The sequence below is a fragment of the Amblyomma americanum genome, chromosome 6, assembly GCF_052857255.1.
Source record: "Amblyomma americanum isolate KBUSLIRL-KWMA chromosome 6, ASM5285725v1, whole genome shotgun sequence".
Taxonomy (NCBI): Eukaryota; Metazoa; Arthropoda; class Arachnida; order Ixodida; family Ixodidae; genus Amblyomma; species Amblyomma americanum.
In genome coordinates, this window is record NC_135502.1 from 157,452,863 (window position 1) to 157,524,951 (window position 72,089).

Below are 72,089 nucleotides of genomic sequence, written 5' to 3' on the forward strand. Positions count from 1 at the left end.
TATCAGGTATTTTAAGCACTTGTGGCAGAAGGCCTCAGCACCAAGCTTTATGGCAACGACCGAATCGGTACACGCAAGGTTATGCTTCATCTTCAGCTGCCAAATGAAAATTACCTCCGTAGAGAATAAAAATTTTTAACAACAAATTTGGCAGAGTACACATGCACGCCAGCCGGCAGCCACTACTTAAAGGACCCCGACCACCCTCTGGCTGAAAATGTCCTCTACCAAGGTTGTTGTGAGGCACCATCCCCGGAACACACAACCGCAAACAATCTTTAATAAAAGACATTATATTTGAGTTACATATATGGCAAACTAGCTACTTTTCCAAGCACCTCTCCTTCCATTCTCTCTCAGAGGTTTCTCTCCCTTCCGCTTGGTCTACTAGCTTTAGTCCTCCATCCCTGCTTGTTCTGTGTGGCTGCCCTTGCGTTTACAAGAGTAGAAAGCACCCCTTTTGTTTGAAAGTCAAATGGGGAGCTTTCGGTAGCGTCCACATTGGGCCTGTTATGAACGGAATGCACACCAGCCGAAGAGGATTAAGCTGCAGATCCCATCGACAGGGATGGCCACGGTGGCGCAGCGACAGCAGCGGCAATTTCGACAGCGTCATCAGGTGGACGACGACTGCACAAAAAGGATGACTAGCTGGGAAGGAGCCTGTTCTTCCTACGCTCGGCTCGATGCAAATGACCTTCCCCCTTTGACTGGTTCCCTGCAAGAAGCGACCGACGGTGGACAGATGACGGGAAGAGGCGAACGGTGCCTTCCAGTAATTAATCGTGTCTTGACAAGAGCCGCCCCGACCGGAGAGAGCCCACCGCATTTGTAGCCCACAGCGCGGCGCCGGTGTTTTCGATAGACACGTGAATAATAATTATCACCCCTCGTGAATAATAATTATCAGAGGCCCTATCCGTGTCTCACGCGGCCCGATTCGCTTTGGTAAGCCGCATAACCGAAGAATAGCAGGGCTTATAAATTTCCAGCAATACATATATTTAACAAGCATCATGGCACTGAGAAAACAGGCCACCGAGTTGCAAGCCGAAGCTAAGACAACGTGCTGCAATGAGAGAAGTGCGCTGTCCCTCAACGCCGTATCGGTGGGCTCGCTACAAATCTCTCTGTTGCTGAAGGCAGCCTGGCTGCTCCCCTAAACAATAAATATTTTAGACAACTATGCGAGGGGGCAATACGGAAAATGACACTTTGACCTGACATGAAGCACACAATATATGAGAGAACAAAAAACATAACGATGCTTCCATTCCACATGCTGTTCTATAGTGTCCTACGCAATCTTTTACAATGGTAGCATTTAAGCAATATCTCTATACTACAATTCAAAGATCCGCTACAAAGCTCTCTGTTGCTGAAGGGAGCCTGGCTGCTTCCCGCAACCATAAATATTTTAGACACACACAGACAGAGACGCCTGTCTGGCTCTGAAGTATGCTGCTATGTAATGTACATATTGCGACTGGTAAGCGTTCGAGTGGCAGTAGCAGAGGCATCCGAAGTAAAACTTCGCTCAGTACATACATGTATCTGTGCAACTGTTGTTGCTGGCTCAGACTTTTCAAGGTCCATTGCAGTGATTTTTGCTCTTCGACATCCTCTGGATAAGCTCCGCTTTTGTTACTGGAACACAATGAGAGATAAAATAATGAATTTAGAGAAAACCTAGCGCATATGTTTTGCGCTAGGTTTTCTCTAAATCAAGTATGCACCAACTAGCCCAAAAAGAGGTGTTAATGAAAATAATTAAAGCGACAGCAAACACTGGGCAAGCTACGGAAACGAATCAGTTAGTGTGTCGCGTTCATTGCTTTCCAAATATCATATGATGCGAAAAATTAGCTGATCTGAACACAGCCGATTTCTCCCTGCCTCATGCAATTACTTGAATTCATGAAAAAAATCACGAAATATTATTTCGCTCAGAGTGATGCTCACGTCGAGACCTGCTACAACGCGACCACGCAGTTTTTCCCTTCTTTGGGAAGCGTGCGCTGGGCTGCTGTGTGCTCGGATCGCAAGCACGGAGGAAGTGGTATCGTAAGCGTTCTGTAAGTGCTCGCAACAGTAAAAAAGCATGTGCATCTACTTTATGTAAAACTCCACCAAGCTTTGCTAAAAGCGTTAGGCTTGACTGTACACTCATCACACGTTAGGCGCTTCTGAAATCTGACCACGTAGCGAAGTAACTGCAAAACTCACCTCCAAGCTCCATTACTTGGGCGGAATAGAATGCCTTCTCATCTTTTCCGCCGCGCCAGTAGGCGTCCTTTTTTTCGCCAGGTCGCTAACGCCAGTCGGTGAGGCACCATGGAGAGGTGTAGCGCAAAGGAAACAAGGACGACATAGAGACGTGTACGATAGCTTTTGCACCGTCGGTCCAAGTATTTCACGTACGCATAACTCGCCGCAGATGATGAACTCATAGTGGAAGTGTCACATGTGGCTGCAAAACACACAATCCAATAACTGTAACAACCACACACACCGACACGAGTGATGAACGTTGGACGCAAACGACCGCAGACTTGGATTGGCTTGGCGACGCGCACCGCACAGGGCGCTGCATACGATGATGATGATGACCTCTTCGTTACAAACCTGAATAATAAATACGTTTTATTCGTTCAATTTCGTCTGTTTATTTCCTGCGGCAGAACTTGCGTCTCCGACCGTGATCTCTATAACGCTCCATGTCGCAGCCTCCTCGTGCAGCGGATCCGGCCATCCAGTTGACTGCTGATTGACCACATGTAGTAGCAGACGACGCGGGGCTCTACACACCATGAAATACTTATACTTGAAAAGTTACAAATACTACTGTGAAGGGGAAATAGTTATGAAATCCGTGTCAAGCCGTGCCACAGAGCGTTGGTCCAACATCAGCAGAACCAACTAGCCCGTCAAATCGGTCTTGCACCTGTGACTGCCCATGGAGTGTGAATAAGGCGGCTTAGTGTAACTCTATAGGCTCTATCATGTATGAGCTTTATGGTACCGCTGTAACCTAAATGTCTGAAGTGTTCTGCGATTTTTGATCGCCACTACTGCATTACACAAAGTAGTCGCTATGTGACAAATCGCCTTCGGTTTCGGTTTCAAAGCTCGTACCTATAGTGGCTCCCGGTGCCTGATTATGCTTTGTGCTTTTTACTTAGTGCTTTAAGCAGGAAGTTTTGTGTGGCTTACGACAAACAGGAAGCACTATAAAGTCTGGGCCTAGCCGTCAGACGACGCTGGAACATTTTCAGTTTGGGTTTCGATTAATAAAAGCTCCTGTTGCGCGGTTCTTCATCATAAATAACGCTGGGCCCTTCCCTGTTCTCTGCGCTGTAAACAGCAACTTCTGTGTTATCTACGATAATATAAAAACTTCTTTTAGAACTCTCCTAAATGCAGCAAGTGCTTGAAAAGTCTGTAATTGCTGCAAAAAAGTATTTTCTTGCACGGTGCGTGGTAGATATCATAATTAGGTACTATATTGCCACTGACCTGAAATCAGCGACTTAGGACCAGCAGAGGAGGAAATATAGATTGCTGAATAGGTAAATTGATGCACTGAAAGAATTTATGATAAGAAATCAGAAGTGTGCAAGGTACGAGGAGGAAGAGGCTCTCAAAAATAAACTGCTAGTGTGCGCTAGAACACGGAACTGGGTAGCACAACCGCGCCCTCGATCGAGGTGCTTCGATCGAGGTGATCGAGAAGCTCTATAATTATTGTTTCGCAGTGTTCTCTGGCACACCGCTGTCGCTTCCGGGTCGTAATGGCAGCGGGTGAAGGTTTGGGCTATGCTCGAGACAATTAGTATAGCCAGGGACTCCGGAACTCTTTTTTTTTTTAGTGGGAGGGCAGGACTTCGAGCTTATTTTGTTATTTATTTATTTAATGCTCACTTACATAATAAATTGTATATATATATATATTTTTCAATGTACAAAGCTTGATGCAAAGTATCACGTTACGGTGACGACACTCCAGCTGTCAGGAAGACAACGAAAAGGCTTCCAAAATAACTGTTTAAGGGGCTGACTCACGCCCACTAAGAACTGAATTACTCGGCGGCTGCAATAGGCTTAATTATGCGTGCTCGGCGGTCATCGACCTGAATGCCATGCAGTTCTTGGTCGTGCTGAATTTAAAGCTGGCAAGGAACCTTCGAGATAAAGAACCAAAAGCAGCAAGAATCTGGAAAAATGTGGAATCATTTGCACGTGGCCATGATCAACGGCATAAGTCTGGTCGCACCTCGCATTTCAAAACAAAATGATAAAGCCGCGTGCCGGAGGTTGTGAGTGCAAACGAACAAACGGTTCAAAGATTTATGGCAATATAAAATTAATTGAAATGAGGAGCTTATACGCTGGAAGTTGTACGCACGAGGAGTGATCAATTCCATTAAAAAGCCTGTGCATGGTTTGTTTAAATTCTGCTAATCATGATCATGTACACGGTCAGGTCGATATATAGTCGACCGAATTCTGTAGGGACATGACCGGTTTAGGTTACTCATATACCAAATGCTTTACAACTGGCTACTAAGCCAAGCAGCTCATGCAGCCCCACTGTGCTTTGAATTAAGTCCTAGAACTAATATGTGTTTCAATTTTCAGAAATCTGATACAAGTAGAAGCAAACGAAGATTGGGGGGGGGGGCACTTCTCCCCTGAAAAATGTGGGGGGGAGGCGACCTTCCCCATTGCCACCCCCCTGTTCCGCGGTTCTTGAGTATAGCCCACCTGAACTCGGGTAGGCGGCCCTATAGATACGTGATGAGCACATTGGAGTGGGTATATCTCGCATATTGTATATATGATATTGGTCGCAAAGCCGATGTATATTGGCAAACAAGTTTAAAAATCCGAGGTGTTCTGAGAGATGTTCGATCCAATGAAGCATTCGGTCAGGAAAGACCTTTGAAGGCAGTTCGCAGTGTATACCGGATTGTTTTTTTCCGAATATATAGCTTTCGTTGAACTATAGGAACTTTTTGGAATTCTTTTATTGGCATATCTCAAATAAACTCTTCATTTCTGGAAGAAAAAAAAAACACTCAAGGGTGAGCGGCCTTATAGATACGTGATCGGCCCGCTGGAGTGGGTATATCTCGCATATTGTATATCTGACATTGGTCGCAAAGCCGATGTCTATTGGTAAACAAGTTTAATACGTCCGAGGTGTCCTGAGAGATGTTCGGTCGGACGAAGCATTCGGTCAGGCAAGATCTTTGAAGGCAGTTCGCAGTGTATACCGGATTGTTTTTTTACGAATATATAGCTTTCGTCTTATTATAGGAACTTTTTGGAATTCTTTTATTGACATATCTCAAATAAACCCTTCATTTATGCAAGAAAAAAAAAACACACATGGGTAGGTGGCCCTAGTAATAGAATGGTTAACACAATATATGAATGGTTAGAAAGGGCTAATGCAACATATTTTTACTAAGAACAGAAATTATGTGGACATGTCCTTAGTGTTCCTTTGAGAAGCAGTATTTTCTTCAATGTGTTGTGTAAACTATAGTTGAATACAACTCAAGAATGAAGTGGCAAATGCTTCTCTATAATTCACTTCGCAAGTTGTTTGCATGGAAGGTATGACAACCTGAGCCAATCAGGATGGCGCACACTATATAATTGGGTTGCTGCATGCCTACCAACCCCATTGCCTTGTGACAGGTAGCTCCATTTCTGTGAATGAAGGTGTACTAGTGTTTAGGCTGTTTATTTCTTCAGCAGGTGACACTTGATGTCTTTTTATTTTTATGTTTGTTTTCAGATGGGTGACATGTTCACACAGTGAAGAGGGCATATATGGCCCACTTTTCTTTTTGTCATTACCTGTTCATATTCAGTTCTTTAGTTGTCACGTCATAGTTGTTTGGATGGACATTTATTCACTCCATTGTGGTCTATGCCCAAGGAAGCTGAGTCAAATCCAGGCGAGAGCAGCCGCATGTTGATATAGGTGAAGTGGAAAATACGCCTCTTTGCTGTGCTTTTTCAGGGCATATGCAGTTGAAGTTAATCTGGAGCCCTCCACCATGGCGTCTACAATAGCTCATTAGAGACATTGTAATTCTCATATTTGCTAATCTCATTGTGGCAGTGCTCGATGTGCTCGGCTTGTACACGCAGACGTTTAATGGATCACATTGGCCTGTTAACGGGCTCACATCTCATCGTCATCATCAAAATTCGCATGCACTGCTGGTTGTGTCCTCCTCCTCCATGCTCATTACAATGCCTGGTCCTTTGAGAGGCATCTGCCACTTAATTTTTAAGTTGTATTTGAGTATAGTAAATATGGAGAAATGTAACTAATATTGTATGTCACTTGCTGCTGTGTTGTTCGTGTGGTCTGTGTACAAAACTCTTACTCTTGTTCCATGATATATTAGTATTTATGTAGTGTTTTTGTGTATTATGTAGGGTTGTTTCATTAAACAGATGGTATTTGTGGATTCTGTTTATACAAGGGGTGATCAGTATATTTTCTACCTCCTGGTCTGTAACACATTTATTACCTCATGAAAGGGAAAGACTTTACAATGAAAAGAAAGTTTGATGTTCCCACCTTTCATGATATTTTCATTTTTCACATGGCACCACTGATATTGAAGCAGTCACAAGGAAAATATTAGTATACATCTGTGTACGGTTAAAACAGTTTTTCGAAACCAACTTTTGGATGGCAGAAGGTGTTCTCCCTATCATTATCCACCATCGAATGAGTCCAATTTATGGTAATGGGTATGTTATGTTTCCAGTCTGAAGGTGGGTACAAACTCTACGTACATACAAGATCCCGCTGTGTTGAGTGTGAAAGACGAGGAGTGCAGTGGATGCCTACAGTCTGCATCTCGCATCTGAGCTCGTGGCACCTGTGGATGAATTTATTTGTGATGATTGTCACATTAAGCAGACGGTTATTGCGGGCATTCTTGAACTTGAGGATGCAGAAGGACCGTGGACTTTGTCCTAAAAAAATCCATCATTTAATGTGACAATGCTTGAAATGACAACAAGTTAGGTGGCAATACTGTCGTGTTGAATAAGCTGCAGTTTCGGTATGTTCTGCATCACCCACCAATAGCTCTGACCTAGTGCCTTGTAGCTACTGGCTATTCCGTAGCTGAAGAAACATTTGAAGACCTTCAGTGTCCAGTTGGGGCCATCAGCCTCATTCTTCTCTGAGGGCATGTAAACAACAATAGTGCATCGATGACGCAAGGGCATCAGTGTAAGTGGGGGACGATATCAAAAAATGAATTTCACCTCTGAAAAAAGACATCTGAACCTTTGTTTATAATAATATCTTTCACTTTCAGTAATTAGCATGTTATAGACAAGGAAGCTAATTATTCAACACACCTCTCAAGCTTGGGATATATGTAAGGGAAATTTTTGCATCTGTATAGTCACTTCCTTATTATTGGAAGCTACTTGAGTCATTTATCCCATGGACCAATGTTTTGTGGCCTCATTATCTACTATGTTTCAGATGGTGTCCTTGCCTTAATTTTACTTTTCCTGAGGGTGTTCTAAACTTTTTTTCGAATGTGTGCGTTCAGCTGAGATGTTGCTTTGAAACAGGACAGCATTGGAATGCCATATGCTTGCCCATTCATGTGCTAAGCTGATACAGCGTAAAATGGTACTATACTCGGGATTTAACATCCCACCACGTTAGAGGGATCTAATTTGATCACCTGTGTTTTTTAATTATGAGCTCAAGTGCACTGCGTGAAAGACAAGATGAAATGTTATCCATTTAATTTCATACGAGCCTTATAAAAGACACACATATTGTTACGTGACGGATAACAGATGGCGATGGAATGATTTAATGGCGGTGGGCCTAGCGCGAGAGCTCCGTGCCGCGCCACTGCCCACTTTATCGTCTTCGAGTCCATGACACTACCCGGGGCTGCCGAGCGATCGTCCCGATCGCGCGAACTGAAAGACCGGCAGTGAAGACGAAACGCAGCGCGTGACGATGAGCGTGACAGGACGGATGAACACAGAAGAGAAGAAGATGCAGGGTTTGCCGTCACGATGAAAGAGATGAACAGATGATCAGATGAGCGCTGGTCCAGGAAGCTTCCGGGCCGTAGCTAGCTAGGTCACCATGAGCCGACGGCCGAGGCCCATGATCACACCGAACGGCATGGGCAGGAGCTGTGTCCGAATATGTTGGCGGCTTCTAGGGTCAGTGGGGTCATAGGTTCGAGTAGCGGCGGCGTCGTCAAGTTGTCGTGTCTTCTGGTCGGGGCCGGGGACGGGGCTGGGGTGAACGACATGGTTGGTTCTGGTCTGGCGGGCTGGGGCACAACCGGGCGGTGCGGGCAGGAACACACGACCGACGACCACGGCACACGCAGGACGCCGAAGCTCCAGGACCAGGATGGGGATGAACTCCGCACCTCACGCCAAATGTTACGTGACGGCAAGCAGGTGAAGACAGTACTACATAACAGATGGCGATGGAATGATTTAATGGCGGTGGGCCTAGCGCGAGCGCTCCGTGCCACGACACTGCCAACTTTGTCGTCTTCGAGTCCGTGACAATATCAGCTGACTGAGAGATGCAGTTCACCCATAAGAGTGATACGAGAGCTGTATATTGCCTCAAATTAGCGATACGAAAGACACATCGGCCCATTCGGGTGATACGAAATCCATATTTCGGCTCAAACAACTGATACGATAGACACGTATCAGCACATAGAGGCAACCGAGGGACACATATGGCCATACGAGGCATACGAAGGACACAATCAGCCCATACGAGGGATACGAAGGACACAAATGGCCATACGAGGCATACGAAGGACACATATCAGCCCATACGAGGGATACGAAGGACACATAGAAGCCCATTCGAGGGATACTAGGGACACATATCAGCCCATACGAAACACATATTGGACACATATCAACGCGTATGACCACAATCTAGACACATATCATCTCGTATGACCACATACTAGACACATATAAATTCATACGGGACACATATGCATTCATATGAGATTTTTCGATAGGGCTAGCTCACCTCCAGCCAGTCAGCCGGAGCAAAGCTAGCTCTATGTCCGTTGGCCCTGCAGTAATACAACGCGACAGTAATTCACAGGAAAGGAACTGCTCACGCGAACGCTCACGCACTGTCACGCCTGCCTCGCTCACGCGAGGACGCAGTCTCGAAGTGAACACCAGAAATAGCTGTCGCCGCCTGTGGTTTCCGAAGGCTTTTACAGCTGCCCTCTTTTGATGCCCTCTTCCATCATGTAGTTATTCGTGCTCACTTTTGGGAGAGCGAATTTTTGGTTCCTTTCATTCCTGTTCGTTCTTTTCGACATCACCCCCGTTTCACGGTACCTCGCTGCTACACTCATTATGGCCACTTCACTCGTAATTATTACATACCCAAAATTTCTAATTCTTTGCCTGATTAGATCTTTTCAGTTTCTTCGCTGTCACAATTAAGGAACTTCTTAAAAACCTATATGTCGGTTATTTAATCTGTTTTCTTTTTCTTGTTTGCTTTTCATACTAAGGTTTATCATTGTTTGCTTGCTTGTCACACCTGTTTTTCATATGTCATTCACCGACTGCCGAGTACTGCCCGACAAGCCTTTATGGCTAGGGCAGACTTGTCCTAAGAATTGTAAATGTGCTGTCTGAAAATAAAGGTGTTTATTATTATTATTATAGGGACCACTACTGGGGCTGTTTCCGTGTGAAATGCATCTGCATGGTGTCATGTACGCCTCGCATGTGGCGACTGTCTTTGTGTTTCATGTAACGCGACACCATATTGTTTCTGCATAAAAGTTGCGTTCTGGGCATTAGGGTCATGGAGGAAAAAAACTGAGGGGGAGCATCCGACGAGAGACTTGAAGCCTAGTCGTAAAAAGTAAAAATGCATTAAAAAGAAGAGAGTCGGTCCCCCCATGACCATGCCACGTGATAGCGTGCGGTTGTATCTAGCGTCGCCGAGCGCGCACACGCGCGGTCTGCCACGGCATACTGACTGTAGATCAACCTCCTTGCTGTAGAGGGCCGCGCAGTCGCGATCACTATAACATGCCAACAACAAAACACTGACTGTGAGAGCGAAAGAACGGGGGAGGGGCCGGCTTCACGAGCGCTTGGCTCGCGAGCACTTGCCGCTTGGCGCCGCGCACCCTCCTCAGTGTTTTTTTCCTCTGTGAGTAGGGTAGTGTTAACGACGATCTTTAATTATATTACATATCGTGTGAAACAACCAGTGAAGCTGTTGCAACGATCTTGGAAAGGGCGTGCAAGGTCGTCATGTGCTCCAGCTTTCTCGCGTCTCTATTTCTTTTATTTTTTTTTCCATTTACACCCCCCGAGGCCGCGTGGCCGGGACGCCAGGCGCCTTCGGAGGAAACTCTTTTATGTGGTTGGTTTGTGGCTCGCAGTCGCGCGCTGTACAGTTGCACCCCTGAGCCGCGTTGCCGGGACGCCGCGCGACTCCGCGGGTGGGGAGGGGGAAACTTTCCTTTGTCTTTTGTTTATCGGGCGGAGTGGTGGCCGGACGCCTTAGGCGACACAGTCCGTGCGTTCATCACCCGGCGTTCGATGTGTTTGTTTCCGCGGGTGTACTCCGACTTCGCGTGAAGTGAGCATGAGTGTACTACTGCTTTTGTCGGGTCTTGTTCTCGCACTGACATGGGAGGCACCATCTGTCTCCACTGACGGCGCTTAATTTCCGCATCATTAGCGCACGGGGCTACGGACGCCTTCGGCAAACCACACCCTGCGCGTCCGTTAGGTGGCTGGTTTTTCGTTTTTCTTTGCCGAACCTCGGAGCCACTGGTGGTAAATTTGCGCTTCTCTGCGGGATTGGGTTTCGTGACATGGCGGACCGGGGCCCAGACGCATCGGTTGCCCAGCCCCGTCGCCTATACTTGCATTCGCCGAAATCGTGGGTCAGTGACTTGGAAATGTGGGAGTGCCGAAAGAATAATTCCTTTTTTGGAAGAAACCGTGCGACGGCTGCGAGCTCTGGGTGGGGCGGCAGTTGAGGTGGGAGCTCGGCAGGAGACGGACTTCCTCCCGTACGCTCCCTTAGGAAGACGGACTGTCCTAAGTCCAAGGGCGGCTCAGCTCAGTTATTCTGTATCTATGCTGCGGTCATCATTTTAACTGCACTGTACTTTTAATTGTTGTAATGAAGTGTAGAACTAATTAGTTTCCTCAGTTAATCCGGCCAATTCGTGAGGTTTATTGGGCGCAGCAACGAAGCGGGGCCTATGAATAAAAATGAAAAAAGAACCAGCAGGCGTGATTCCGGCGCTACCATGACACCACCGTTCACGTTATGGCTCTTCATGCAGGTTTTAAACGTGGCTGTCTCGTTACAATGCAATCGTGACTGCCTTCTGCCCAGCATCAACGAATCCTCACCACCGGGCAATGTTCTAAGTAGTTTCGTGGAACCTTTCAACGCCGATGCCTTCCTCGTCACTGAAGCGTGTGGTGCCGCTGAATTTGGACAATGCCCGCTGCCAGTCACCCAACATTGGTCCGTCGACGAACATCATCTCGTGCTACAAAAGGGGCGTCACAGCAGTCTTCCTCTGGGGCGTGATTCCGGTGCTACCATGACACCGCCGTTCACGTTATGGCTCTTCATGCAGATTGGTGGAAAGCCTCCATACGGCAACGATGTTTTGAACGTTTTGCCGGTTCCGCCCCATGTGATTTTTTCACAAGTGTGTTCACGGTCTTCTTTTATCGAGAATGCAAAGTACTGTCGAAGGCGACGCTATTTGTTAAAGCGTAGGGTTGTGTTTTTCATGCTGCTGCTGTTATTGTGCGGAGACGTTGAACTGAATCCAGGGCCTGATAACGACTCTGCTCTTCAACAGCTTCTAGATGGCCAGGCTGATATTAAGCAGAAATTGTTATCTATTGAGGAATACCAGGCTGAGAGCAAGGCTGCCATGTAGGCTCTTAACACGAGGTTGACAAAACTAGAGATGCAGACAGGCCATCTTGATGTATTGAAGAGCACTGTTGCGAAATGCCAGGAGAATAATCAATTGCAACATGCCGAGCTGCAGAGCCTGAGGGCCAAACTAGATCAGCTAGAGAACAGGAGTCGGCGTTGCAACTTGCTTTTTTTGGCATTAAAGATACAGATCACCAAGAATCAAATGCAGCAAGTGAATATCATGTGAAAGAAGTCTGCAGGGAACATATGGGAATTGAAGATTTAAAATTTGAAAAAGCGCACCGAAATGAAAAATTTAGCCCAAGTAAAAAGCGATCCATCATTGTAAAGCTTGCGACACATAAGGAAAAGTTAGCAGTCTTTGCAAATGCAAAAAAACTCAAGGGTATTTCTATCAGTATATCTGATGATTACTGCGATAATGTACGAAAGAAACGAAAAATTCTCTGGGAATACGCGAAAGCACATTGTGATGAATCAGATCGTCCGGTCATCAGATATGATACTTTATGCCTGAAGGATCTAAAGTCTGTATATGATGAAAATCAAGAGTGTGTGAAGCGGGTTACGTGACTTAAAGCCGATAACTGTCGCTTGTCTTTTTTGTTAGTTAATTGCCGTAGCATTAAAAACAAAATTGATGAATTACTGGGTCTCGTTGAACTGACGAAGCCGTTCGTCGTTCTTGGATATGAGTCATGGCTACATAGTTATATTGCTGATAGTGAAGTGTTTCCAAGTAATTACTGCAGCTATAGGAAAGATCGCGACACGCATGGAGGGGGTGTTTTCATCCTGGTAGACGAAACAGTTTATTCCAAGAAACTTGATATTGACGTTGGAACCAGTGAGGCTGTTTGGGTCAAAATACGTTTAGGAAATGGTAAATCTATTGCTGTGTGTTCATTTTACCGACCACCGGGAAGTGCATCCGTCACATTAAGTGACTTTTCAAAAGCTGTCGAATCAGTTAAGCATGTCTACATGGCCATCGGAGGTGACTTTAATCTGCCTGAAATTGATTGGTCCCATTTGAGCATGGTATCAAGTAGCGGTAATAAGGAGACTAAAGCAATGCTTAATATTTGCGCCTCTTTCGTTTTGACGCAAATCGTGACTCAACCAACCCGTGGGAACAACGTTCTAGATCTTTTCTTGACTAACATTCCTGAGGCTGTGCACCCTCCTGTAATCTTGCCCGGGATCAGTGATCACAGTTCAGTCCTGTGCGAAATGAAGCTGGATTACGTCAGAGTTAGTGACGGCGGGCGGCGTCGCATATATAGCTATGGTAAAGCACGTGTTAGTGATATCTGCGCTGCTATCGTATCCTACTTTCATGTGTTTGAAACGCTGTCTGAAACGATGTCAGTTCACAAGTTGTGGAAAATTTTCAAAGATAAAATTTTTGAGTTACGTGAAATGTACGTTCCTAGTTGGATCTTGACGTCACGACGAAGCAAAAGCAAGCCTTGGTTTAACAAAATTGTGCGCAGGTTCATATACAAAAGACAGGCTGCTTACAGGGCGTATAGAAGGAATCCTTCTATACAGAACAATGAAAAATAAAAATATACAACAAACGCAGCGAAGGTAGCCGTTAAACATGCAAAAGACTTATTTTTTCTTTTTTTCATTTGCGCATAAAAGAGCGCCCTAAAGAATTTTGGCAGTTCATGAAAAGAAACGGCAAGGATCAAGTATCGATTCCAGCTCTTGTACATGAAGGTTCCATTATCGCCGAGAGTATCGATAAAGCTGAGTGCTTCAAATTTTTTTTTCTTCTGTATTCTCTGCTTCTTCCAACACCTCTCACGTAGAGCTCAATTTTGGTCGAGTTAATTCTGATCACATGCGTGGTGTCGAGTTTATTCAAAGAGGAATTGAGTTGATACTCAAAGGGTTGAATGCTGCCAGTGCTCCTGGTCCTGACGATCTACCAACTGCTATTTTCCGTGCATGTGCGTGTGATTTGTCTGCATATCTGAGAGTCATTTACACAAAATCCTTAGAGGAAGGAGCACTGCCTTCTGACTGGAAGTTAGCCAATGTAGTTCCTGTGCACAAATCTGGCCCTGGAAATTTTGTTTCCAACTATCGTCCCAACTCTTTGACGAGTATTGCTTGTAAAGTTTTGTAACATGTGTTTTCACTATCATTATTAATCATATGAATACGCATTCCTTACTAAGCAATCAGCAGCATGGTTTTCGTAAGGGCCTTTCTTGTGTAACACAGTTGACTGAACTAATTCATGATCTGACAAGTGCACTTGATGAAGGGTTGTCTGTAGATAGCGTCTTCTTGGATTTCATGAAGGCATTTGATGTTGTTCCTCGTTCTTTTTTGCTTGAAAAGTTGTCTTGGTATAACATTGATGAGAGAATGATTGACTGGATACAAGATTACTTGCACTTAAGGAAACAAAGAGTGGTTATTAATGGAAAATTATTAAGCGAATGCATTGTATCTTCTGGTGTACGTCAAGGATCAGTGCTCGGACCTTTGTTGTCTTTTATCTTTATGAATGACATTTGCTCTAATATCTCTTCTCATATTCGTCTGTTTGCAGATGACTGCGCATTGTATGGACCTCCTGCATGTTTGTAAACAAACGAGGTGGCGCTGCAGTCGCTAGCGAGCTCGTGGTAGGCAAAAGGTCGGGGAGTGGCGTCGCGGATAGGTGTTGTGCGCGGGTTTTCAAGGCTTGTAGGCGCGTTTCCAGTTTCTGCAAATCATAGCAATGGTCGATGCTTCCAACTTATTAATTTGTCGAAGTACACAAGCTCGCGTTGTCCACGTGCGGCCTATAAAGAGAAATAGTTTGCCACTGTGTATTGTATATATGGTTAGTAGTAAACATGTAGAAAGCGTTCCTGCCGTTTATTTATGCGCTAGGCATTGAATAAAACAAGTTTTGACACTCTGTACTAGCCGGAATGATTTTACTTCGGGACAGTAGTGAGGGGAAGTGCTGGCGTTGTTTCGTCGGAGCAGACATGCGCTCATCGTCTGCTGACATACGTACGTGTCGCGCTGCGCGAAAAGTGGGGACAGCTTCGTGTCTCCGATCTCCTGTCTCGCTTAGCGCTGTTTTTAGCCGCATGACCACGCACCAGCCAGGCTGACTTGTCCTCTTGTTAAGCTGGTCGATTTGGTGAAAATTTTTGATTTCTAGAATTATTTTCTTTCCTAGCCCTGAAGTCTAGTTTCGTGACGAAAAATTATAGCAAAATATTGAGTACAAATTTATAAATTACGCTTTTTAGAAGTGTGGTCGTCAAAAATTGTGAGGTAATTTCTTTGATTTCAGTGCCGCATTTCTTTGACCAAAGCGAAAGCGAAGATGCCATAAACGAGGGAATATACTTTAAGGTTCGTTTTCTTTTAACCTCCCTGCGTTTCCTTTTCATTCTCTCTCTCTCTCTCTCTTCTGACCTCTCACATTTTCTGCGACTGGATCACTCACCTTCGTAATTCGCATGAAAATCAAATGATTCCATTTGCCGCAAACTATTCCTGAGACGTTGAGGAGCGTAATAAATCTCTCGATTTTTTTCCCTACACGTGCAGTATTGTGTTAGTTATTTTTTGTAAGAAACGGTTTCATGTAACTATGCATGCATAATACTGATCATATAGAAAAAGAACTAATCGCGTCATCATACAGAACAGGGCTTTATGCACATGCTGGCATAAAAAAACTGCGCACTATCTACTCAGTTATTTGAGACCTAGCTTGGGGGGACTTGACGACGGTGTTAATTATAATTACCCAGAACTGCACAAAGTATAGCTATAAATAAAAGGAATGACGGAAACTAGCGTAGGAATTTCATATTTGCACCAAGTTTAGTTACATATCGCGTGCATGAATAACGAAAACACTTCATGCCGCGTCCCCTCTCAATCTCGCCACGTGTCTGTTAGTAGCACGCCTGCGGCTGCTTCTTTCCAAACAAGCTTCGCGATCATGTATTACCTCATGAAACATGACACATGCATGATGCAATGAAAAAGCATATGGCGTTTAGCACACTTAAGGTACGCTATTCTAAGCACACCAACGCGACCGCGCAAGATTGACACAACTTACCAGACTTCTTTCTACTCGAATGAAATAATTACGTTGTCATATCAAGAAACAGTTTCAAGTAACTATTAAATGTCACAAAACGCGCCATTTAACCATGGTGTGCTATTAACAAAAAAACGCATTCCTTGGGGGCGAGTGAACCTGTCGGCGCCCCGTGCACTCCGGCACAAGGTGATAAGTACGTGTGCAGCTGCAAATGTCTTTTTTTTCCTTGAGCAATTATCAGCCTACTATCCTGAAGTTCAGGTGAATGAACGCAGTAACTTGCATGCTATTAAGTGCATTGAGTGGCAGTGCCTATCGACTCCCAGACTTCGCGCTTTACTACCGTGGCCCAATGCCTGTTAGCCAGTTTCCGAATGCGGCATTTATGCGCGAGAAACCTATCGAGGCTAATTTAATATTTTTTATACTACTACGCGGATCCAGCAGTGACGCAGCTGGTCAATATATGCTGCTTCTGCAGTGCACAGGCTTGAAGCAGCCGCCGGTAACTGCGGCAGCTGCGGTAGGCACGGTCAAGCGGAACCTGTTTTGCCTACCATGCGAAAGTCGCTGCTAACATCAGCGCCACCGCACCTTCGTGACGTCGCGGGGTGAAGGAGGTCCATAGGGTCGTTATTAGTCCGAATGATTGTGTGCAGTTACAGAGTGATTTGAAGAGGGTGTCGGATTGGTGTAAGAAATGGGATATGTTTATTAACTTGCAAAAACCTGTGTATATGCGAGTCGCAAAAAAGAAAAAGCCCCATGAATTCTCTTATACAATTAAGGGACACAACTTTCCTCAGTATCAGAATACAAATATCTCGGCGTATTCATAACCTCCACGCTAAGCTGGAGATGACATGTCGACTATGTAACAGGAAAGGCGTGTCGCGTTCTTGGTTTTTTAAAGCGTAACACCAAGCAATTCCCTTTAGAAAAAAAAGTGACTTTTTATGACAAACGTTCGTTCGGTTCTCGAATATGCCTGCGCAGTATGGGACCCTTGGCATAAAACGGATATAGATAAACTTGAGAGGGTACAAAACTTGGGTATCCGATATGTCTTTAACAACTATACCAGGTGCTTTAGCGTTTCACGTGCAAAAAACTCGCTGGGATGGAAGACGCTTGAAAAACGTAGAAATTGTTTGAGGTTAAAATTTTTTCATAGTATTTACTATTCCAATACTGGCATAAACCGTGACGTGTAAATCTATTCACTAAACTATATTTCGCTACGTCGTGGCCATGGATTAAAAGTTAAGGAAATTAGCTGTAAATCAGAGATGTACAAATATGCTTTTTTCCCTAGGTCTATAAGAGATTGGAACCGGCTATCTGAAGAGGTGGCATTAATTACGTCAGGTGATTTATTCTCTTCATCTCTGTGAATGTTGTTTTTAGGCTGTATTACTGTTGCATCATGGTTGCATTGTATGTGCTGCACTTTGTTACCTTTTTTTTCGTTTGTATGATGTGTTATTCCCCCCCACTGTAATGCCACTTGTGGCGCTGTGGGTATTACAATAAACAATAAACAATAATCAACAGGTGAAGAAGAAGAGAGAAGAACGTTAAGAACAGCAGTAAAATTTTTACTGTACAATTTATAGTTATTGACTGCACGAGGAGAGAGAGGCTGCCTCCCTAATAAGCTTGGTATCACGACGCAGCTAACGTCCGTCTTGGTAAGGCGTGAGGATTGCCACCGAAGGAGAGCAGGGGAACGCGCCAAAAAAAGGGAGGGGCTCTCAAAACGGCATAGCGCGCGAGTTTCGCGTGCCTCGACCTAGGCGAGTAAGGAATGGCTTGTTTTTGAAAGTCGGTCGGTCTGAAACACGAGACGACGACAGGACAGCTTGGGTGGACCAGCGTTGTGCGTTTTTTTTTCTTAACATTCTTGCTGGCTGGCCAGAGCGGCTAACAGTGACGCATGTGTCGTAAATTGCGTTTCTCTCCTCTCGTTGTAGCATCTTCTAGTTGGCCACGACAGCTTGCATCAAGGCGTGTGTTCGATATCGTGTGCTTTTCTTTTGCATTGCAAGGCGTGTGTTTTATATTGTGAGCTTTTCATTTGTGTGGTAATATCGTGCGTCTGAAAGGTGGCGGAAGGTCACCTATTGGCTGCAAAAGAGTAAGTTCTAGCTGGAGGATTGCCTACTGGCTAAGGATGTAGTTTTGGCGGGAATTCCAGGGGTGAGTGCGCGCGAAGGACAGCGCGGGAGGTTGGTGTGTGGCAGCCGGACATATCGGTAGTGTGCGTAGGGGCCGCGGAGTTTGAGACGCGCGTTCCTTGAGCGGCGGCCGGACAAGTTGACCGTGTGGTGGCCGATGGTGGTCCGGTGTTTCGGGAGTTTGAAGATTTGTTTTTGTTAAAGCGGAGAGGCCGAAATCTTTCCGGGTGTACATATCATAATAAATAACGTTTTGAGGAAAGCCTTCCAAATTTCAACCTCAGAAAACATGCACGCCTGTCTGAAACTCACCAGTCGCGATGTACATCCCCCGGGTCACTCTCGAGAGCCGCCATCTACTACTCCACGCTAACAACTGGATCCAACAACATAGTCGAGGGGGAGAGAAAAAATTGTGACTCTTCGTATGAGGTACATCTCGTACATTTAAATGATACCGAGAATTTAGTTCTCAATATAGTTGTTCTTCTCGCAGTAAAAAATCGGCAAGTTTTTTTTTCAGGTACATTTACAAAATGACGCGAAAAATTTCAGTCCAGGGACAACACAGAATGTGCTTAAGACGTCGTGCAAACAAGTTACGTATGCGAGTGTTTAATATTTTTAACACCTAGGATATTACGACTGAAAGAAATTGGCGGTATTTTGCTCTGATTAAACCTGGAGTGAGGCGATAGCTACAGCTGGCCGAGTGGAACTTGCTAAGTTTGATTTGATTTGATTTTTTTTTTTCTTTCTGATGCAGAAAGATGAACACGAGTAAAAGGCGAAACGCCTGACGATGTCTCTTGCCCCGCATACAGTTTTGGCACAAACGTTAAACATTGCTTTAAAAAGTTTCACGCCAAAATCTTCTAGGGGAAATAAGAAAGGGAAAAAAAGGTGAATAAATTATGTAACAAAAAAATAGTATAAACAAACAATAATTCTTACATGCCGACACGAAATACTTGGTACAAGGATTGCAAATATAACAAAATTCTGATCATGGTTGTTGCAAGCTTAGCAACAACAATATAGCAACATCATAATAAGAAACAACAGAAAGATACAAAACGATAATGCACTCCTAAAAACATAGCAATTAGGGACATAAACATTGCAGGTTATGTGAGTTCAAAGTTATTTTCCAGCAGCAGAGCTCTAAGCAAATTTTTAGGGACAATAGCATTTAGATCTGTTAATTCTTGTAATTTATTTAGAAGGATTAGCTGTTTGATACTCAATATGTTGTCGTCCAGAATTCGTTCTTATTTTTGGCGGCCATAAAGTTTATTTACGGAGCGTGTATGCTGGACCTGCATTAGATTTTTGTACACTGTAAAGCGTCGCTTTTTTATGTACTGAACCAATTTGGAATCATAAATTTGATTGACCTTTAATATTTTGTATTTCAGGAAAAGCGGCCTTGTCCGCAGTAGCTCCGGTGGGCCGTGATATTGCTTAAATATTCTTAACAAATTTTTTGCAGGCTAATAATATTTTGTAGCTGTGACTTGTAGTGGTACTCCAGACTAAAGCACAGTAGGAAAGGTTGGAGTGCAAGAGTGAGTAATAAAGTACAGTTAGTAACCATTGAGGGATGAGTGGACAAATCTTAAAGAGGCAGCCAATTGTTTTACTTTGGTCAGCTATGAGGCGGTTAACATGAAAATTCTACGATAAGCTTTCTTCAAACCACACGCCTAAAAATTTTAGGGCCTTGACTTGAGCTATATCTTTGCCATCAAACAAAATTTCTATGGGAGATTTCCAAGCCTTGTTTAGCGGTGCAAGCAATATGTATTTCGTTTTCTCAATGTTCGAGCATAATTTATTTGGGTTGAACCTAGTAGACAGGTGGAACGAATAGTTATTGACAGCGTGCTCCATATACGGGAGTGAATGGCTAGAGAAAAATACGTTTGTGTCATCTGCATACATGATTAGTTTTGTGGTATTAGGAATAGAACTGCAAAGTTAGTCTTTGACCTCTCCGCTTCGCTGGGAGTTCCTTCTTTATCTTCGTCCCACTTGACACGGCGCATGCGAACAGCTGTGGCAGCTCGGTTTCGCCGGCGCGCCACGCCGCCAGCAGCAGCAGCTGCTCCGCACCAGGTGGTTGGTCACGTGACGAACCACGTGATCAGCCACGGCGCCGCGCCGCCGACAGCTGCTCCATACTACGCGATCGACCACCTGACAGCTCGGCGGCGTAGCCACGCTTGAGGCTCGAAATCCTACCGTAATGTAGCTACCGCTACAACAGTTTGCAGTGAACCAATAACGTTTTTCAGAAATTAGTGAAATTATGATGAGCAAAGGAAATAATATATTCAAGAGATTTAAGTGATGAGTGGACACGAGAACAGCTCTTTCGACCAGACGCTGAAACGTTTCCCCTTTACAATGCAGGCGTGGCTTGTATTACTCTTGCCTTGGTTATCGGCCGCCTCCTGCGATGCGATACCCCTGGCATCGAATCTCGCTCGCGCCAGCGCTAGTGATGGGATGCTTCCTTCTCTTCCTGCCTTCAAGCGCCTCCTGTGCGCAGCTGGACAGCTCAAACTCACCTTCAAGCAACCTCCCGGATCGACAGCGGCATCATCGGCAATGAAGTACTTAAGAAGCCAGCTCAATCGTTTCCCCTTTACAATGCAGGTGTTTACAAACCTTCCATTGTACGCGTGGAGTTATAACGTATGCTTGGTGCTGTTTCCGTGTCCACAGGTATTGAGCAAATATTTTTGCGGATGTTTTTTATAGTCCTGCGGTTGTTACGCCCCGGTGACACTGACAGCAAACCCGGGCCCACAAACCTGCGCTGTGATTCGCTTCTTGACATCGATTCCTTGCCCTCTGATTGCGCGGATTAAATGAAAGTTATTTTCCTGTTGCTTAAAGATGTTGATACACGGTCTGTGTAAAGTTCTAAAACTGTGAGAGAACTTGTAGCCGATGGTGAAGCTTTGTAAACGGGGCAAAAAAAAACACATTGGAACCAAAATCACGGCTACACAGAACCGTCTAGAAGCACTAGAAGAAAATTACAAAAGTTAGAATTGTGCCATGAAGGTTCCTCTATACAAACCCAAAATGATGAACTTTCTGAGATACTCAGCACTTTGAAAACACGAATAGAAGATCATTACGACAGATCTCCACGTAACAACCAAATATTTTACGGGATTCAAGATTCTCATGAGACATGGCAAGAGACAGAAGAGAAACTTACTTCTGCTCTTAACAAATGTCTAACTGCTCCCCTTCTTCCTGACGCATTCGAACGCGTGCATTGCTTGGGAGATTTCAGGCCGTATAAATGTCCCCCTGTCAAAAGTAAGTTTTCCAATTGAAAAACAAAAGATGCCATTCTCGCTAAACCTAATAATCTGAATGACACAGAAGTCAACCTTACTGAATACTTTTCAGCTGCAACATGAGTCGCTCGTAAAATGTTTCTTGAGTTTGTTAAGAGGTAACCTGGTGCCCCAAAAGACAAATTGCGCCACAAAAAGTTGCATATTAGTGAGAGCTGCTACATGTATGACTCGGAAACAAACGCTATCGAGAACATTCTGACACGCAGGGCAGGCTGTGGTTCTCCCGCAGCCGATTGCGATCCGAGCACATCCTAGGCACACATAAGGGTGTGGCGTTTAGACGTCTATAGCCTTTGTATCAGTTCTTTTAACAAACATCTGAAGTGTTCTTAACAAATATAACACGCTATCAACTATAGACACGTGTTATTCAAAAATGATTGCTCTAACAGAAACCTGGCTAACCGCGCATCTCCATGATTCTGATATGTTTCTTTACTCTTATCGTTTGGATTCTTTCTTTGCCATCGTGGAACACAGACAGGAGGAGGCGTGCTGCTGTCGATGTCAAACGATGTCACTTCATCATGTATATATGTTCAGACTGACTTAGAAATGGTATGGGAAGCAAAAACGCCTAATTACTAAAAAGCCATAATAGGAGTCTGCTATTGTCCACCTTCTTTCTCCCCCATCTTCTGCAATGAGCTTCGCAATGTCATTAACTCCGTTACTTCCCGTTTTCCCGCATCTTCGATATTTATGCTAGGTGATTTAAAATTTCCCAACATTATTTGGAGCTCGAGCATTTCCAATTTGTCGTCATTCTTGTCTCTAGCTAGCGAATTTTTGGATGTGTGCTCAGTTTTCTCATTACAGTAAATGAGCACGCAAGCGAGATGACTAACAGCTAATATTGCCAGTATACACTACAGATTTAGTCCTACCTAGTCGTCCCGCAAGTTTCACCTATAACTCATATGCCTGGCCTTTGCGATTACGCTCTCCTTACCCTTTCCATTAGGTCAACTTGTCCTGAATCTAACAAAAGGTTAACAGCGGTAGCAGATTATAAGCGAGCTAATTTTCAGACAATAAACACTGCTCTCTTCTTTCATTGACATTTTTCTTGACGGCATCAACAATCATACTCTTCAAACTGACTGGAACATCTTTCGGCCAATGTAAACCAGCTCACTGAACGGTTCATTCCTCAACGCAGCATCATCAGCCACAGTAATGCTTCCTGGTACAGCAATTATATCAAGCGCTTATCTAATAAAAAGAAGCGAATTTATTGCATTCGCTAAGCTTTCCCTCACCATAAAACGTTGGGCTTCGCACTCGGCTACATACGTGGCATACGTGCAGGCAAATAAAGACTCAAAGAAACACTTTCACTCTGAGGTTCTTCCGTCTATGCTCACAACATTTATTAAAAAATTTTGGCGCGTAAGTAACCCCACAGCTGTTGAAAATATCACTCTAGCCGACTCATCTAGTGACCCTATTCCTTCAGACCTCCTGCGCCACAATTCTTAACGATTCATTTGCTGAGAACTTTTCTGTCATACCTGCTGCACAGAAATCTACATTCCGTATTCACCACTATGGAACTATGTCGCCGATATTATTCGGTACTTCTGGTGTCATTAAACTTATTCATAACCTCCAGCTTCATTCCGCTCAAGGTTGTGATCTTATTAATGCTACGTTTTTGAAAAACTTCAGCCTATGTTTCCGTTCTGATAAAAACTTCCAAAAAATGTGACAAATCTATCCTACCGAAAGAGTCGAAAATTGGAAAAGTGATTCCAGTCTACAAGTCGGGTAGCAGAACATCTCCCCTTAAATATCCTCCCATCCTTCTGACTAGCACATGTTGCAAAATGTTAGAACATATATTATTTAACTATCTTGCTAAATATCTCGAATCGAACGCTTTCTTCTCATAGGCATAACACGGCTTTCGAAAATTTTACTAATGCGAAACTCAACTAACATATTTTACACATCAATTACACCGTATTCTTGACAGATAATCACTAGCTGAGTGTATATTCCTAGTTTTTAATAAAGCTTTTGATGAAGCATGTCACAGACTCCTCTTATTGAAACTAAATAACCTTATATTGACCCTAAACTACTGAAATGGAATGAGTGTTTTCTGCTTAATCGCTCAACGTTTGTTACCACTAATGGTTTTAAGTCCGGTTTTATTGATGTGAATTCAGGCGTTCCTCAAGGCTCAGTCCTTGGGCCTCTTTTTTTTCTTAATCTACACTAATTATCTTCCGTATCTTGTTAACTGTTATATCCTTCTTTTTTGCGGATGACTGCGTTATTTTTAGAGAAATAACCGATACTAACGATAGCTGTCTACTTTAGTCTGACCTTACCACTGTAGTTAACTAGTGCAAGAAATGGTAAATGCAACTAAATATTAACAAATGCGAAGTCATGCGTGTTTTAAGAAAATCTGCCGCCCCGCTTTCGTATTACATTGATAACATTTCTTAAGAAATTAATATCATATAAATATCTTGGTGTTTACATCACTGATAACCTAGGCTGATCTCTTCGTATCGATCACGTCATGAACAACTCTAATCGCATGCTAGGATACTTACGTCGCAATTTTTTAACGTTCCTTCTTTTTTGAAACTTTTTTATATAAAACGTTAATTCGCTCCAAACAGGACAATGCAACATCAGTTTGGCATCCTACTTATGACAGTGATATTACTGCTCTTGAGACGGCTCAAAACAACTCTGTGCGCTCTATCCTCACTAAGTATAACTGCACTGCAAGCATAAATACAATGATGTCTCGTCTTTCTGTTCTGTTGCTGTCACTTTCCCGCAGAGTGTCTCGTATCACTTTGTTTCACAAATTGCACCATCACCCCATACTTCGCGGTCGCCTTATCCACAGCCATTTTAAGTATTACGTCAAATTGATCATCCTCATAAATGCTGCTTTGATTCTTGTAATACCCAATATTTTCCTCATTCCATTTTGCCGCGTACCTCACGCGACTGGAGTCACCTTCCCGAAAATATTACCGACCTTAATAATTACGAGATGTACCACAAAGCCATAGCTAACTTTGGATTTTCAGTTGTTTTTTTAATTTGTATCTGCTGTATGCTTTTTAAATTTATTCTTGTTTTTTCCACTCCCCCTAATGTGTCTGCGCCTGAGGGGCAAACTTAATATATAAATGAATAAATAAAGTTTAATCCTAGGTTTATATATTAATATTCCAAAGAATTTGGGAAGAAAGAGCATTGGAATAGTTTAAACCTTTCTTTGTATGCTGTCTAGTGTTATCTCTAACCTTATTAGCTGGTTATATGACTGCTATTCAGTTTCAATACATATCTGCTGGGCACAATGTACCACAGTTGTACATATTTCGTGTGTACTATAATAAATTAGTCAAAACTGTTTTCAAACTGATAACGATGTTTCTGCACACGATTCATAATTTTGATCGCACCGACCGAGCAGCATACTGACTACGTAGAGCACACCACGTTTTCTAGTAGACCACTGCCAATGGCCTTTATTACGAGGTTACACACGTAGGAATCTGTTACTTATATATAGTTCAAAGAATCAGATTCTCCACTCATTTCTTCCAATTTTACTCAGCATTGCCCACACTATTTATTCGTCTTCTTCACTATCACATGTTTAGAGAGCACAGGACAGGGTTACTTGGAGTGTCCTGCAATGCCAACCAATTACCATAGTGTAGTCTGCCCTGAAACTTTCCTGGTCAGGTCATTTACAGCTCTTGAATCAGTGTTTACGTTTACCACTTTACTAAAACTGCCAAATTGCCTAAATGAACCTTTCTTCTAGTTCAATGTTTCCTGTTAGGTTCGAGACATTCTCTGTCTGAAATCAATGCTGCAGACTGAAAACCGCAAACGGTGGCTACCCTGCAATAATCCTCGCCGTTGCTTCTTATACCTTGCTTTCAAGGTGGTTAGTATCACTCACCTCTCTCACTGACGCCTGCCCTCAAGTTTTTTTATGTCCGTATTTGCCGCCTTTCTTGCACTCTGTCAGGGCGTGCAGTGCTACAGTAGGGAATGCCGTATTATTTTATCTCCCCAGTGAAATCGTTTGGACCAGCACTTGAATTAGCGCGAAAAGCTGGGTTATTATAAACGGCGATTTTTTTTTATCACTTTGCACCCTTGTGTTGGGTGTCAGTTGAGACCCGTTTTAAAGGCGCCATCGACGCAGTCATATTAGAATATATGCCCATTGAACTGGTGGCTGCAGCAAAGAAGCTCCCGCCGAGCGTCTTGTCTTTTCAGTCGCCATGAAAGAACAGGCAAGTTTGCGCGAAAGACTCTCAAACCTACTCACGCTGCTACAGATCACGAGACTCGGGACTCCAAGTAGATCACTGCAGTCAGGATATCAGATGCAGGAAGTAATTTCGATGGGGAGAGAAATTTTGTTAGAAAACAACACGCATGAATCGCACGGGTGCGACCTGGACGCTGTGTGAGTAGTAGACATTTAGGCCACGTTCACTAAGAAACAAATTTTTTCCTAAGAAAGGCACAACAGAGGAATGCACAAGGTACCACCCGTTGCACTTATATCGTTTAAAGATTCACATTCCTTATTTACGACTACAATACATTATCTATTGAGCATGCCCGCTCAGTGCGTTAGTCTGGCCGAAGGCAGCGAAAGCTAGATACTTCGCGTTTCTATTTCTCTCGCTCCTTTCACGGCACCTTATTAATCTTCGGTGAAGTTTTAGCATCTGGAGTCATATTTTACAGGCGGGCTCACCAGCTTGTTCAATGCCAACATTGCGTTCCGTATGTGGATAATGGCAGCTACCGATCCATACAAATATGCTTCAATGCTGCTATACAGATGCATTGTTGAGGTTTCTTGATTAGCCCATTTTGCCCGCTGCAGACATGTTTATTTGTCTTTTGTGGCTCTTTTTATTCAGAGAAGAAAAGCGAGCCCCTGATACCTGTTACTTTATGTCTTTGCACATTATTCGCCAATTATACAGGATAACTCATCAAAGACTTGCTCTGTAGCTATTGCTCATCCTCATCGCTGAAGCCCTGTCACGTCGAGAATCAAAGCCATGAAGATAACGGTCCGGGCTCCTCGGACATTCCACCTATCAATGTCCTGCAAGCCGCGGCTCGCCGCAGAACGAGATGACAGCACATCTCGGAGTACCCCTCTTAAAGTCCGAAGACCCTTCTTTGTATTCAGGGTCATTCAGGGCTCTTACAGAGCCTGTGAAGTCTTATTAAATTGTTTTTTTTTTGGGGGGGGGGAGCGCCAACAGTGTTGCCGACGAGCCACAATCCAGCAAGTCCTCTCGATCTTCACTGCTCTCGTGACACGAAATATATGCCTTCAGTTCAGAAGTGCCGTCCAAAGACATTCACCTTCTACTTTCCTGGCGATTGGCCTCAACCAGAGGTAAGCATCCTTACAACGGCAGCCCTCACGAGGGCGTCCACACCCTGACGTGATAAGGATTTCACTCGGTGAGGTGAATGAGGATCGGCGCATTAGAATTGATGAGGACGAGTGTGAAAGAGGGAGGTCATAAGGTGAGGGCGAGGGAGGGCACGATGCTTGCTATGAGGGCAAGGGTGGAGGCCAGAACCGTACTTTGGGGTAACCTGTCTTGTATGTGCAGTCAATTATGAATTTTCGTTTTAGAACGCAAGTTTTCAGGGCGAAGATTCGAGGGGAAGACATAGTTTCTGTAGTCAGGAAGTACACTAGGCAAATACTAAAGTCAGGGGAGCCGCACGCTTTCTCGCTCGCCGGGCACGTGTTGTAAATAAAACAAATTTGTACGGATAGCCACTCCTGGTCTTCAAACGGAAAGAAAGAATACAAGAAACGGCAAAGAAGCCATTCCTGGTCCTCAAAAGGAAAGAAAAAGTTCAAGAAACGACAAAGAAGCGGGAACTAAAGGCAGAAAACAGTCGACGCACTCGGTGAATGAAAGCTAAATTGGTAAGAAATATATCGGCGAGTGGACTGCACGGCTTTGAGTTAAGGAGGGCACATTTATGAAGAACTGTGCGCCGACGTGCGGCAGTCATTTGAACGTCATGATAATAATTGTGTCATGCCTATTCGAACCGACGCGGTTAAAGTCAAAGCGCATGGTTGTATGGCTGTCTCGAATTCAACCAATCGCGGCGCACATGGAGCGTCTCACGCTGTGAACATGCTCACGCCAAAGTGGCGACGCCGCTTCTTATGCAACATTTTTCGCCTTTCGGTCGTTTCAGTGGGAGCTTTGTGTGCTGCAGCCAGAAAGCTCGTATCAGTATTATTCGAAACAACTTTTGTTCGAAAAAATCCGCCTGAACAAGTACTAGTTTGGTTTATGGGGTTTTTACGTACCAAAGCAACTAAGGCTATGATGGACGCCGTACTGGAAGGCTTCGGAAATTTCGACCACCCAGAAAAAGTACTGATGTTAGACATTGCAAATATGCTGTCGTTCTTCATCGATGATGTTCCGCTTGTTTTCTTGACCAGCGTTACGTTGATAACCAGCGTTGCGAAGAGAATACTTTCTTGAACGCTAGCTGTTTATTTTCATTTATTTTACACAGTGCTCGGCAGGTGCACCGAGAAAAATCGACAAATACAAACTCTAAAACAGGCCGATGTCCACGACAGGCGGCCCGTTATGCTCAGACTATTCAAGAGTCTTACACTAAAACTACTGGTTTCAACGGGGGATTGTGCCACCAAGCGAGGTATCTGCTCCCGTTCTCAAAGAGGACTAAACCCGCACCTAGCTGAATCTCTGTCAGCCTTTCAGTCACGACCGGATCGGACCGTCTCGTTCGGCAACCACAACACAACAGCCCTGGTTCGCTCTCGGGCGTGCATTCCATTTATTTCGCGCCAATTGCTCACCTTTAACTAATCACTGCTCTGCGCGCTATATACGACACAAATTAAAAATTACAAAACAAAGGAAGAACACATGATTCCCGCGCCACTTCCACCAACAGTAGGTAAGATACTGAAATCTCAGCACGTGCGTGGAGCCTAGGGTCCGCCAACACCCGAGCACCTTGGCTTGAGCCAAGCAGTGCCAAATAACATATCTTGTTTTGCAGCGGGACGCGAACACTCACATGTTTTCCCGGCATTCGGTCTCCAGTAGCAATCTCCAAGGGCTTCGGTTTGATATGCCACAAGGGCGTCCTTTTGAACAGTGGAATCGCCCGACACGAAACACGATAAAATGCCGCCCATTGAAACCGCGATATTTCCCATTGAATTTGAAATCCTCTTCCGGTTCCCAAAACTGCATTTTGAATATTTTAACCAAAACTGAAGATATTATAGACTATCTGTGTGGAAAATAGTATGCCATATAAGGTATACACCAAGCATTTTCGGCTTCAAATCTAATCAAGGCGATGAGAATGGCTAGCGGAGGCTTCGAACGTTCGTTCATCGTGCCACGAGTTTTGGTTGCAGAATACGCGGCTTTCTCTACCCGTATGCTTGCCACATGACACGTAGTTCTTTTAAACTGTCTGCCGCTTTCGGCATCAGTTCCTTCCTGCTCACAAGAGTGCGGGACTCCAAAAGTATTTGAGGAAACCAAACAAGCCGTAAAAAAATATGAGAAGCTTAGCTAAGCGTGCGCCGGGATGAAATACCCGCAAATCGATGGAGGGAACACAGTGAACGAAGGAGACAACGCCCGGGAGGCCCTCGTGACTTGAACGAGAGTGTATGGCAGAAGAACCCTGCGTTCACCCACAGTGAATCGGTTTCCTGAAGGGCCCGTTGCGCGTTGCACGGCCTTTCGCGGCATCCAAGGAGTGCAAACATGACGCATTAAGCAAACATCAAAACTGGAAAGTGCCTGGAGTAGGACGAGAAGGCGGTGAGCGAGCGCCCCGCGCACGTAGCCTTCGTGTCGCCATTCTGTATCGTTTTTCGATCGCTCGTGGCGCATAAAAAGAGTTTTTTTTTTGTTACTAGACTTGAATTATCATCTGCTGATCTTTTATAGTAAGGAGAGCATAGGAGCTTCACTGCAGCGGAAAGCTGGCATCGGTCTTCGGGAAGATGTTCCAAAGAAACTAAAATTCACAGCTTGGGGAGCTGGATTCGAACCCGCGGCGGTGCCAACAGATCAGTTTAGCTGGTCGCTGCTTCAGACCAATACGCTACTGCCATGGGATTTTTTTTTTAAACGTAGTATTTTTTACACTGAGGGATTTTAGGGAAGGCCAAGGAAGAATCTCAAAAATCCTTAGCAACAGATCACTCGAAGATAGGTAAACGCACAAACTCATTTCAGAGGTCTTATATAAATAAAATGAAATGTTATAAGCGCAGGACACATGCACGGATGCAGTGCGTGTCAGAAGCTCAACTCAGAATTGTGTCGGTTTTGTTTGACGTATTAGGTCAAACAACGCACATACGCGCAACAATAAAAACATCTAGCCTCTTGCCCAATGGTGCCTTGTGTGTTTGTCTTGTGTCGCCAGCAGTTGCTCATTATGAAACTAGTTTGAGTTATAACTATAAATCACTGTGAGGGAGGGTCGCTTACGTGAGGGTGAGGTCGAAGGAGGGAAAGCAAATTTTTCGTAGTGAGGGGAAGGAGGACATTGCACTCAAAGTGAGGGCGAAGGAGGAAAAGTAAAAATAGACAGCCTGCCCACCTCTGGCCTCAACTGATGCTGTGCTCAAAGTGCCACGACACAGCTTCGGAGGTTTGCGATCGGGCCGTATAGGGTGGCCGCTACCTGTGCAGGGCAGATTTAATTGGAGATATACGGGAGCAGCTTTCACCCTGCAATCGGTGTAGTCAGGTTTATGATGATGATAAGGAGAAATGATGGGTCTTGAGGAAAAACGATTTAAGGAACACAAATCTCCGTACTCACAATTTCTTTATGTATAATTCGAAGATAAAACGCCTATATATAGCTCCTTAAAAATTTTGGAAAGTAGAAACTAGTAATTTTTGTTAATTTTTTTGGGAGGCCTGCTTTTGCTGTTGCGTGGAAATTTGAAAGCTGTCAAATGAGAGAAAGTATTTATCCTTAGCAATATCGAGGAAAGTTGCTGTTAACCGTCCAATAAGAACTGCAAATTTTTTAAAATGAAATCGTAGATGTTCGAGGGAAAACTCGTGCGTCTCCCACGGAGTCACCGAAGAGTTTTCCCCTCCAGTCTGGTGCTATAGTCAATTGGAACCACTGCAGGCCCTTGCCCGGAAGCTGTGTTTAGCAGAAGCCGCCGCACATGGGTCGTGGCAGATTTCTCAGCTATCGACATGCTCTTTCTTTTTTTGCACCAGCCACCACTCTGGTACTCATACTATCTTCTCGCCATTGCGTTCTTTTATTACGATTACCCCCATCTACGTCTTTCCAGGGTTATCACCCTGCGGGTGGCTCCCAACGCAAGCGCCGTCCGCTGCTTCCACGGTAACCATTCTCTGGTGGCGGATTAATCTGCCCCTGCCACACCCTGCTGCTTCCACGGAAACCTCGTTTCGATTAAGCATTCGTTCTCTGGCGACGCGCCCTCTTCCTTGCACGCTAACCACCTTCTAGACGATTGCCATTGCAATTCATCTTTAAGCAGCGCGAAACGTAGTGAAAGAAAAACGAGACGACATGAGCACTACGTTTTGTGTTTCGCGCCGCTTAAAGATGAATCTATTCCAACTTGCCCAGTTTTGTGTTCTTGTGCCATTTCAACTACACTCTTGTTAGGATTTCGCATGCTCTCGCCGCGTCCTCCTCATTGTTCCAAGACAACAACTTTGAGCCTGCACGCCGTTTGAACCACTCACCTGTACAACATTCTTGAACTCTGGCCATCACCTTTTCCTGCTTGCCCCTATTCATCCCAGAATAACTACCCTCCAGATGGTTCCCGTTGTATTCGGCCACCCCTCCACACGTCCTCCCCTTACACAGAAGCATGGTATGGGAGCCGCCGTTTTGGTAGCTGCTTTCGTTCCACGGCAGCCATCCTTTGTTTGGGGAATTCTCTGTTCTCACAATACCATCCCCTTTCCCCGATAAGCACTATCATGATGGTTCCGGGAGTAATCACTCACCGGCTACGCATTTCGTCATTCTAGTAAAACTCTCCTCCTTCCTTGGTAGCCGCGCTCCTAGTGGTCAAAAGCAAGGCGCCTACCGGTGACGCCCACTTTTACGACTAGCACTACTACAACTACCACTGCTATGTCTGCCACTATTAATAGTACTCGTGCTGTTGAGACTGACAGTACTGCTAATACTGCCAGTAATATTGCCACTAGCACTACTATTACCACAATATATGCTATCACTACAACTACTAGTACATTTGCTACTCCTACAACTACTACTACTACCACCGCCACTACTACTGCTCTTACCACTAATATTTTTACAGCCTGCTCTATAGGCTGTGACTTTTAGGGACGCTGATTTTCTTAGTGACCCTCCTTTCTGTTTCATGTTTTATCCACTCATCCCTTTCCCCCCGTGTAGGGTGGCAAACCGATTCTTCCGGTTAACCTCCCTGCCTTTCCACTTCTTCCTCCTCCTCTCACACTACTCCTATTATTGCTCCTACAAGTAGTATTACAGCTATGGCTTGGGGTATCCGAAGAGGAATTTCCACGTCGATTATGGCAGAAAGTGTTTCGCACAAAGCTGCAATGAACAGCCCTTTCAAAGCGAATCAACTCCAGCCTACGTTTCGTGGTTTAATGGCTTCTGTGCGATTTCAACCGAGAAAAGAATATGAGCAGTGGACGACGGGCCCACACGAACTTTGCTTGCACCAGGCATTCCGGCTTCGGTGCTCCGTTTGGTTCGCTCCAGGGACGGTGCTTGACTCCGCGGCCATCTTCTCAGCGGCAGACAGACCGCGATCGACGCCACAATATTTTCCCAGAAGTTGGGATTCAACAAACACACAAAGTCGCCCATCAATACTCCTCACCCTCACTCACGGCTACGTAATGTACGTGAAAACATAGGGGCAATGTGGTGGGAACTTTTAAAGTACTTCCATCACCACGTATCAGCTCTATCTTGTCGACAATGTTTTGTAGAAAGCTCTTCGTTTTTCTGACTTGGGGTCGACACCACACTGTAGTTGTCGTGGCAGGGGTGGGATCAGCCGGCGTCAGCAATTCTGAGTGCCGCGTGTTTGCTTCTCGATTTTCCAGATTTCTCTAGCGCAAAGAGTTGAGCTTGGTGTGTATAAATTATTGCTTTAAATGTTCTTCGGGCCCAGAATTTGGTGGGCTGTGTACTAAATTTCGCTGAGTTCAAACGGCAGATAGTGCCAAGTCATAATTGAAAAGCTTAAAGTTCAAGACCTTATTAAAGTCCGCCGGGAGCTTGTTATTGTAGTTGGCTGAGCATACCGCAAAAGGAAAATTTTGGAGCTAATTAAGGCAGAGAAGGTGACCGAGGAAGAAGCCTATGAGGCTTGAGAAACAGTTTTTGAAAGGAAAGAGAGCGAAGATAAAAAGCAGCGAATTGTACAGCCCGAGCGGAAAGCCCAGAAAGCGCAGCTCGATAGAAAACAGGGAGCCGAACAATGAGAACATAACTGCGGATGAAGACACTCGAGACAGCACCTCTTCGATTTCTACGGGGCGCATTGTTCCTTCAGGTAGAGAGCCCAAAAACTTTATTTCCAACCTACAAGTTGTGAGTCCTCAGGCAAAAACCTGTCACAGACAGCTTGACTCAGCCCTGGGGGCACCCAGGCAGCATCACGCAGTGGTTAGTTAGTTATATTGATTTTAATGGCGCAAAAGCAACTTAGGCTATGATGCGCCAAACACACGGTTAGAGCTTTTGTTAAAGGTTACGCTTTTTATATCTAAAGTTTGTATAAAACATTGGCTTCTCTGAGAATTTTAAAAATGCTAGTAAAATCAACCAGTGCTTGATCTCCTAAAAGTAACATGGGGTGTAGTGGGATGTATTCATTGTACAATGTTGTGAAATATTTTTTCCTCAGTTGTTCCAGTTTTTTGCATACAATTAAAATGTGGTTTACAGTGAGTTCATCGCCACACATTTCGCAGAGAGGTTTCCCTTTTTTTTGTCAGTAAAATGTTGTGAGTAAGGTGTGTGTGTCCAATGCGTAGTCGACACAAAATAACTTCTATGAAACACTCCTGATGTGTACATGATCTCCATTCCACCAAAACAGGTTTTATAGAATGTAGTTTGTTGTTTGTTTGTTCGTCCCATGCAATCTGCCACTTATTCCTGAGTTTACTGTGCAGTAATTTAGAAAAAACCCTCTGTGGTATGTTAACTTGTTTTATATGGCCAATTCTAGCTTGTGCTGCGCAAGCATCTGCTCTCTCATTACCTAAAATTCCAACATGGCTAGGGACCCAGCAGAATATAATGTTATGTTTTTGCTTTGTAATTTTAACTATGTTATGTATGATTTTTCCTATTATGGGTTCAGCAGCGTTTGTAGAATGCAGCGCTTTTAGCATACTGAGTGAATCGGTGTAAATGATGCTATTTTTTATGTTTTGTTTTACTATTTGTTCTACAGCTACAAAGATGGCATAACACTCCGCAGTAAATACCGATGCATACTGTGGCAATCGTATCATTTTTTCATTTGTTCCTTGAATTACTGCACTTCCGACATGACTTTCTGTTTTTGAGCCATCAGTGTAAAATTCGGTGTAAGTGTCATATTTTTCTTGTAGTGCAAAGAACTCTTGCAGTATGTGCTCGTGTGGTATTTTCTCTTTGTTTACGTGTGTCAATGTGAAGTCACACACTGAAGGAAGGCTGTACCATGGTGGTAGATATTCATGTCTTTGTGCAATATTAGGTAGGGCGTCCAGCACTGCTAAGTCTTCACATTTATCTTCAAAGCGCATTATTAGTGGCCTGATAAAATGTGGTTTATTATTGAATAATCTCCTAGATGGGCACTTGGTAACAATGGGATAGCAGAGATGTTTAGGGAGAGAACGGGTTTTTAGGATGTACGTGCATGTTAGTGTGACTCTTCTATCCTCTAGTGTGGGCTCATTAGCTTCAACGTAAAGACTCTTTACCGGGGATGTTCTATAAGCTCCAGTTGATAGGCGCAAACCAAGATTATGAACAGGGTCCAGTCGTTTCAAGTAGGATGCTCTTGCCGAACCATATACCACATACCACACACCCGTAGTCCAGCTTGGAGCGCACCAAAGAGCGATATATTTGCAATAGGCATGCTCTATCGGACCCCCACCGTTTTCGCGAGAGTACCTTTAATACATTGAGGGCTTGGGATGCTTTCTTTTTCAGGTTGTTAATGTGTGACAAAAATGTAAGTTTCTTGTCAAAAGTGACGCCTAAAAATTTATGTTCCTGTTTGACTGGCGGTGTGGTTTGATTCAAGCACAGATTGGGATCGACCTGTAGGCCTCGTCGTAATGAGAATAAAGCAGCTACTGTTTTTTGAGGGGAGAACTTGAATCCATTTTTCTCTGCCCAAGCAGCCAGTTTATTTAGTGTGATTTGTATTTGTCTCTCGCAGGAAAGTATGTTGGAAGAAGTGTATGCTATCTGTATGTCATCTACATAAACTGAATACATTACGGACTTAGGTATTACTTTGGCCAAGGAATTCATTTTTACTATAAAGAGTGTCGTACTTAAAATGCATCCCTGGGGTACGCCATTCTCTTGGGCGAATGTCGTTGATAGAGTTGCTCCCAGACGGACTCTGTATGTGCGGTTAGTCAGGAAGTCGTTCAAGCAGTTCAGCATCCTGCCGCGGATCCCTAGATCTGTTAGGTCATGGAGGATGCCGAACTTCCACGCGGTATCATATGCCTTCTCCAAATCAAAGAAGACACCGATACAGTGCTGTTTGTGAATGAACGCCTCTCGGATGGTGTTTTCTAGGCGGACAAGGTGATCAGTGGTCGAGCATGCTTTCTTAAATCCACATTAATGTAAATCTAAGAGTCGACGAGATTCAAGTGTGAAGGTCAGTCTAATGTTTACTATGCTTTCGAAAGATTTAGCGATGCAGCTGGTGAGGGCTATCGGTCTGTAATTGTTAGGACTTGTTGGTTGTTTTCCGGGTTTCAGAAAAGGTACTATTATTGCTTTCTTCCACTCCTCAGGTATATTCCCAGTTTTCCATATTTTGTTAAAGAAGTTCAACAATGCCGGCACGGCAGCCTCAGAGAGATGGGCGAGCATAGCGTAATGCACATTATCTGGGCCTGTTGCTGTCTTTTTACCACAAGATAATGCCCTGATCAATTCCTGGAGTGTGATGGGTTGATTGTAGTCCTCGTGCATACCTGCTGCAAATGGAAGTTTTTGTTTTTCTGCTATTGCTTGGTACTTCTGGAACGTGTTTGTGTAATTGAACGAACTGGAAACTTCAGCAAAATGCTCACCTAGTATGTTGGCCTGTTCTTCTAATGATGTTTGTGTCCCGGGTGTAGTCAACAGAGGAAATGTGAAAGGGGTATGGTCACTACTGAATCTTCGAACTTTTTCCCACATTTTTTTTTGAGGTTATTGAGCTGTTTATAGCGGACACATATTTCTGCCACGAGGATTTCTCGGCATTTCTCCGAACGAATCGCGCTCTGCCCTTGGCCCTCTTAAAGGCAATCAAGTTCTCCGCTGTGGGATACCGACGCAGAGAGCTCCAAGCTTTATTTTGTTGTTTTTTTGCCAATGTGCATTCTTGTGTCCACCATACTTTATGTTTTTTGTGCACGAGTCCTGTTGTTTGTGGTATGGCTAGTGTAGCGGCCGATATTATGCATGTAAATTTTCCATTAATTTCGTCTATGCTGAGATCTTCACAAAATTCTTTTTCTAGTGTGGCACTTGCTGTAAAAAGTGACCAGTCGGCGAGGTGAAGTTTCCAGCGCCGTGGTCTTGTGGGGATGACTGCAGTAGACGATGAGAGGCTGATGATAATAGGTAGGTGATCACTTCCCAGAGGGTCATTTAAAACATCCCATTTAAAATCTATAAAAAGCGATGGTGATGCGAAAGCTAAATCGAGAATGCTCATTTTTGCCGAGCTTGGGCAACAATAAGTTGCTTTTCCTGTATTTAAAAGACAGATGTTATTTGAGAGGATAAAATCTTCGATTGTTTGCCCCCTAGAGTCGCAGCGCTCGCTTCCCCAAAAAGGGGAGTGAGCGTTAAAATCCCCAACTACCAGATATGGCTCTGGAAGTTCATCTATCAATTCTTCTAGATCATGGACTGTTAATGTAAAATGTGGAGGAATGTATACGGAACAGATTGTTAGTGTTTTATAGCTGACGATGCTGACTGCAACCGCCTCTAGTTTTGTATTGAGCTTTATTTCTGGAGCAGGGACGCCGCTTTGGACGACAATTGCGACGCCTCCTGAGAGTCGATTTGCCTGCTCGCGATCGTGTCTAAAAGTTTGATAATGTTTCAGGATATGCACATGTTGTGGACCAAGATTGGTCTCCTGAAGACATAAAACTATGGGTAACATTGACCCTAAAATATGTGTTATGTCACTATAATTCCGCATAAGTCCTCTACAATTCCATTGAATTAAAAAAGCCATGCTTGTGTTTTTAAAAGAAAATGAAAGGAGATTTACTTATGAGGTGGGCCCGTTATGAGGGGCCTGTCTTTTTTTCGCTCAAGAGAGCTGTTCCGCCGCTGTAATGGAGGCGGAGTGGGTGTTGTATCCATCACCTCAACAGAGGTGCTGGAGGACCGCGCAGCCGCGGTTGTGTTAGTTTCAGGCCTCTCCCGACGGGGGGAGGTCCTGCGAGATGCCGACCCATGGACCGGCGGTCCCTGCTTTGGCAGTGACAGGGCAGCTTTCGCTGACCCTGCCTGGGGCGTGGATGGCCCTGCCATAGGCTCGGTGGGAGCGGCCTTGGAAGGTGCCGGAGTGCTGTGCGGTGCTACGCCCCTGCGCACCACATCAGCGAAGTTCTGCGCACCAGTTCTGCGCATCAGCCCCTGCGCACCACATCTCGCTTCTTTAAAAGAAATGTTTTCTTTGGTCTTTATGGTGATAATTTCTTTTTCTTTCTTCCAGGACGGACACGCCCTGGAGTATGCAGCATGTTCTCCTTCACAGTTTGAACAGCACAGGGCTGCGTCACATACATCAGACTGGTGATCCTTAGAGGCACATTTTGCGCACGGTTTACGACCGCGGCAGCTCTGTGAGACGTGGCCGAACCTTTGGCAGTTGAAACACCTGCGAGGGGTTGGTATGTATGGTCGTACATTGATTTTCAAATATCCCACGTCGATTGTGTCGGGCAGGGTGCTGGTGTTGAACGTCAGGATCATGTGTTTTGTGTCTATTTCCTTGTTGTCCTTCCGGATTTTGATTCGGTGGACATCTATGACGTCTTGGTCGATGAGCCCTTCGAACATTTCTTTTTCAGTTATGCGAAGAAAATCATTTTCCGATATTACGCCTCGGACAGTGTTTAGTGAGCGATGAGGAGTCACGGAGACCGGGATTTCCCCTATGCACGTTAGGTTGGAGAGCTTAGAATGTTGGACATTGTCACACAGTTCGAGCAATAAGTCGCCGCTGGCCATTTTTGACAGCTTATAGCCAATGCCTAGGGTTTCAGTCAAGCACTTTGACACAAGGAAGGGGGATATTATTCTTGCCTGTTTATCTTGTTGTTCACTGTGGATCACATGATATTTGGGGAAAGTTACTTTTCTTTTTTGAAAGAAGTTGTCTGCCTCGTTCCGCCCTCTTTTGAGAGAGCGATCAGGTTTTGAAAGTTGGGGAGCCGTAAAAAAAACTTTGTTTTTCGGTCATGGTGCCAGCCACCCACCACGGAGTCCAACAAGGGGACGGGACAGGAACTTGATAGTAAGTCCTGCCCACGCCAGCTGTACACCTCAACTATAACCAAATATGACGCAACTCAGGGTAGTTGGTCACACAAGGTTAACCCTCGCCGCCAGGAAAACAGGAAAAACCAAGGAGTGAGTAGGATATAGGAGAGTTGTGAGACAGAGATAGGAAAGTGAAAGATGGAGAGGAGGATAGGAAAAGGCGACTGCCGATTCCCCCCGGTCGGGTCAGGCCAGAGGTGCCGTCTGCAGGAAGCTGGGGCCAAAGTGGTGTGTTGCTTCCGCCAAGGGGCCTTAAGGGTCCAAACGCTCGGCATCGGCTCAACCACCAGGATCCCGTTTTCCCCGGACACGGCGATGCCACGCACGGCGAGGCGCGGGTGCTCGGGTCCGTGGTGATGCACAGTTCACCATCATCCCCTTGTGGGGATGTCCCTGCGGATGCTCGGGAACCTGCGGTGTCGCCACTCACCGTCGCGACGCCTGCAAGCTGCAGGCGCCCCCCTGCGGGGTTCACGCAGTGGACTTCACAGCACAATCAAAATATATGAAGATGAAGCTTATATCTCGATAAAATGCAGTGCTTACACTTCCTAAAGAACGATACATACAGCAGATGTCAAAAATGAATATGAACATTAAACTTATTAAGTTGAGTGTTCACACTTCCTGAAGAGTTATGAAGTAATATTGCTATATAATATATTTCAGTTCAATATATATAAAAACCAGAACACGCCAGCGCATTATGATGCAAACAAAAGATAATCTATTGAAAACCAATCAGTCTTCCGTCGGTCGAGTAGTGGTGTCAGTTTTTATTTTAGTGCCATTTATTTAATAATTAAATTATTGATTTCTTGCCATAGCTTTCTTGAGTTGTTATATATTTCAGCAAATAGACAGTGACAGGTGTAGATTTTTGCCTTCCTTAAATCGGCATTTAGTTTCTTACGAAATGCCTTGAAATGTTTAAGTTGAATAGTGTCACGTGATTTCAGGAAAGCGTGGTACATTTTGTTTTTTTTTTACTTTTATTTTCTTACACAACGTGGTCGTAATCCAAGGCTTGCATATTTTTTTCTTCGGTTAAAATTCTTCACATGAGGAAAGCATTTTTCATAGGCCTTAAATTTGATGAGGAAAAGACGATACGCTTGACTTGGATCGCATTTGGCATAGATAGTTTCCCAGTGAATATCTTGTACCGCAGTGTAAAATGCTTCGAGCGAAGCAGAGCTTATGTCATAAGTAGAGCTATAAATGACTTTCTGTTTGGTAATCGCTGTCGGCAAACATGTAAACACCGGGAGGTGGTCACTGATATCCAGGGAAAGCACACCTGATAAGCGCTGGTCACAAGGTACATTGGTAAAGCAGATATCGAGAAGTGTGGCACTGGTATCGGTAACACCGGAGGGCAAAGAAATAATTGAACAAGCGAAAGTTTAAAGCAAGTGTCTGGGTGGTCCGAAGAAGAATCTTCACTGAGCATATTGGTATTCACACATCACCTATAACTAAGAATGCTTTTGCATTGAATGAAGGCTTGACAGAAAACTTTTCATGAATTCAAAAAAATTTGGACTTGTATCCTAATGGCGGCCTATATACAGCTGCTATAAGAATATTTTTCAACCTTAGCACAAGGCACTCAACACTGGGTGTAACGGATGTTAATTCGTCGAAAATTTTACAGGTAAGTGAGGCACTGATGAACATAGCAATTCCACCGCGTCTGTTTGCGGGCCACATGATGCCGTGATAAATATAATCTGGTATTGTCGTTGGATCATCAGTTACAGAAAACCAGGATTCTATGAATAATATAGCATCAAATTTATCCGATAAGTCATCGAAGAACATGCGCAGATTGTGCATTTCATTTTTAATGCTTCGAGCATTTGGGTGAATTGCCCTGAAGTAGTGTGAGCGTAGTTTAAATGAATTGTTGAAATTGTCAAGATCATAGTATTTACACTTTGGAGAGGTAGCCATATAGCGGTTTGTGCGAAAGTGAGTTTGGTGAAGCATTGCAAGTCCTACTATTGCATTTTGTTCAAATCTTCTTGGCAGGTGATTCTTACCATGCCTGGTGAATCTGCCTTCTGAGAACAAATTTTCCGCTTTGTGTTCACACAAATTTCAACCTGGCTTTCGTTTCTGTGATACTGCGGCTACCAAAAGGTGTTTGGCCTGCATAGTCAGATGTTCATTGACAAATACAGAAGCATCGGTTTTGAAACCAATGTCTTGAGTGGAAAAACGTGCCTTCCTGGCTTTAGCTAATACAGCATTTCGCTTGTCATGTCGCACAAAGCGTACGACAAGTTCTTTACATCAGACTTGTTGGTTGGTACTCTGTGGCAAATGTCAACATCTTCCTGAGTTACCAGCTCCCATACCTTTTCAAAAATCTTCTGCACATTGTCAAAAACGTCGCTATCAGGCACCCCCTAATATCAAGGTTATTTGGCCGTGAGTACAGTTCCAATTCAGTGATTCGCATGTGCGGATTCTGATTATCTGCAGCGAGTTCTTGGCTGCATTTGCGTATCGCTGCAAGTTCCTCACGTAGAGCCTTTTTTTCTATGGAGAGTGTGTTGACACTGTCACAAGATTCATTACAATATTGTACACTGTTTGAAGGAGCAAACTTCAGCGCGAATTCCCCGTTTAAAATCTACAAGCGTCTTACTAAGCTCCTTCACGTTTGGCATGACAACTTACTGATTCAAAACACTAGGACAGTTCTATGGCAGAAGTGCGCGCAGCAACAGTAAGATAATAAAAATGAGGAAAATAGTCCTTACCTGTACGAGAAAGAACATGGATGAGCGTTGTAAAAACCGCATGCACTGCTGCCGAACTGAGGACAGCGCGAGAAAGCGTCCCGCATGTGTAGGCGCAGTCTCTGGCTCGGTAGGACACGGCGCAGGCGTGGAAACGTCGACGTTCACCAGCTGATCCCAGAGGATAACGGCGCAACGATGCTCGTCGCAATCGACGCTTTAGCTTGTAAGACACCGTCTTTCCCAGCGCAGCTTGTACCCACGCAGAATCCAATGGATCGCGCGAAAAAAGTATGCGCTCCGCACCTGTAGGAGAAAGAACTTGTATGAGCGTTGTGAAAACCGCATGCACTGCTACCGAACTGAGGAGAGCGCGCGAAAGCGTCCCGCATATGTAGTCGCGGTCTCTGGCTTGGTAGGACATGGCGCAGGCGTGGCAGCGTCGACGTTCACCAGCTGATCCCAGAAGATAACAGCACAACGATGCTCGTCGCAATCAAGGCTTTAGCTTGTCAGACGCCTTCTTTCCCAGCGCAGCTTGTACCCATGCAGAAGCACACGAATCGCGCCGAAGGAATTATAATAATAATAATTTTTATTTGCATCACACGTACATGATGCCGGAGGCCAGCAGAAAAAGCTGTCATTAAGGCAGCTTGACAAGGCCGCAGGCCCCCACACTGGCAACTACAGGTAGCGGTCAGCAACCACAAAACAAATGCATGAAAGTGTGAAACCGCAAACAAAAGCTATACATTGAAAAAAGGAAGTTTCCACGAAAACCTGACTGCAACAAGAGGGCACACACTTTCAACAAATCTCATCGCCGGAGATATATAGACAACATAGCAAAATGAAAGTGACGCTTTGAGATAGAATATTGTGAGACTATCTTGTTGTTCTTATTTTTAGTTCGTAAACTAGTGGCGAAGTTTCTTGAAAGTAATATTTTCGGGTTGTATGTTTTTCTTATGCAACGTATTTAAAAGCCTTGGTAACCAGTTTTTTAACATTTGTAATCCATATGTTGTCCTACATGTTTCAACTTTCCACCTCTCAAAATTTCGCGTGTTGTATGCTTCAGGATCACTACTTATGTTGGCTATCTGACGCAAGGAACAAGTACCATTTTTTATCTCTTGTTTGTATTGTTTGCACAGACGATAACCAGAAATCTTCGTAACAGGCATCACGTTATACATGTGAAATAATGGTTCCGAGGGATAGCACATAGGGACACTTGCAACGGCACGTAGAAACTTTTTTTGCAGAATATGAATTTTGTGTATATTGTTTTGCGTCGTAGAGGCCCAAACTAAATGGCAATAATTAAGTCTTGAACAAAACAAGGTATTATACAGCATTATCATTACATTACGCGGTAGTACACTTGCATTTCGATATATGAGGCCGACTACTTGAGAAAGTTTTTTGGTTAAGCAGTTAATATGTGCATCCCAAGATAAGTTCTCATGAAACGTAACACCTAATGTTTTAATCCAAGGCACTATTTCAACTGGGGTTGATTTGAGCAAAACACTGTGGCTAGTTGTTATAGTTTTATTTCTGGCGTGAAATAGAACTGCCTTTGTTTTTTGTATGTTTATTTTTAAAAGGTTTTCTTCAGTCCATTTCTCTAGCTTGGCTAGGCTTTCATTCGCATGGCGAATTAATTTGGTCAGGATCATTTGCTGAAAAGAATAGATCGTATCATCTGCGTAAATGACAAATTTTGTGGATGGGGTTACGCTTACTATGTCATTCACGTAGAGATTAAAAAGGAATGGCCCCAAAATACTGCCTTGCGGCACGCCACAGTTAACTGCTAGTGAATACAAGAAAGTACAAGAAAGAACTTGGACGAGCGTTGTGAAAACCGCATGCACAGCTGCCAAACTGAAGACCAAAATGTCCAACTGCTGTCAAAACTAAAGGCCTTCTGCAGCCGTTTAGAGTGGTCGCGGACAGAACACTTTTTTCGTCTACTTTGAACACACATGCGAAAACAACGGCTTCGAATAAGACGAATGGCCACAAAAATTGACTGTACTTTCATGCGATGCTTCCATGGTAGTCGCACGCCTTAGCAACGCCTTATCGCTGTCGGCCATTCACTGTGTTGCTTTACAGCTCCCCGACAAGACACGGAAGGAGCTGGAGCAGCTGCAAGAAATATGTGTCATCACTCAATGCGCATATCCTATAGCCAGGTACACCCAATGTTCGCAGTGACGAAAGCTTTGGGGATTACTTCTGATATGCATGCACTTCACAGAGCTTAGAACGTTCATTCCTCGAGAACGGCACTGATTCTGACATGAAATTTACGTCTCTAATTTACAAGTGGATTTCATGCACTTTTATAAAAAAAAAATCACCCGGTGACATCTCTCTACGGATATCAATACAACTTAGAAAACATTTTAACGCGACAGCATTAAGTAACTCGTGTCGCAGGAAAGCCGGTGTGGGCGTCGGCGGCGTTAACAGTGAGCGAAAAAATCTCCTCCTCCTCCTCCTCGCAATGTACGCCACTGTCCCAACAGATTGCGCGCGGCTGCAGCGCCTCCCGCACGTCTCGTTCGGGTTCAGTGGGGCCGTGCGGGCACACAGGAATCACGAAGCTTGCGGCTGGCTGCCCGTTTGTACAGCGTTTAAGCTATGCTGGCGTTCGTGGCATCGGGTTTGTTGAGAACGATGTGCCGACGAACTACGACTGCAACTTGAGCCCTGCGCGTTTCGGCAACGCGCCTAGCAGCACTTCTACGTGGTTTGCAGCTCCGCGCGTGCGTTTCACCGTACGTAGCAGGGCGATTCGTCTAACTAGCAAGGCGTCGTTCCGAACGGGCGATGGCGGTCCGTGGATTCCCTGACAGTGCTGAAACACGCAGTCGCGTTCCACTCTTAAAGGCGAAGCTTAAGCGTCGTCCAATTTTTTTCTCCATGGGATAAAATATTGCATCCAGAGACGGCTTGCTCAGTTTTGCGACGTGTGCTGTATGCAGAAGACTTAGTACGCTTTTTTCAACAATGGAAGCACTATATCAAAATCGCTTTGCATACATGTAACATGCCAGGCGGAAATCTTACTTCAAAACTACACCAAAACACTATTTTGACAGTACATGGGAGTTTAATGTTGAGCCTCCGCGGGACAAAAGTTGTTGGAACAAAAAAAATTCCGTTTTTTTTCTGGTACACCTGCAAGCGGCCAAGACAAAGAAACACGGTACGGATATTATACACATACCCTCGCAGGCCTGCTGCAGTGAAAGAATAAGCGCTTCTGATTCTCATCTTGCACAAACGATTCAGGGACAATGTCTTCATGAACGCATCATGAGGCAGGCCATAAATCACTAAACCTCTCTGATTGAAAAGGCAGTCAGTGCTCGGTAAATCAAATTCACTAAAGATGAAAAATAAAGTTCTCACCATTCAGACTGCACTACTTTGCGCACGATGTTAAGCTCTACAATTCCCAATCAGACGAGGCACGCAGAAGCCCCAGTTCTTTGTCGCTTTCTCTTTTCCGTTTGGAGAAAAAAAAATGTCGGTTCTTAGTCAGGCAGCAATTACTCAAAGAAGCATTCTCTTTCCCGAACGTATTTCAAGATAAAAAAAGTACGGTGGTACTGACAAATAGAATCATGCAGGCCAGGCTGCTTAATTACTCCAAACGTATCAGATGAGGAATTTCGCATGAGGAGAATACGAACGGCGTCAGCTTGCGCGTGCTTGCTTCCTCGGCGCGCTGGCTGTGTGGCTTTTCCCTGCCTGTCCGGTCGCAAGCGATGCTTTGAGTGCCGAGGAGGGGAGAAGAAGATGAGGGGATAGGTTCATTATATTATTCGGATGATCCTTGTAGAAACAGAGAGAGCAGCTAAACAACGGGTAGAGCAAAATGTAGGGAGTGTGGATGAGCAGCGCTGCTTATAGCTAGGTGCGAGAGGAAAACAGGTTATTGAAGGTCAGTATACATAAAGTCAGAAATAAATAAATAGCGCCTTACCTGTTGGGGGCCTGCGCTGTTCTAAGAAAGAGGCTTCGCGGATGTGTCATAGGCACTTGAGAAGCTGAATATAGACTAAGAAACAACTATGCGAAAATGCCAAATGATTGGGTGAGTGCAAAAGGAAAAGCCCGAATGAAGAGCTAGCTTCATGTTCAGCGCACCAAATGTTGAAAGAGGAAAACGTGGAGCTTGTACATGGATTTGGCCAGAACAGATCCAAACATTAGCGTTGCGTCTGCGGTTGTGTGCCTCGTTTGTTTAAGCTCAGATAAAAGTGTTACTAGAAAAGTATAAAACATTCTTGGGGCACCTAGTCTGCTTATGTTTTTTTGAGGAAAAGGAAATGTTTTTGATGAAGAGATAGGGCGCAGTAGCATTTTACGATCCACAACTCAGCACCTTTTGTGACATATGACTCACCATATTTTTGTGGCGCATTTTTTGGCCAATGATTCAGCACTTTCTGTGACCCATTTTGTGTCCATGATTGAAGATCATGATATAAGACTTTCAAGGCCACGAATCAATTGCTTCCTCAGACAATAATTCAGGTCATGACGACATTAATTATAATTTCAGTCATGACTCATCAATTCGGACTCATGACAATTATAATGGCTAATATGACCATTATCTGACACTATATATATATATATATATATATTCCAACTTACATGCACATTCAACCATGACACACACTTTGCTTCCAGATTTTGTGTCCACGTTTTGCAGAAACCTCAGCTGCCGACATAGCCTAGTATTGCTCTCGCATTATTAAGAATCAATAACTAAAATGAGCATGAACAAGGCGCTCTTCGAGTGCTTCATATAGCATAGTGTGGCAAACAAAGGAGAAAAACTCATGTCCAAGCTACAGCATTCATCATTACAATACAATAATTCGCTAGCAGAGCAAACAATACCCTACTCTTTATAAGCAATAATGTAGACTGGTCGGCGTGAGTCGATATCATGTGGCCCGCTCGTGCTTGTCTGCGCTAGCTTGAAATGACGCGATGCGCTACTCAATGCACAAATTCCGACCCCTTGGTATTAAAGCTTCGCGCAAAAAAGAAGCTTAGAAACGAGGAGAATTGCGATTCGTAAAAACTTCCGATCTTTCATTCGATAAACGTGGTTTTCATAATCAAACAATGTATTCAAGGGCCTTCAATACAAATTACCCCAAATTACTGTGAAATAACAAAGCAATTTATGACATTAAAAAGCTCGACAACTTAGGTACTTTGGCCTAGACTCTAAAAAATGCTCCGCTGTACACAGAACCCCACTGATAATGCGTTTGTAGAGGGTTTTCTTTAACACGAGCTACGGACTATATGTCAGAAACGGCGACTCCGTATGACGATTGTTGTATTCTTGGTAACGAAAAGTTACGTGATGCTAAGCACGAAAAAAATTAATATTTGGCAACGAATACTTCTGCTGTGTTCCTAGTAAAGGTTCCGTAATGTGTAAGCAGACCGCCTCCGTTCACTCAAAAGTCATTTGATCTAAAGCGCAAATAATCTGCATTGCAATTGTGTCGTTTTCGTAGTATATGCACATGCGTCTTTTTGTGCAGCTTCTGCCCACAATGTTCGCTGCAGATATGGCAGTGCAGGTGCCAAAGAATTAGGTGTCATATACAAGACCTTCCTTTACGTATATTACGTATAGGATGCATACAAAGAATGTCGCTTAGAATGAAAGAGTGGTGTTTGGGTGAGTAAAAGAACATACGTTTTTTTCATGAAAAATTGCACACAATGTACCTCTGCATATTGCGGACGTTTTCGTCTGATAAGCATAAAAAGAATCCTCATTCTGTAGGAACACAACACCAATTATGAGGTTCACAATACATTTGAGCCATCAGCTTTTGAAAAAAATGGCATTCGTAGAGGCTTGCAAAAACCCATTTCCTGAGAACCCAGCCATTACGATTATTTGCAATAATTCACTCCTCATAACAGTAAACAGCAAAAACCACAGAACCAAGAAACAGACAAAATGCGCTGGAACAGACACCACTGTGTGCATGAAAGTCTTTACAGCTGTCTGTCATTTTGTGCATAGAAAGTAGCTAAGGATGGGTACCAAATTTAAATCAATGCAGATGCCTCTCTGTACATAGTATTCAATGCACAAATTATCGAGCAAGGAACAACAATGCTAACGTCTTAAAAAGGACAACACTTGCCCAAAAGCAATCAGGATGCGCACTTCCCCAAAAACCTCATGCTTTCACTCACAGTTTTCGTTATATCTGCATGTGTATTCATTATTTCAAATGTATCTATCTTTGACGTGAAGTGAATATGCAATTAGAGATATTAGCCTCAGCTGACTATGGTATTGTAGTTTGCCAGTGTGCCTGAGAAAAACCGAATTTCAAGTTTTCAAAACGGGTTTTTTGGAGAAATCTAACCGAAGACCGTAGTCATGAGGCCCTTTTCAAATTTATGAACAAGAAAAACGAAGTGTCCTCATTTGCCTGATGCAAAAAAGAGAAAGATATGGATCTTTCTGCTTCTTCAACAGCTGTGATACGTTGGAGAAACTGTAGTTGGAGAAACTCCCTATTCGTGAAAGTCTACATTGGAGAAACACTCGTTTGGAATAACTCCACATTAGAGAAATTTCCTGTTGAGAAACTCCATGTTGGAGAAACTCCAGATTGACTAAACTCTGTTCGAGAAACTCTTTGTTGTAGAAAATCTATGTTGGAGAAACTCTCTGTTGGAGAAACTCCATGTTGGAGCAAATCCATGTTGGAGAAACTCCCAGTTAGAGAAACTCCCTGTTGAAGAAACTCGCTTTTGGATAAATTTCATATAGAAAAAACTCCTTGTTAGAGAAACTCTATGTTAGAGAAACTCCCTGTTAGAGAACACCCTGTTGAAGAAACTCCCTGTTGAATAAAATTCATGCTGGAGAAAATCTCTGTTAGAGAAACTGCCTGTTCGGAAAAACGCCTTGTTGGTAAAATTTTATGTTGGAGAAACCGCGTGTTGAGGAAACTCTCTGTTGCAGAAACACTATGTTGGAGAAGTCGGTGTTGGAGGAACTTCCTGTTGGATAAACTCCATGTTGGACAAATTTTATGTTGGAGAAACTTCACGTTGGAGAAACACACTGTTGGAGAAACTCCCTGATGAGGTACGCATGGTAGAGAAACTCTAGATTGGAGAAACACCCTGTTGGAGAAACTCTATGTTGAAGAAACTCCCTGTCAGAGAAACTTCCTGTTAGAGAAACGCCCTGTTAGAGAAACTCAATATTGGAGCTTATTCCGTGTTCGAGGAACTCCCTTTTGGAGAAACAACATATTGGAGAAACTCTCTTTTGGAGAAACTATGTTGTATAACTCTATGTAGGAGAAACTCCCTTTTGTAGAAATTACATGTTGGAGAAGGTCCCTATTAGAGAAACGCCATGTTGGCGAAACGCTACATTGCAGAAACTCTGTTGGAGAATCTCAAGGTTGGAAAAACTTCACGTTGGAGAAAGAACCTGTAGGAGAAACTTCCTGTTGAGGAACTCCATGCTGGAGATACTACCTGTAGGATAACATCCCTGATGGATAAACTCCATTTTAGAGATAGTCCCTGTTGGAGAAAATCCGTGTTGCAGGAAATCTCTGTTGGAGGCAATTGCTGTTGGAGAAATTCCATGTTGGATAAACTCCATGGTGGAAAAAAACCATTTTGGAGAAACTCCCTATTGAAAAAACACCCCCTTGGAGAAAAATTATATTGAAGAAATTCTATGTTGGAGAAGCTCGCGGTGAGAAACTTCATCTTGTAGAAACTCTATGTTGGAGGAGCTCTCTGTTGGAGCAACTCCCTGTTAGGAGAAACGCGCTGTTGTTGAAACTATGTTAGAAAAACTCCCTGTTCTAGAAGCTCTATTTAGGAGAAAGTGCCTGTTGGATAAATTTCATGTTTGCGAAACTCGCTCCTTGTGAAACTCTATGTTGGAGAATCTCCCTGTTGGATAAACGCCATGTAGTACAAATTTTATTTCCTGGTTCTTCAGTTCCCATGGAATACATAGACTGCGGATTCACTGCAACTTTGGACGCTGCCAAACGCGACCAGACCCGACAGCTGGACGAAACCACCCTTCCTGGACGAGATTGTCAAGTTCGGCTGGCAACCGGAGCCATATACATCCGCCCACCCCGCTATCAGCGTTGGAAGCGCGGGATATAATCTGCAACCGGACAGCGTTTTCTTGGGGCACGACACCGCTTTCAACATGAAGCACTCACCGTTCGTGTTCTTCCAGGTTTTCCTGGTTCTTCAGTTCCCATGGAATACACCGACTGCGGATTCACTGCAACTTTGGACGCTGCCAAACGCGACCAGACCCGACAGCTGGACGAAACCACCCTTCCTGGACGAGATTGTCAAGTTCGGCTGGCAACCGGAGCCATATACATCCGCCCACCACGCTATCAGCGTTGGAAGCGCGGGATATAATCAGCAACCGGACATCGTTTTCTTGGGGCACGACACCGCTTTCAACATGAAGCACTCACCGTTCGTGTTCTTCCAGGTTAGTTACAATGATGACCCTTTATCTGCTAAAACCTCGAATCGTTTTTTGTTCGTGGTGTCGTGCCCCAGACACTGGTTGCAGACTAGAATGGCACTCTGTATTAGCAGCATCCTGTTAGCGCTCTCTGGAGACGTAGAGTCAAATCCCGGTCCGCCTGGCACCGATCAAGAAAGCGTCCTGGCAACTGTACTCGAGACAGTGCAGAGAATTGAATCTGGCCAGGATGGTATCAGGAATGACCTACGCGCCCTAAAACAATGGCAGGCATCAGTGGACGTTGAACTAAAACAGCTATCTGCCAGAATTCGCACAATCGAGGTCGAAATGGTAGAAATGAAATCTACCATTTCTACGCCATCCACAGAACTGTCTACAATAGGTCCCTCAAATATAACCGAGCAAAAAAAGATAATTACCTCACGATGTGACGACACAGAAAACAGACTTCGCCGCTCTAACCTACTTTTCTTTGGTATATCTGACAACGAGTCCGAAACATGGTCTAGCTCAGAAACAAAGGTGTTGGAGCTGTGTGCGGAACACCTTGGCTGCACACTTGGGCCAACACAAATTGAAAGGGCTCATCGGCTTGGTCGATACCAACCAGAGAAGTGTAGGCCGATCATCGTCAAGTTTGCTCACTACAAGGACAAACAGCAGATCATAGATAAAGGTCACAAGTTTAAAGACACACAGTATGTCGTTCGCGAAGATTTTTCTTTCCCAACACGCCTGGCCAGGAAAAAACTGATAGATTTCGCAAAGTCGGAGGGCGGATCGTTTAAGCTTAGGGTCGATAAACTGCGCATGAACGACACTGTATATATGTACGACGCTGCTTCTGACACTGTCAAACAATGTACCCGATAGCAAAAACGAAGAGCGGTTGTACACAATTCTGACTATCAGCCACAACCTTCATACGGCGGCACTGCCCACCATTCGCTTTCCATATCTCTCACTAACATACGTAGCATCCTTCGAAAGCGCACCGAACTTTACTCATATCTTGAAGATAGTAACTCTGACATATTAACTTTAACAGAAACGTGGCTGCACTCGGATATAACTGACGTCGAAATCTTACCTGACTCTCGTGATTTTGTTATTTACCGGAATGACAGACCTAATAAAAGAGGAGGTGGCGTGATGATCGCCATAAAAACACATTCCTTCCTTTCGTGTTAACATTTCGTCCCCTCTAGAAATTTTATGGGTTTGCATCATGTCCTCATCGCTTAAGTCTCTTCATGGCATATGTTACCGACCACCAGATAGTTCAGACTCTTTCGTAACAAATTTGCATGCCAACCTCTTAGATATAAGAAGTAACTTTCCAAAGGCCGACATTTATTTATTTGGTGATTTTAATTACCCGAATATCAACTGGAATACCTTAACTGCATCGGCACAGGACTCACTTATTTCGTTGAACTAACATTAGACTTTTCTTTAACTCATCTAGTTTCTCAACCTACGCGCGACCTTAACATATTAGACCTTGTTCTCACATCGGCTCCAGACAATATAAGCCCGATCTCCCTCACGGATGGTTTCAGTGATCACAAACTGCTCCATTTCACTCTGAAAATGCCCTCACACCAACGCAGACCACCTCAGAAATATATCTTCGACTATAACAGAGCGAACTACGATGCCGTTAACCTCGGCTTACAAACATTCTGTGATTCCTTTCTGCAATCCTTTCCTAATCAATCTGTTAACGAAAACTGGCGTCACTTTAAAGATAAGCTCACGCAGTTAATGAACACCTATATACCCCGCATATCTTTCCGTGCTAACTCATCTAAGCCGTGGTACCACAGGAACCTGCGTACGTTGATGAACAAAAAAAAACGACTTTTTATAACAGCTAAACGGCTCAAAACACCCGCATCATGGGAAAAACATAAAAACGCTGATAAAGAATACTGCGCGGCCATACGGAAAGCTAGGCATAAGTTCATGGCTCACGATCTGCAATCAGTAATTAGGCACAATCCAAAAAAATTTTGGAAAACATTATCACCTTCTGAAACTTCTTCAGATTTTACGTTGATTGATGAGGCTGGAGGCCCCATTGCTCAAGACGAACGCCCTCAGACTTTCAATAGCTTTTTCGTTAATATGTTCACGAAGGAAGACTATTCCAATATTCCATCGCCATCAGAATATGACTATGACTACATGAGCCCAATAGACGTTACTGTTGATGGCGTTGCGACATTGATTAAAAATCTGAAATTAAGTACTTCATGTGGTATTGACGGGATTAATTCGAAAATTTTGAAACATACCGTGGCTCATTCCAGCGTCATACTCACTCATATATTTCTGCAATCACTTTCAACAGGCGAGATACCATACGAGTGGAAAATTGGAAAAGTTATTCCAATTTTTAAATCCGGTGGCCGAACTGACGTTGCTAACTATCGCCCAATATCTCTGACATGTATATCTTGCAAACTTCTCGAACACATCATTGCATCTAACACGGCATTACATTTAGAAGGCAACGGTTTCTTCTTTTCAAAACAACATGGGTTCAGAAAAGGGTTATCATGTGAAACACAACTACTCGAATTTACTAATGAGCTTTTTCACGGTATGGACGAAAATCTTCAAATCGACTGTATATTCCTAGACTATGCTAAAGCCTTTGACCGCGTTCCACACTGTCATTTAATAGCGAAACTCTCATCATTGCGCCTCGATTCATTAACAATTTCTTGGATAAGAAACTTTTTATCACTTCGAAAACAATTCACTTCTATTGATAACCATTCATCCCATTTAATTGATGTAACATCAGGCGTACCGCAAGGTAGTGTAATAGGCCCGTTACTTTTTCTGATTTACATCAATGACCTCCCATTAGGCATTACCTCAACACTCAGAATGTTTGCAGACAATTGCGTTATTTATCGCAAAATCCGCTCCTTTAATGACCACATCGCCCTTCAAGAAGATCTACATCGCATTAATAACTGGTGCTCATCATGGCTAATGTCCCTTAACACTGGTAAATGCCAGTTAATGACATTTAGCCGTAAATGGTCTAATTACCTTTTCACTTACTCGCTTAACAACAGTCCAGTCACTCTTGCGTCATCGTACAAGTACCTTGGCGTTCACTTTTTATCTAATCTCTCATGGAAAACCCACATAGAAAAAATTGCTGCCAAAGCTAGCCGTACATTAGGTTATTTAAAGCGTAACCTCAGAGGTGCGCCTTCTTCCACACGCCAGCTCGCATATCAGACATTCGTCCGCCCTCAAATTGAATACGCATCTTCCATTTGGTCACCTCACCAACAGTACCTAATTAATTCCCTAGAGCGCGTACAAAATTGTGCCGCTCGCTTCATTTCTCGCAACTATTGCCGACATTCCAGTATAACTAACATTAAGGCTTCGTTATCCCTTCCATCCTTAGAATCTCGCAGAACAATAGCACTTATCTGCCTCTTCCATAAAATTGTTTACAGCCATCATTCCTTCACACTACCCCTTACAAAACCGGCCCGCACATCTTACCGATTGCATAATCACCTCAGTTTTAAGCGCCTTTCGGGAAGGACCACTGCATTCAACTCATCAGCCCTGCCCCGTGCAATAATTTATTGGAATAGTCTTCCTGATAACATTGTTCACATCTCAGATCATGTTATTTTCAAGGAAAAAGTAAGTAGCATTTTCTTCTGAAGTGTGTTCTGTAGTGCGTTTTTCAATTTAGTTTTTCAATTTAGTTCTATTTTCTGGTTGGTTGCTTGTTCTTTGTATAACGATGTTAAAATAACCATGTTCTACTTGCTTCTTTTTCCCACCCCAGTTATGTAACCCCCCTCACATAATACTCCAGTCGGAGCCCGTGAGGTATTTGAATAAAAAAAAAGAAAGTTCAGGTTGGAGAAACTTCACTTTGGAGAAACTCTATGCTGGAGAAACTCAAGGTTGTAGAAACTCCATGTTGCAGAAACTGCGGCTGGAGAAACTTCCTGCTGGAGAAACTCCAGTTGTAGAATCTTCATGGTGGAGAAACTACCTGTTGACGAACATCTCTGTTTGAGAGAACCCCTGTTGCAGAAACTGCATATTGGAGCGAATCCTTGATGGAGAAACTCCATGTTGGAGAAACTCTCTGTTAGGGACACGTCATGTTTGAGAAACTTGCTGTTGAAGAAACTCCCTGTTGAAAAACTGCATGCTGGAGAAACACCAGGTTGAAGAAACTCCATATTTGAGAAACTTTATGTTCGAGAAACTCTCTGTTAGAGAAACTCAAAGTTGCAGAAACTGCATGTTGCAGAAACTCTCTTTTAGAGATACAAGCTATGGAAAAACTCCCGGTTGAGTAATTCTCTGTCGGAAATACTCGATGTTGGAGACATTCTCCGTCGTGGAAACTTCATGTTAGAAAAATTCTCTGCTTAGAAACTTCATGTAGATATTTGATGCTCGAGAAAATCTGTGATGGAGGAAATCCCTGTTGGAGAAACTCTGTGTTGGAAAAACTCTCTGTTGGACAAACACTCCGTTGGGCAAACACCATTTTGAAGAAACTCTATATTAGAGAATCTTTCTGTTAGAGAAACTCCATGTTGGAGAAAATATGTTGCAGAAACTTCCTTTTGGAGAAACTTCCTGCTGGAGGAAGTCATTGTTGGAGAAACTCCTTGAGAAACTCTATGTTAGAGACACTCCATGTTAGAAAAACTATGCGGGAGAAACTCGCTGTTTAGAATCGCCAAGTTGGAGTAACTGCACAATGGAGAAACTTTCTGTTGGAAACGCTTCATGATAGAGAAACTCCCTGTTGAGAATCTCTATGTTGGAGAAACTCCAGATTGCGAAACTTCCTGTTGGAGAAACTCTTTGTTGGAGAAAATTCCTGTTTGAGAAATTCCTGGTTGAAGAAACTCAATGCTGGTTAAATTTCATGTTGGTGAAACTACCTGTTGGAGAAACACTGTGTTGGACAAACTCCCTGTTGGAGGAACTCCCTGTTGAAGAAACTTGCCGTTGGATAAATTTCATGTTGGAGAAATCTATTGAAGAAACTTCCTGTTTGGATAAACGCCATGTTGGTGAAACTCTATGTTGTAGAAACTCCATGTTGGATAAATTTCATGTTGGAGAAACTCACTGTTGAATAAACTCTATGATGGACAAATTTTATGTTGGAGAAACTCCGCGTTGAAGAACTTTCACTTTGGAGAAACATCCTGTTGAAGAAACTCCGTGCTGAGCAACTCCATATTGGGGAAACTCCAGTTGGAGAAACTCCAAGTTGGAGAAACTTCCTGTTGGAGAAACTCCATGCTGGAGAAACCCTATGTAGGAAAGTACGTTGGAGAAACTCTCTGTTGGCGAAAATCTATGTCGGAGAATTTCCCTGCCGGATAAACCCTTTTCGAGAAACGTCCCGTTAGAGAAACTCTATGTTGGAGAAACTTCCTTTTTCAGAAACTCGCTGTAGGAGAAATTTCATACTGGAGAAAATCCCTATTGGTGAAACTTCATGTTGGATAAACACTACGTTGGAAAAACTTTTTTTTTTAGAAACTTCACGCTGGGGAAGCTCCCTGTTAGAGAAACTCCATGTTGAAGAAACTCCATGTTACAGAATATCTCTCTTGGAGAAACTCCCTTTTGAGGAGCTCCATGTTGGAGAAGCTTCAGGTTGGAGATACTTCATGTTGGAAAAGCTCCCTGTTGGAAAAACTCCCTGTTGGAGAAACTCAATGCTGGATTAATTCTCTGTTCGAGACACTTCATGTTTGAGAAACTACCTGAAGATACTGTCTGTTGAAAAACTCCATGCTGAATAAACTCCAGGTTGGAGAAATTCCTGTTGGAGAAACTTCCTGATGGAGAAACTCCATGTTGGAGAAACTCCATGTTGTAGAATCTCCCTGTTGGCGAATCTCCCTGTGTTAGAGACTATGTTGAAGAATCTTCATATTGGAGAAACTCTCTTCTAGAGAAACTTCATGTTGGACAAACTCCACATTGGAGAAGCTTCCTTTAGAGGGACTGCATATTGCAGAATCTTCCTGTTGGAGAAACTTCATGCTTGAGAAATTTCACGTTGGAGAAACTTCATGTCGCAGAATCTCCCTGTTGCAGAAGCTCCCTTTTGAACAAAACCCCTCTTATAAAAAATCTATGTTGAAGTAAATTCCTGTTGAAAAAGCTTCATGTTGAAGAAAATTCTTGGTGCAGAAACTTCCTGTTGGTGAAATTCCGTGTTGAAGAAACTATGTTGGAGAGACTCCCTGGTGGAGAAAAACACTGTTGAGACACTTCATGTTGAAGAATCTTCAGGTTGGAGACTATGTTGGAGAAACTCCCTGTTTGCAAAAATGTATTTTGGAGAAACTCCCTGTTGGAGAAACTCCATACTGGATAAGCACCACGTTGGAGAAACTCCCTGTTGAGGAACTTCATGCTGGCGAATCTCTTGCGTGGGGAAACTGTTGGAGAAACATCAACTAGAGAAACTCCTTGTTGGAGGAACTTTATGTTGGAGCAAACCCTTGTTGTAGAAACTCCGTGTAGGAGAAACTACATGCTGGAAAACATTCTCTGTTCCAGAAACTAATTCCCTGTTCCAGACAAAGTTTGAGAAACTGCCTTGTGAAAAAACTCTCTGTTGAGAAACTCCATGATGGAGAAACTCCAGGTGGGAGAAACTCCCTGTTGGAAAAACTCCATGTTGGAGAAAGTCTATTTTGGAGAAACTCTTTTTTAAATAAACAACATGTTGGAGAAACTCCATTTTTGGACAAACATCATTTTCGAGAAACTTCCTGTTAAAGAAACTATATGTTGAAGAAACTCTCTGTAGAAGATACTCGCTGTTGGAGAAACTCCATATTGGTGAAACTCTTGTTGGTTAAACACCACGTTGGAGAAACTCCTTTTTGAAGAAACTTTATTTTGGAGAATCTCTCTGTTAGAGAAACTACATGTTAGAGAAACTTCATGTTGCAGAAGCTCCCGGTTGCAGAAACTCCCTGTTGAGAAACTCCTGGCAGGAGAAGCTCCAGGTTGGAGAAACTCCCTCTTGGAGAAAATTCATACTGAAGAAACTCCAGGTTAGAGAAACTTCCTATTGGAGAAACTCCATGTTGGAGAAACTCCATGTTAGAGAAACTCCATTTTGTAGAATCTCCCTGTTGGCGAATCTCCCAATTGGAGAGACTCCCTGTTGGAGAGAGTCCATGTTTGATAAACTCCACGTTGGAGAAGCTCCCTGTAAGATAAACTGCTTGTTGTAGAATCTCTCTGTTGGAGAAATTACGTGCTTGAGAAATTCCTTTTTAAAGACACTTCATGCCGCAAAATTTCCCTGTTGGAGAAACTCCCTTCTGAAGAAACTCTCTGTTGGACAAACGCTACTTTGGAGAAAATTCCCGGTGCAGAAACTTCCTTTTGGTGAAATTCTATGTAGAAATATTATGTTGGAGAGACTCCCCGTTGGAGAAAATCCCTGTTGACAAACTTCATGTTGGAGAATCTCCAGGTTGGGGGCTGTTGGAGAAACCCTCTGTTGCAAAATTTCCTTGTTGACAAACACCATGTTTGAGAAACTTCAGGTTGGAGACTATGTTGGAGAAACTTCCTGTTGGCGAAAATCTATGTTGGAGAAACTCACTGTTGGACAGACACCCTTTTCTAGAAACTCCCTGTTAGAGATACTCTACGTTGGAGAAACTCCCTGTTGTAGAAATTCTCTTTTGGAAAAACATCAGATTGAAGAAACTCCATGTTAAATCATCACCACGTTGGAGAAACTGCCTTTTGGAGAAACTTCATGCGGGAGAATCTCGCTGTTAGAAGAACTCGAAGTTGGAGAAATTTTATGTTACAGAAGCTCTCTGTTGGAGAGAGTGCCTGTTGAGTAACTCCATGCTGGCGAATCTCCATGTTGGAGAAACTCTGTTGGAGCAACTCTCTGTTGAAGAAACTCCAGATGGAGAATTCTCCGTTGGAGGAAGTTTTTGTTATAGCAAATCCTTGTTGGAAAAACTCTGTGTAGGAGAAACTCCATGCTGAAGAAAATCCCTGATCGAGACACTTCATGTTTGAGAATGTCCCTTTTGAAGAAACTCCCTGTTGAGACACTCCATGCTGGATAAACTCTATTTTGGAGACACTTCCTGCTGCAGAAACTATGCGTTCGAGAAACTCCATGTTGAAGATTCTCTCTGTTTAAAATCTATGTTGCAGGAACACTACATTGGAGACGCTCTGTTTTAGAAAATATAGGTTCGAGAAACTTCACGTTAGAGAAACACCCTGTTTAAAAACTCTCTGTTGAGGAAGTTCATGCTGTAGAAGCTCAAGGTTTCAGAACCTCTCTGTTGGAGAAAACCCCTGTTGGAGATTCTTCATGCTGGAGAAATTTCCTATTCGAGAAACTTAATGCTTGAGAAACCCCCCGTTGAAGGAAGTCCGTGTTGGAAACTCCATGCTGGAGAAACTCCAGGCTGGCGAAACTCCCTGTTGAAGGAACTCCATGTTCGAGAATTTCCCTGTTGGAGAAACTCCACCTTAGTGAAAATCCATGTTGTAGAATCTGCGTGTTGGAGAAACTCACTGTTTGAGGAACTCCATATTGGAAAAATTCTCTGTTGGAGAAACTCAATGTTGGATAAATTTCAAGTTGGAGAAACTCCCTGTTGGACAAACACCCTTTTCGAGATTCTTCCTGTAAGAGAAAATATATCTTGGTGAAACTCCCTGTTGGAGAAACTCGATGTTAAAGAAACTCCATATTGGAGAAACTACCTGTTGGAGAAACTCCTTGTTGGATAACCATCATGTTGCAGAAACTCATTTTGGAGAAATTTCATGCTGGACAAGCTCCTTGTTTTAGAATCTCTATGTTGGAGAAACTCCATTTTGGAGAAGCTTCCTGTTGGAGAAAATTCCTGCTGAGGAACTTCATGCTGGCGAATCTTAAGGTTGTAGAAACTTCCTGTTGGAGAAGCTCCATGTTGGAGGAAATCCTTGATGGAGCCAATCCTTGTTGGAGAAGCTCCGTGTAGTAAAAACTCCATGCTGGAGAAATTCCCTGCTCGAGACACTTCATGTTTGAGAAACTTTTTTTAAGAAACTCCCTGTTGAGAAACTCCATGCTGGAGAAACTGCAGATTGGAGAAACTCCCTTTTGAAGAAACTCCCTGTTGAGAAACTCCATGCTGGAGAAACACCAGGTTGGGGAAACTCGTTGTTGGAGAAACTCCATGTTGGAGAAACTCCCTGTTGGAGAAACTCCATTTTGTAGAATCTCAATGTTGGAGAATCTCCATGCTGTAGAATCTTCATGTTTTAGAATCTCCGTGTTGGAGAAAATCTCTGTTGGAGGAACTCCACATTGGAGAAAATCTCTTTTGGAGAAACTCCATGTTGAAGAAGCTCCCTGTTGAAAAACTGCATGCTGGAGAAACTCCAGGTTGAAGAAACTCCATATTTGAGAAACTTTATGTTCGATAAACTCCCTGTTAGAGAAGCTCAAAGTTGCAGAAACTGCATGTTGCAGAAACTCTCTTTTAGAGAAACAAGCTATGGAAAAACTCCCGGTTGGAGTAATTCTATGTCGGAAATACTCGATTTTGGAGATATTCTCTGTCGTGGAAACTCCATGTTTGAAAAATTCTTTGTTTAGAAACTTCATGTAGATATTTTATGCTGGAGAAAATCTGTGATGTAGGAACTCCCTGTTGGAGAAACTGTGTTGGAAAAACTCCCTGTTGGACAAACTCTCCGTTGGCGAAACATCATTTTCAAGAAACTCTATATTATTAGAGAATCGCTCTGTTAGAGAAACTCCATGTTGGAAAAAATGTTGCAGAAATTTCCTTTTGGAGAAACTTCCTGCTGGAGAAATTCATTGTTGGAGAAACTCCTTGTTGGGAAACTCTATGTTAGAGACACTCCATGGTAGAAAAACTATGCGGGAGAAACTCCCTGTTTAGAATCGCCAAATTGGAGAAACTGCTTGTTGGACAAACTAACTGTTCGAGAAAGCACAATGGAGCAACTTTCTGTTGGAAACGCTTCATGATAGAGAAACTCCCTGTTGAGAAACTGTATGTTGGAGAAACTCTAGATTGGCGAAACTTCCTGTTGGAGAAACTCTTTGTTAAAGCAAATCCCTGTTTGAGAAACTCCCGGTTGAAGAAACTCAATGCTGTTTAAATTTCATGTTGGTGAAACTACCTGTTGGAGAAACACTGTGTTGGACAAACTCCCTGTAGGACGAACTCCTTGTTGAAGAAACTTGCCGTTTGATAAATTTCATGTTGGAGAAAATCTATTGAAGAAACTTCCTGTTTGGATAAACGCCCTGTTGGTGAAACTGTACGTTGTAGAAACTCCATGTTGGATAAGTTTCATGTTGAAGAAACTCCCTGTTGAATAAACTCTATGATGGACAAATTTTATGTTGGATAAACTTCGCGTTGAAGAACTTTCACTTTGGAGAAACATCCTGTTGAAGAAACTCCGTGTTGAGGAACTCCATAATGGAGAAACTGCAAGTTGGAGAAACTTCCTGTTGGAGAAACTCCATGTTGGAGAAACTTCCTGCTGCAGAAACTGCGTTGCACAAATACATGTTGGAGATTCTCTGTGTTTAATAAACTATGTTGCAGGAACACTACATTGGAGATACTCTCTGTTTTAGAAAATATAGGTAGGAGAAACTTCACGTTAGAGAAACACCCTGTTTAAAAACTCTCTGTTGAGGAAGTTCATGCTGTAGAAGCTCCAGGTTTGAGAACCTCTCTGTTGGAGAAACTCCCTGTTGAAGATTTTCCATGCTGGAGAAATTTCCTATTCGAGAAACTTAATGCTTGAGAAAGCCCCTGTTTAAGGATGTCCGTGTTCAGAAACTCCATGCTGGAGAAACCCCAGGCTGGGGAAACTCCCTTTTGGAGGAACTCCATGTTCGAGAAATTCCCTGTTGGAGAAACTCCTACATAGAGAAAATCCATGTTGTAGAATCTCCCTTTTGGAGAAACTCACTATTGGAGGAAGTCCATATTGGAAAAATTCTCTGTTGGAGAAACTCAATGTTGGATAAACATCAAGTTGGAAAAACTCCCTGTTGGACAAACACCCTTTTCGAGATTCTTTCTGTTAGAGAAACTATATGTTGGTGAAACTCCCTGTTGGAGAAACTCGCTGTTAAAGAAACTCCATATTGGTGAAACTACCTATTGGAGAAACTCCTTGTTGGATAACCACCATGTTGGAGAAACTCATTTTGGAGAAATTTCACGCTGGAGAAGCTCCTTGTTAGAGAATATCTATGTTGGAGAAACTCCATTTTGCAGAAGCTTCCTGTTGGAGAAAATTGCTGCTGAGGAAATTCACGCTTGCGAATCTTAATGTTGGAGAAACTTCCTGTTGGAGAAACTTCATGTTGGAGGAAATCCTTGATGGAGCCAATCCTTGTTGGAGAAGCTCCGCGTAGTAGAAACTCCATGCTGGTGAAACTCCCTGTTCGAGAAAATTCATGTTTGAGAAACTCCTTTTTTAAGAAAGTCCCTGTTGAGAAACTCCATGCTGGAGTAACTGCAGATTGGAGAATCTCCCTTTTGAAGAAACTCCCTCTTGAGAAACTCAATGCTGGAGAAACACCAGGTTGGCGAAACTCCTTGTTGGAGAAACTATGTCGAAGAAATTTCCTGTTGGAGAACCTCCATGTTGTAGAATCTCCCTGTTTGAGAATCTCCCTGTTGGAGGAAATGCCTGTTGGAGGAACTCCACATTGGAGAAAATCTCTTTTGGAGAAACTCCATGTTGAAGAAGGTCCCTGTTGGAGAAACTCTATGTTGGAGAAACTCCATTTTGCAGAAACTCTCTGTTGGAGAAAATCCCTGTTGAGAACTCTATGCTAGAGAAGCTCCAGGTTGGACAAACTCTCTCTTGGAGCAACCCCCTGTTGGACAAAGTCCAGGTGGAAAAACTCCCTGTTTTGGAGTAAAATTCATGTTGGAGGAAATACTTGTAGGAGAAACTCCATGCTGGAGAAATTTTCTGTTCGAGACACTTCAAATTTGAGACAATCCATTTGTAAGAAAATCCCTGCTGACACACTCTATGGTGGAGAAACTCCCTCATGGAGAAACTCCATGGTGGACAAACTTCCTTTTGGAGAAATTGGATGTTGGAGAAACTGGGTGTTGGAGATTACCCCTGTTGGAGAATTTATGTTGCAGAAACACTCTGTTGGAGAAACTTCCTTTTTTAGAAACTTCAGGTTGGGGAATCTTCACTTTAGAGAAACAGCCTGTTAGGAAAAATCTCTGTTGAGGAACTCCCTTCTGGAGAAGCTCGAGGTTGGAGAAACTCACTGTTGGATAAACTTCCTGTTGGAGAGACTCCATGCTGGAGAAATTCCATGTTCGAGACACTTCATTTTCGAGAAACTGAGTGTTGAGAAACTTCATGCTGGAGAAACTCCAGGTTGCAGAACTCTCTGTTCGAAAAACTTTGTTGCAGAATCTCCCTGTTGGAGCAACACCCTGCTTGAGAAATTCCATGTTAAAGAAACTCCATGTTGGAGAGACTCCTTGTTGGAGAAAATGCCTGTTGCGAAACTCCATCTTGGAGAATATCCAGGTTGGAGACTATGTTGGAGAAACTCGTTGTTGGCGAAAATTCACGTTGGATCAACTCCCTGTTGGTCAAACACCCTTTTCGATAAACTTCCTGTTAGAGAAACTATATGGTGCAGAAACTCCCTGTTGGAGAAATTCGCTGTTGGAGAAAATTCATATTGGAGAAACTTCCTAATGGCGAAACGTCATGTTGCATAAGCACCACATTGGAGAAACTTCCTTTTGGAGAAGCTTCATGCTAGAGAAGCTCCCTGTTAGAGAAACTCCATGTTGGAAAAACTCCAGGTAGGAGAAACTCCATGTTTGAGAAACTCCATGTTGTAGACTATTTCTGTTTGAGAAACTCCCTGTTGGAGAAACTCCATATTGAAGAAACCTCATGTAGATAGATCTTTATTTCAGACAACAAGGTCTCGGATACAGGGGCAAAAGGCAGATGCACTCTGCCTGACGGGGCCCAAGCACCCGATACAGTGCTCAGGACAAGCGGCATACATAATTATACAAGGTAAAACTAGGAAGAAGGTGCATACTCTTGCAATGACATAATTATAAAGTAAATATTTACAAGGCACAACACAATAAGAAAAACATGAAAATTCACAGAGTTGACAGAAAACAGTGACATCAAGAATTTCTGCATGAACAACCCTTTAATTATTCGCACGAGAAAGGAGGTAAGCTTTAGCATTTCTATTGAAAAACTTTTGGGAAACAGATTTTTGAATAAATTCCATGGCCTGTGTATGTTTATTTAGAAGACTGGGAATTAAATATGAAAGCATTTCGGTTCCATAGTTAGTCCTTACGAATGGTACTCTGTAACTGGCGTGTCTTAGTTTATAAGGCACGTCACTACTAGAGTTTAATTGAACATATTTATTGGGATGATGTTTGAAATTGTTAAACACATAAGAAAGCAGTTTCAACTCAAATAATTCATTGACTTTTAGAATAGAATGCTTAGAGTAGTACAAACCTGTATGATCATTGTATGCAAGGATTTCTACGTATCGTATTGCTTTCTTCTCTAATGTTATCAACCTCGTGAGGTTAGTTTTCGTTGTAGATCCCCAAATAGGTAAACAATAATGAAGATGTGATTGAATTAGGGTATAATATAATTGCCACTTCAGCCATTTCGGAACAAGGTCTCGAAGTATATGCAATACACATAACGACCTTGATATGCTGGCATGAATGTTATCAATATGCAGGGTCCAACTCAAGTGTTCTTCAAAGATTATGCCTAAAAATTTGAAGGAAGAAACACGCTCAATTACGCTATTTTCGAATGTAAGCTTAATTTCACTGTTATCAGGCTTATTACGTGCCTTAAATACAATAAGCTTTGTTTTATTAACATTTAACTCTAGTTTAATTATATTCAACCATAAAGACAATTCTTGTAACCATGCATTTGCCTCAGCCTGAATATTACTAAGACGCATGCCAGAAAAAATACACTGGTATCATCTGCATATAAAATTATTGTGGGAGTTCGAGGGATGGCTACTATATCGTTGATGTAAAGAATGAAAAATATTGGACCCAAAATAGACCCTTGTGGAACACCGTATATTAATTAGCCAGGTTGTGATTGGTGATCATTCAAACATGTCTACTGCACGCGACCGGAAAGATAAGTACGGATCAGATTTAAGGCAACTCCTCGAATGCCATAAAACGGCAGCTTAAAAAATAAAATGTCATGTTTAACTGAATCAAATGCCTTACTGAAATCTAAAAAAAGCCCAACTGTGAACTGTTTGTCATCCATATAAGAAAATATTTTTTCCTTTATACTAAGCAATACCATTTCTGTTGACTTCTCACGAAATCCAAACTGTTCGTGAACAAAAATTTGTCTGTCGTCAAAGAACTTACACAGTCTGATTTTGATCAAATATTCCAGTAGTTTAAAAAACAAAGGGAGTACAGATATAGGTCTGTAGTTGTTTATATTGTCATAAGGGCCACCTTTGTGCAAAACAACCACTCTGGCAATTTTCATACCAGGATAAACTCCACGTTGGAGAAGCTCCCTGTTAGAGAAACTTCATGTTGAAGAAACTCCCTATTGGCGAAAATTCCTGTTGAGGAACTGCCAGGTGAGATACTCCATGCTGGAGAATATCCAAGTTGGAAAAACTGCCTTTTGGAGAAACTCCATGCTGGAGAAGCTCCAGGCTGTAGAATCTCATTTTTGCCGAATCTTCCTTTTGGAGAGACTCCCCATTGGAGGAACTCCCTATTGGAGAAACTCTCTTTTGGAGAAACTCTATGTTGGATAAACTCCAGGTTGGAGAAACTCTCTGTTGGAGAAACACACTTTTCGAGGTTCATCCTGTTAGAGAAACTATGTTGGAGACGCTCCCTGTTGGAGAAACTCGCTGCTGGAGAAACTCCATATTGGAGAAAATCCCTATTGATGTAACTCCATGTTGGATAGACACCAAGTTGGAGAAACTCCTTTTTGGAGAAACTTTTTGGAGCTCCCTTTGAGAGAAACTATGTTGGAGAAGCTCCAGGTTGGGGAAACTCCATGTTGGAGAAACTCCATGTTGTAGAATATCCCTGTTGGAGAAACTCTATAATAAAGAAACTTCATGTTGTATAAACTCTACGTTGGAGAAGCTCCCTTCTGGCGAAACTCTATGTTGGAGAAGCTCCCTGTTAGAGAAACTCTATGTTGAAGAAACTCCCTGTTGGAGAAAATCCCTTTGGAGGAAGCCTGTTGAGATACTCTATGCTGGAGCAAATCCGGGTTGGAGAAACTGCCTGTTGGAGAAAGTCCATGCTTTAGAAACTCCAGGCTGTAGAAAATTCCTTATGGCGAATCTCCCTGTTGGACTCTCTAATGGGGGAACTCTATTTTGGAGAAACTCTCTTTTGGAGAAACTCCATGTAGGATAAACTGCACATTGGAGAAGCCCCCTTTTAGAGGAACTGCATGTTGCAATATCTCTCTGTTGGAGAAACTCCCTGGTTGAGAAATTCAATGTTGGAGAAACTCCATATCAAAGATTGTCGCTTTTGGAGAAATTCCTTTTTGAAGAAACTCCCTGTTGAAAAACTTTATGTTTGAGAAAATTCCTGTGGAAAATCTGTATGTTGGAGAAAATTACCTGGTGCAGAAACTTTCTGTTGGTGAAACTCCATGTTGAATAAACTTCATGCTGAGAGACTCCCTGTTGAAGAAAATTCCTATTGAGAAACTCTATGTTGGAGAATTTCCAGTTTAGAGATTGTAGGAGAAACTCTCTGTTGCAGAATTTATTTGTTGAGAAACTCCATGTTTGAGAAACCCTAGGTTAGGTACTATGTTGGAGAAACTCCCTGTTGGCGAAAATCAAAGTTGAAGAAACTGCTTGTTGGAGAAATTCGCTGCTGGAGAAACTCCATATTGGAGAAACACCTTATTGGAAGAAACTTCGTGTTGAATAAACTCCACGTTGCAGAAGAACCCTGTTGGAGAAACTCCCTGTTGAGGAAGTCCATGCTGGCGAATTTCTAGGTTGGAGAAACTCTGTTGGAGAAACTCCCTGTTGGACAAGCTCTAGTTGGAAAAACTCCCTGTCGGATAAACTTTATCTTGGAGCAAATCCTTGTAGGAGAAATTCTGTGCTGAAAAATTACCTGTTTGAGACAATTCATGTTTGAATAACTCCCTTTTCAAGAAACTTACTGTTGAAAAACTATGCTGGAGAAACTCTAGGTTGGGAAACTCCCTGTTGGAGAATCTCCCCCTTGGATAAACACCCTTTTCGAGAAACTTCCTGTTAGAGAAATTATATGTTGGAGAAACTCGCTGTTGGCGAAACATCATAATGGATAAACTTCCTATTCGAGAAACTCGTTGTTGGATAACCACCACTTTGGAGAAACTCCTTTTTGGAGAACCTTCACGCTGGAGAAGCTTTCTGTTAGAGAAACTCCAATTTGGAAAAACTTCATTTCGAAGGAACTTTATGCGTGAGAAATTCTCTGAGACACTTCATGTTTGAGAAACCTCCTGTTGAAGAAACTCCCTGTTGAGACTCTATGCATGAGAAACTCCATGTTGGAGAAACTTCCTGTTGGAGAAACTTCATGTTAGAGAAACTTCATGTAGAAGATCCCTGTTGATGTATCTCCCTGTTGGAGAAACGCCATGTTGGAGAAACTCCATATCGGCGAAACTCCATGTTGTATAAACTCCACCTTAGAGGAGCTCCCTTTTGGCAAAACTCTATGTTGTAAATGCTACTGTTAGAGAAACTTCATGTTGAAGCAACTCCATTTTGCATAAACTCTGTTGTAAAAACTCTGTTGGAGATTATTTCTGTTGAAATACTCTATGTTGGAGAAAATTCTTGGTGCAGAAACTTCCTGTTGGTGAAATTACATGTTAAAAATTTCCATGTTGGAGAGACTCCCTGTTGGAGAAAATCCCTGTTGGGAAACCATGTTGGAGAATCTGGTTGGAGAATTCGCTGGAGAACCTCTCTGTTGCAGAATTTTCCTGTTGAGAAACTCCATGTTGGTGAAACCAGGTTGGAGACTATGTTGGAGAAACTCGCAGTTGGCGAATACCCACGTTAGAGAAACTCCCTGTTTGTCAAACACCCTTATCGGGAAACATCCTGTTAGAGAAACTATATGTTGGAGAAACTCCCTGTTGGAGAAATTCGCTGTTAGAGAAACATCATATTGGAGAAACTCCCTATTGCAGAAACTCCATGTTAGATAAGCACCACGTTGGAGAAACCTTTTTTGGAGAAACTGCATGCTGGAGAAACTGCCGGTTAAAGACATTAAATGTTGGAGAAATTCCATGTTGCATACGCTTCCTGTTGGAGAAACTCCCTGTTGAGGAACTCTATGCTGTCGAATATCCAGGTTTGAGAAACTTGGTTAGAGGAGAAACTCCAGGTTGGGGAAACTCCCTGTTGGAAAAATTCCATGTTGGAGAAAGTCCCTGTTGGAGAAACTCTACATTGGAGAAACTCCATGTTGTAGAATCTCTTTGTTGGAGAGTCTCCCTGTTGGAGAAACTGCCTGTTGGAGGAACTCCATATTTGGGAATCTCTCTGTTGGAGAAATTCCTTGTTGGATAAACTCCACTTTGGAGAATCTCCTTTTTGGACAAACACCTTTTCAGGAATCTTCCTGTTAGAGAAACTCTTATTTGGAGAAGCTCCCCGTTGGAGAAACTCGCGGTTGGAGAAACTTCATATGAAGAAATTCTCTATTGGAGAAACTTCATGTTGGATAGACACCACGTTGGAGAAACTCTTTTTGGAGAAACACCATAATGGAGAAGCTCGCTTTTAGAGAAACTATTTTGGATAAACTCAGTGTTGCAGAAGCTCAACGTAGGAGAAAATTCCTGTTGAGGAACTCCATGCTGGAAAAGCTCCAGGTTGGAGAAACTACAGTTGCAGAAACGTTATGCTGGAGAAATTCTCCGTTTGAGACACTTCATGTTTGAGAAACCTCCTGTTGAAGAACCTCCCTGTTGTGAAACTTCATTTATAAGAAACCATAGGTTGGAGAAACTCTCTGTTGGAGAAATCATGTTGGAGAAACTCCATGTTGTAGAATAACCCTGTTGGAGTATCTCCCTATTGGAGAAACTCCGTAATGAAGAAACTCCACGTGGGATAAACTGCACCTTAGAGAAACTCTTTTGGCGAAACTCTATATTGGAGAAGCTCCCTGTTCTATAAAATCCCTGTTGAGGAAATCCATGCTTGAAAATCTCTTGTAAAATATCTCTATTGGAGAAACTCCCTGTTTGAGAAACTCCATATTGAAGAAACTTCATGTCGGATAAACTCCACGTTGGAAAGCTCCCTTTTGGCGAAATTCTATGTTGGAGAAGCTGTCTGTTAGAGAAACTCTATGTTGAAGAAAATCCCTGTTGAGGAACTGCCTGTTGAGATACTCCATGCTGGAGAAAATCAAGGTTGGAAAAACTGCCTTTTGGAGAAACTCCATGCTGAAGAAGCTCCAGTCTGTAGAATCTCCCTTTTGGCGAATCTCTCTGTTGGAGATACTCTCCATTGGAGGAACTCCCTATTGGAGAAACTCTCTGTTGGAGATTCACCCTTTTCGAGATACATTCTGTTAGAGAAACTCTATGTTGGAGAAGCTCCCTGTTGGAGAAACTCGCTGCTGGAGAAACTCCATATTGGAGAAAATCCCTATATAAGTAACTCCATGTTGGATAGACACCAAGTTGGAGAAACTTCATGCTGGAGAAGCTCTCTGTTATAGAATCTCTATTTTAGAAAAACTCCATGTTGCCGAATTTTTATGCATGAGAAATTCTCTGTTTGAGACATTTCATGTTTGGGAAACCTCCTGTTGAAGAAACTCCATGTTGGAGAAACTTCCTGTTGGAGAAACTTCATGTTGAAAAAGATCCGTGTTGGATAAACTCCGCCTTAGAGAAACTCTCTTTTGGCGAAACTATGTTGGCGAAGCTCCCTGTTAGAAACTCCATGTTGAAGCAACACCATTTTGCATAAGCTCTCTGTTGAAAAAAGTCTGTTTGAGAAAATTTCTGTTGGAAATACTCTATATTGAAGGAAATTCTTGTTGCAGAAACTTCCTGTTGGTAAAATACATGTTAAAAAACTCCATGTTGGAGACCCCCTGTTGGAGAAAATCCCTGTTGGGAACCTCTATGTTGGAGAATCTCCAGGTTGGAGACTTTGTTGGAGAACCTCTCTGTTGCAGAATTTCTCCGTTGAGGAACTCCATGTTGGAGAAATTCCAAGTTGGAGACTATGTTGGCGAAAATCCACGTTGGAGAAACTTCCTGTTTGTCACTCTTTTCGAGAAACATCCTGTTAGAGAAACTATATGTTGGAGAAACTTCCTGTTGGAGAAATTCGCTGTTGGAGAAAATTCATATTGGAGAAACTCCCTATTGTAGAAACTCTATGTTAGATAAGCACCCCGATGGAGAAACCCCTTTTTAGAGAAACTTCATGCTGGACAAGCTCCCTGTTGGAGACACTCGATGTTGGAGAAATTCCATGTTGCAGAAGCTCCCTGTTGGAGAAACTCCCTGTTGAGGAAATCTATGGTGTCGAATATCCAGGTTTGAGACTCTGAGGAGAAACTCCAGGTTGGAAAACTCTCTGTTGGAAATATTCCATGTTGGAGAAAGTCCCTGTTGGTGAAACTCTATATTGGAGAAACTCCTTGTTGTAGAATCTCCTTGTTGGAGAATCTCCCTGTTGGAGAAATTGCCTGTTGGATGAACTCCACATTGGAGAAATTCCACGTTGGAGAAACTTCCTGTAGGACAAACTCCATTTTACACAATCTTCCTGCTAGAGAAACTCTATGTTGGAGAAGCTCCCAGTTGGAGAAATTCGCGGTTGGAGAATCTTCACGTGGAGAAAAATTCCTATTGGAGAAACGCCATGTTGGGTAGATACCACGTTGGAGAAGCTCTTTTTGGAGAAACTTCATGCTGGAGAAACTCCCTTTTAGAGAAACTCCGTGTTGGAGAAACTCAATGTTGCAGAAGCTCAAAGTTGAAGAAAATCTATGTGGAGGAACTCAATGCTGGAGAAGGTCCAGGTTGGAGAAACCCCATGTTGGAGAAACTTCATGTTGTAGAATATCCCTGTTGGAGAAACTCTCTGTTGGAGAAACTCCATATAGAACAAACTTCATGTTGGATAAACTCCACGTTGGAGAAACTCCCGTTTGGCGAAACTCTATGTTGGAGAAGCTCTCTGTTAGAGAAAATTCATGTTGAAGAAACTCCCTGTTTGAGAAAATACCTGTTGATGAACTGCATGTTGATATACTCCATGCTGAAGAAAATGCAGATTGCAGAAACTCCCTGTTTGAGAAACTCTATATTAGAGAAACTCTATGCTGGATAAACTCCAGGTTGTAAAATCTCCCTTTTGGCAAATCTCCCTGTTGGATGAACTCTCTGTTGGAGGAACTCCATGCAGGATAAACTCCACGTTGCAGAAGCCCCCTGTTAGAGAAAACACATGTTGCAGAACCTCCCTGTTTGAGAAACTCCTTGCTTGAGAAATTACATGTTGGAGAAACTCCATGTCGCAGTATCTCCCTGTTGGAGAAAGTCCCTTTTGAAGAAACTCCCTGTTGGAAAATCTCTATGATGGAGAAAATTCGTGTTGGAAATCTCCATGTTGGAGAAAATTCCTGGTGCTGAAGCTTCCTGTTGGTGAAACTCCATGTTGAATAAACTTCATGTTGGAGAGACTGCCTGTTGGAGAAAACCCCTGTTGAGAAACTCCATGTTGTAGAATCTCCAGTTTGGAGACTGTTGAGGAAACTTTCTATTGCAGCATTTCTCTGTTGAGGAAATCCATGTTGGAGAAACTCCAGGGTGGATACTATGTTGGATAAACTCGCTGTTGCCGAAAATCAATCTTGGAGAAACCCTCTGTTGGACAAACATCTATTCGAGAAACTTCCTGTTAGAGAAACTTTATTTTGGAGAAACTCTCTGTTGGAGATAATTGGTGCTGGAGAAACTCCATATTAGAGAATCTCCCCATTAGAGGAAACTTCATGTTGGATAAACATCACGTTGGAGAAGCTTCCTATTGTAGAAACTTAATGTGGGAGCATCCCGCTGTTAAAAAACTGCAAGTTGGAGAAACTCCACGTTGCAGAAACTCTCTGTTGGAGGAACTTCCTGTTGGAGAAACTCCAGTTGGAGAAACTCCCTGTTGGAGAAACGCCATGATTCATAAACACCACGTTGGAGAACCTCCCTTTTAGAGAAACTTCATGCTGGAGAAATTCTCTGTTCGAGACACTTCATGTTTGAGAAACTTCCTTTTGAAGAAACTCTCTGTTGAGAAACTCTATGCTGGAGAAACTGTAGTTTGAAAAAACTCCCTGTTGGAGAAACTCCATATTTTAGAAACTTTCTGTTGGAGAAACAAGATATTGGAGAAACTCCGCGTTGGAGATTCTCCCTGTTGGAGAAACTATGTTGCAGAAACTCTCTGTTTTAGATACTACAGTTTACAGAAACTTCACGCTGTAGAAACACTCAGTTTAAAAACTCTCTGTTGAGAAAGTTCAAGCTGGAGAAACTCCAGGTTGGGGAACAACATGTCGCAGAAACTCCATGTTGGAGAAACTCCCTGTTGGAGAAACATCATCCTAGAGAAAATCTATGTTGTAGAATCCCAATGTTGGAGAAACTCCCTGTTAGATGAACTCCATATTGAAGTAACTCTGTGTTGGAGAAACTCCATAATAGATAAACTCCATATTAGAGAAAGTCCATGTTGGATAACCCCACGTTGGAGAAACTCCTTTTTAGAGAACCTTCATGGTGGAGAAGCTCTCTGTTAGAGAAACCATTTTAGAAAAACTCCATGTTGCAGAAACTTTATGTGTGAGAAATTTCCTGTTTTAGACAATTCTTCTTTGAGAAACCTCCTGTTGAAGAATCTCCCTGTTGAGAAACTTCATGAAGGAGAAACTCCAGTTTGGAGAAACTCCGTTTTGGCGAAACTCTACATTGGAGATGCTCCCTGTTAGAACAACTTCATGTTGAAGAAAATGTAT